The sequence below is a fragment of the Lonchura striata genome, chromosome 9 (genome assembly GCF_046129695.1).
Source record: "Lonchura striata isolate bLonStr1 chromosome 9, bLonStr1.mat, whole genome shotgun sequence".
Lineage (NCBI taxonomy): Eukaryota > Metazoa > Chordata > Aves > Passeriformes > Estrildidae > Lonchura > Lonchura striata.
Genome location: NC_134611.1, coordinates 8,816,769 through 8,875,452, shown reverse-complemented (window position 1 = coordinate 8,875,452; position 58,684 = coordinate 8,816,769). Strand labels below are relative to the sequence as shown.

At 54.0% G+C, this 58,684-nt stretch overlaps 5 protein-coding genes across 7 annotated transcripts; 2 read left to right on the top strand and 3 right to left on the bottom strand.

Annotated features, from left to right (window-relative positions):
• The first annotated feature begins 12,415 nt into the window (after window positions 1-12,415).
• ACOT11 (acyl-CoA thioesterase 11) lies at window positions 12,416-27,849 on the top strand. Of its 2 annotated transcripts, XM_021541999.3 has the most exons (18): window positions 12,416-12,488; window positions 16,561-16,636; window positions 18,076-18,274; window positions 19,116-19,185; window positions 21,024-21,074; window positions 22,100-22,160; window positions 22,327-22,428; window positions 22,670-22,805; window positions 23,087-23,243; window positions 23,543-23,662; window positions 23,737-23,881; window positions 24,759-24,814; window positions 24,925-24,991; window positions 25,068-25,151; window positions 25,239-25,372; window positions 25,650-25,781; window positions 25,865-25,991; window positions 26,080-27,849. In XM_021541999.3, exons 1-18 carry the CDS (start codon window positions 12,466-12,468, stop codon window positions 26,233-26,235), a joined length of 1,896 nt encoding a protein of 631 aa, XP_021397674.3. In that variant the 5' UTR covers window positions 12,416-12,465; the 3' UTR covers window positions 26,236-27,849. The 2 variants fall into 2 exon arrangements, with proteins under 2 accessions (XP_021397674.3, XP_077641467.1); XM_077785341.1 differs by lacking the exon at window positions 21,024-21,074 and having other exon boundaries at window positions 12,417-12,488.
• Window positions 27,850-29,181: 1,332 nt separating this feature from the next.
• TMEM205 (transmembrane protein 205) lies at window positions 29,182-30,655 on the top strand. The gene is made up of 3 exons (XM_021542055.3): window positions 29,182-29,533; window positions 29,624-29,787; window positions 29,990-30,655. The coding sequence occupies exons 1-3, from the start codon at window positions 29,404-29,406 to the stop codon at window positions 30,287-30,289; spliced, it is 594 nt and encodes a 197-aa protein (XP_021397730.2). The 5' UTR covers window positions 29,182-29,403; the 3' UTR covers window positions 30,290-30,655.
• Window positions 30,656-30,790: 135 nt separating this feature from the next.
• Window positions 30,791-38,994, bottom strand: TTC4 (tetratricopeptide repeat domain 4). 2 transcript variants are annotated; one of them, XM_021542038.3, is made up of 10 exons: window positions 38,781-38,994; window positions 38,584-38,701; window positions 37,988-38,149; window positions 37,098-37,175; window positions 36,205-36,329; window positions 35,866-35,952; window positions 34,759-34,973; window positions 33,530-33,611; window positions 32,388-32,470; window positions 30,791-31,466 (listed from the first exon to the last, which is right to left on the bottom strand). In XM_021542038.3, exons 1-10 carry the CDS (start codon window positions 38,988-38,990, stop codon window positions 31,187-31,189), a joined length of 1,440 nt encoding a protein of 479 aa, XP_021397713.3. In that variant the 5' UTR covers window positions 38,991-38,994; the 3' UTR covers window positions 30,791-31,186. The 2 variants fall into 2 exon arrangements, with proteins under 2 accessions (XP_021397713.3, XP_021397719.3); XM_021542044.3 differs by having other exon boundaries at window positions 31,260-31,479.
• Window positions 38,995-40,499: 1,505 nt separating this feature from the next.
• On the bottom strand, window positions 40,500-42,824 carry PARS2 (prolyl-tRNA synthetase 2, mitochondrial). The gene is made up of 2 exons (XM_021542946.3): window positions 42,796-42,824; window positions 40,500-42,015 (listed from the first exon to the last, which is right to left on the bottom strand). The coding sequence occupies exon 2, from the start codon at window positions 41,995-41,997 to the stop codon at window positions 40,585-40,587; it is 1,413 nt and encodes a 470-aa protein (XP_021398621.2). The 5' UTR covers window positions 41,998-42,015; window positions 42,796-42,824; the 3' UTR covers window positions 40,500-40,584.
• A 5,623-nt stretch (window positions 42,825-48,447) lies between these two features.
• DHCR24 (24-dehydrocholesterol reductase) lies at window positions 48,448-57,907 on the bottom strand. Its single transcript, XM_021542065.2, has 9 exons — window positions 57,577-57,907; window positions 56,313-56,468; window positions 55,766-55,871; window positions 55,391-55,509; window positions 55,033-55,296; window positions 54,198-54,341; window positions 53,082-53,279; window positions 52,159-52,337; window positions 48,448-50,652 (listed from the first exon to the last, which is right to left on the bottom strand). The coding sequence occupies exons 1-9, from the start codon at window positions 57,832-57,834 to the stop codon at window positions 50,499-50,501; spliced, it is 1,578 nt and encodes a 525-aa protein (XP_021397740.1). The 5' UTR covers window positions 57,835-57,907; the 3' UTR covers window positions 48,448-50,498.
• Between the last annotated feature and the right edge of the window lie 777 nt (window positions 57,908-58,684).

Sequence of the window (58,684 nt, the reverse complement as noted above, 5' to 3'; positions counted from 1 at the left end):
AAATTTACTGCACACTGCCAGCGGCTCCGCTGGGACTGCTGTGGGATCCCCGTGGGCAGGCTCCCAGTGGGCAGGGATGTGCAGCAGGAAGGACAGGTTTGGGAGGGAGTAGCTGTGGGAAGAGTGGCCTCTCCACGTTGCATATTAATGCTCCTTGTGCTTTAATTGCGGTGGGACCTCTCGAGCAGAGCCATTAGCATGCAATGCGGAGGAACATGTATTTTTGGGATGCCTGCCTGGCTCACAGACTCTCATCTGTGGGGAGGGGTAGGCTGTGGGATGCAGGGAGAGGTGTCTCGTTCCCCCCCCAGGGATGCCGCTGGAGTCGCAGCTCCTTCCTCGAGCCCCTGAATCATCCCCGCTGCCATCTGCTGCACCCTCGCTCTTCCCCACAGATGTCCTTCTTCCTTCCCCAGAAGGAGATGAGAACTGAGGACAAGGTGCCAAACACTACTTCAAACGGCATCTAATAAAACATGGGATTAATTTCTTCTGACTGGTGCTCAATGGCTCTGATTAAGCAGAGCAGGATTTAATTAGCTTGTTTGGACTGCCTCGAAGCCCGTGCCAAAGGTGGGGGAGTCTCAGTAGTTGGGTCTCCCCAGGCCCTGACCAAGAGCTGATGCAGGACCTTCCCCTGTGAAGAGCAGAGCCCACTGCCTGATCCTTCAGGATCCTCTGACCATGCTTTACCACCCAGGATGGGTGCCCTTGGCTCTGCTTAATCCCAGTGATGCACATGGGGCAGGCACAGGGGAATGACAGGAGCAAGGTGAGGTTTGTTGGGGGACACGGGTTGGTGGCCCCACCAAGAAGACACCATTGTCTTCCCCAACAACATCTCTTGGCACAAACCAAACTTGCCCTGCCACCAAGACCTTGAATTTAAAGTAACCCTGTTCTCTCCCTGATTTACTACCAGTTGCTGGCTCCTTTCCTCTCCCTCCGCCTGTCTCCTTTAACCCATTTCATTATCTATGCTAGCTTAGGCTTGTCTATGTGGGAACATCATGGTGAAGTTATTGCAAAATAGATGGGCTGTGAATGTAAAGCATGGCAGCTATTCCCCAGCAGCTCCCTGCGTGGCAGCTCCAATTCCTCACCCGCAGTTCTGCGCTAACCTCGGCTGCAGGCAGGCACTGCAAAGTGCCGAGCAGGAGCGCCCATGTGGGACACAGCTCCTGGGCTTTCCCCAGGGAAAGCTGGGAAACCATGCTGCATTCCCACAGCTGGTGCTCCTGGGATCTTAGCTCTGTGGTTCCTGTCATTGCACAGGAGACAAACAGAGCTAGAAGGCACAAATGGAGAAAGTGACAGGGATAAAGCTGAGGAGCAGGACTTCCCCATCTGAGGAGCACGGGCTTGCAAGCCCCAAACTCACACTTGTGGTTTGACTGCCGAGGAACAGGGCAAAGGCAAAACCCAAAATGTCAGACCCTCGTTACCCTGTCGCCCTGACAGTGTCACCTTTGCTCACCTCTTACCAGTGCCAGCTGCTTTGGGCTACTCCGGTTCTCCTTGTTCCCACCTCTTTTGCCACTAGCCTGCATCTCCCTGCAAGGGACATTTTGCAATGAAATACCTCTCCCCAAACAAACCAGCATGCAGGTCCTGCAAAATGACAACCCCAGCCTGGCTCTCAGCAGTGCTGCTGACATTCCCATGTGGTGCTGTGTCTGACCCTGCTCCTTTCCTGTGGCTGAGCTCTGGTGGCTGCTATGTGGGGCCAAGCAGGGCACTGGCATGAAGTGAGGATGCCTCAAGGGGTTACATATAAGTGCTGCCTGTCAGTCTCCTATGACGATGGCATAGCAGAGACCCTCCCAAGTGGTGCCAGCAGAGCTGTGTATGCCTGCAGACCCTACAGATCATGGGATGGTGCCTGTCTTAGAGTTTTCTCAGTTATCCCACAGGACAGCCTCCAAGCTGTGCCCGATGCCAACCATTCTCCAGTGAAGGGTTGCAGCCTCTCCAGAGTAGCAGCAGTTTTCAGCTGCCTTGGGAGCCAGCAGAAACCCCGCTGCACCACCTAAGTATCTGCAGTTCAACACCAGTGGTTTCCTCACGCCCCTGCCCTCGGCTAGGGGGGGTTTAGGCAGGGAACAGGCATCCAGCCAGCGTTGCGGGATCTAAATCCAGCTCTGCTGGGTCTGGTTTTGAGCCTCCTCTCTCTGCTGGGGCAGAGCCTTTGGGTCCTATCTCTCCTGTTTCTTCTCCAGGCTGAGTCCCTTATCTGTCACCTCTTCCATCTGTCTCCGCCTGATACGTGCCGCCAGCAGTGCCCTGAGCCAGCCACCCCCTCCAGCGCCCTGCAATGGAGCCAGAGCACCTCTGACAGAGGGTGACCTTGTGTTTTGCAGCAGACCTTCCCCCTGCTGCCACTGGCCCCGTGGGTGCTCCCACAGCAGGGTGGACCAGTGCCAGGTGTGTGCATGGAGCTGAAAATCTGCTGCGAGTGCTGTGACAGTTTGGGTACTTATTTTAGCAGCCTTATTTTAGGTAAAAAGCTGCTGCAGGGTGAACTGTGGCCCAACTGGCTCTGCTGCCCACGAGGGTTTCCTCCATCACTCCTGGGAGTTTTGTGGGGGAAGGGGATCTCAGGGCTATAGGAAAGGCTTTCCAGTTAGCAGCCTGCCATTGGAGCCAGTGTCCTCAGGGACACTTGCCTCTGCAACATCCTCCAAGGTTTCAAACCCAGCTCTTGCTGCTTGGAAGGCTTGCTCTGGCTCTGCTCATGCATGGCCACCTTGCTTCGCAGCAGACAGTGAGGAGACCTGGCTGGTGCTCATCCATCCCCTGGTCTGCAGAATGCTGTATGGAACAGACTTATCCCCAGGCCATAGATCACACTCCAAAAGGAGCCCTTTCTTGCTCCCACATGGCACTGAGCACCCATTTTTCTAACTAAAAAAACCCCAAACCAACCCATTTTATTAAGCTCACACTGTCCTGGCTTGCACCTTCACTTTGTCATATGGAAATGCTGTGACTGGCTCTCCCCCTGGGACCTTCAGGCAGGGAGCCACTTCCCCCCCACCCAGATTTTACCTTTACTGTTTTCAGCGCGGTGTCTTCCTTCTCCCTCTGAGCACTCACTGCTCATCCAGCCTGCACGACTTGCTGACCCAGCACTCCTGCCCGCTCCTCCATCCGTTTTGCCTCCACACGTAATGCACTTTCATAATCTTCCCCAGGAAGGTCGTGCAGAGCAGGTCACGGAGCCACATCAGGGGCTGTGACTGTGCAGGGGTCCATCCCCGTGCACTCCCTGGGCTTCCCTCACCATCCACCCCACTGCTTGGCCCAGACACCTCCAGGGATGTATTTTTGGAAATCCCAAAATACCTAGTTAGAGGGCTGCCTGCAGGATAGGTGCTCCTCTGTGCCGGCTGTGTCGTGTCACTAGTCAGTCCTGGGTGTTTTGCACTAAGCCAGGCTCAGTACTGCCCACAGCCTCCCCACATCCTGGCCCTGGTTACTGCCAGATGAGTGGGGAGGGGGCAGAGGCTGGTGACTGCCTGCAACAACAGCCCAGGGGAACAACAGCCCAGATGTGAACCCCAGTCCAGATGTGAACCCCAGCCCAGATGTGTACAACAGCCCAGATGGGAACTGCAGCCTGGCTCTGCCAATGCCACAAGCTGAGGGATGCTTTGTGCCAACACCACTGCTCCAGTGCCTCCCTCTGCTCCCAAATTTCTTCTGGGGGATTTGCCATGCCCACAGTATGGCCATGGCCACTGCCATCATCCCACTCACGGAGAAACACCAGAGCCATTGCACGAGACCCGGCCAAAGCCTTTCCTATTCTGATCAGCAGAGGTGTGGGCTGCTCACCACAGGGCCTCGTTAGCTTAATGAATGAATTTCAAAGCTGGGCTTTCAGATGACATTTGGGCTTACAGCTTTGGGCAAAAGACTTCTGGAGCACCAGGCTAGAACACCATCTCCATGTCTCCAAAAATCCTCATCTTCTGGTTTCTGAGTGAAATAAAAACCAAACCAGGAGACTCTCATAAAGGAAATCAGCAAAGACAACTACTTTTATATGTGTGCTTAAGTATTTAGGTCAGTATTTTTAGAATAAATAGCCGTGGGTTGGTTCCTATCTTTTCACTTTCATTTTTCACACTTCAGCTTCATTTTCCTGAATCTGGTTATACTGAAGCAGCAATTGGGTTTTGCAAAGCACTCACACCTACCAATGCACTGACCTCACTGCCTCCTGCTTCTCCCTGGCTCCTGTGGCCTTTCCTTCTCCTCTGAGCTATCACCATGGTTAGGAGCTGTATCTGTCCCTCTCTGCTAGAAAGATTTCCCCACAAGCTGGCGAGGGAAAAGAGGAAATGGGCTGCAGTGGGATCAGCTCTGCAAGGCAGTGAGGATCTTTGCTGGTCTCAACCAGGAAAGGGATGCACGAGTGCGCTGCCACGGCTCACAATGGATGTGTGTGGCTCCCTGCACATCCCCAGTCCTGCTCCCAGTGCCATGCAGTCCCTTCCTGCTCCAAAGAGAGCCCCGGCCACGAGCTGGGCGTTGCACCCTGCAGCCTGCTATTAAAAGCAAACCATCTAGAAGAGTCCTTCGGAGTGAAAGCAGCTTTTAAAGGAAACATTGGCAGCCTCGTTTGGCTGCAACAGTGCCTGCTTTGCTAACGGCCTCCAAAATTAGAAGAAGCTCAGAAACTTAGGATGGATGTTACTGCAGCAGAGTGGGGAGGGGGTATGAGGGGGAAGCTCCAGCCTGCTCAGCCTCAGCTGTGCTTCCCCAGGAATCAGGATGCTGCTCCATAGCTCATTGATACAACCTTTTTTCTAGGGGAAGAAGAAAAGATTGGCATGGAAAGAGAGCATGGGGCACAATGCCTGGCCAGCATGGAAAACCCGGGCATGCACGTGCTGCTGGAAGAAGCAGCGATCTCTGCTGTGCTAAACTGGCTCGGCGGGAGCGACGGAGATGTGCCAAAGCCTCTTCATGACTTAGCTCCTAATAAACACGCTGCAGATGGGAAACAAGCCTTCGGCTTCCCCCAGCGTGGGCGAGTGGCGAGCTCACCCTGGCGATGCCCCAGCCCTACAAGCTGGGGGGCACGGGGCACGTCCCCACTGGTCCCTTGAACTGGGTCTGGGCTCCTGCCTGCCCTGCATGGCCCCTGGGAGAGTTTTTCCCAAAGTAAAACCTTCCTCCTCTCTGGCTCAACGGCCGCTTCACCTCCAAGAGTTATTCACAGATAAACTCCATAAATTTGGGGGACAGCCATTTTATCACTCCTGGCAGCTCTGTGCATTGCCTGCCACAAGGTGAAGCCGCGGGAGCTGGGAAGGGATGGGAAAACCAGCTCCTGGGAGAGCTGGAGCTGGGATGCCTGGACAGGACCAGCTCCGCTCTGGGACAGCTGGGGGCATGGCTGGCTGGATCCCGCCCCAGCTCCTGCTGCCCACCTGGGGTTTCTGAGGCTTTGTTAGACATAGGGAGGCTTGAGAGCAGCAAACCTCCTCCTCCTCCTCCCTGCCTTGCCTCCTTGGATGATTTATTTCGACACGCGACTCCATCCTGTTTTGCTGCATCACTCCAGGCGCTTTATTGCTTCTGGCCTGGGCTGGCAACATCCCTGCACCCATCCCTGATTTCCTGAGAGCAGAAAGGAGCCCTCAAACCCCTGCTGCCAGGGCTTGTCAGGATATCAAAATGCTCCCAACTTTTGGTGGTTAGTTGGCCTTTCCTCACGTCCCAGAGCAGCTTCCCTTCTCCTGGCCCCTTTCTTGAACTGCTGGTCCATCACTGCCTGGAGCTTGTACACAGAGCTCTTTAGGGTGCACACTGCTGGGAAAAGCCTGTGCTTGTCAGTTCACTGTGAATATTCTGCTGGAACATCACCTGTGAAAATAGACACTTAAAAAAAATTTGCATCCTTAATTGTGCCCTGCACTTACCCTCTAAAGCCTCTGTGAGCCCCCATAGTGACATGGCCCTTATCCATGGTGGGTGTGTGGGCAGTGTGCTCTTGCAGATGGACACCACTGCCATCCTGGCTGTACACAGAGCTGTACAGGCTGCATTCCTGCCTGACACACTGCATCCCAGCCTGTTGCAGGACTGTCCTCCCACCAGGCACCGCTGCTGGCAGTTTGGATTTTGAACTTTAAATTTGACCAAGCTATATAGGTCGTTTTATTTTCATGTTGCTGCCAGCCTGGTATTCCTTTTTTCCCATGGGAAAACCAAAACTCCATGATGACTGCTGGAGATGCTAATGGGGAGGATGGGAGAGGGGCTTCCATCCAACACACTCCCTGCACCCCTCCAAAACTACCCCCTTCATTTCACAGCCTCCCTGGAGTGCCACGCACCCATTGAGACCATTCGGCGTCTAAAATCCCCCGTCTTCTAATACGGCTTTTTCCCCTCTAAACCTGTGAGCAGGAAGAACCCCCTCCTCGTCTGGGCGAGATTTCCACACCTCAGTGGCGGTGGCGAGCGCTCTGCATGGCTCGCATTCAAATGAAGCCGGCGCAGGCGGGCGGGCAGCGGTACCGGGGGGCTGCCGCCCATCCCCGCTGCCGGCCGGCCCCACGCCCGCGGGAGCCGCCGATGTTTTTGGGAAGGAGCATTTGCCTGCCGTGGGGCTGGGGTTTCTGGCTCTGGCGGGAGCTGCGGTGTTGGGGTTTCCTGTTTACCCGCGCAGCTGTGCCGGCGGTTGGAGGGAGGTCGGCGTCGGCCAGAACATCGCCGGTGCCAGAGCATCCCCGGTGCTAAAACATCCCCGGTGCTAAAACATCCCCGGAGCCAGAGCATCCCCGGTGCCAGAGCATCCCCGGTGCTAAAACATCCCCGGTGCCAGAGCATCCCCGGTGCTAAAACATCGCCGGTGCCAGAGCATCCCCGGTGCTAAAACATCCCCGGTGCTAAAACATCCCCGGAGCCAGAGCATCCCCGGTGCTAAAACATCCCCGGTGCTAAAACATCCCCGGAGCCAGAGCATCCCCGGTGCTAAAACATCCCCGGTGCCAAAGCACCGCCGGTGCCCTAAGTGGCTCCGGGGTCCAAGGGCTGCGTGCGGAACCCAACCAGCAAACGCCTTTTAATGTAGGCAGCAGCAGCAGCAGCGATGCGCTGGTAGAGGCTGCATGCGCATAATTAATTAAATTGCATAATTAATATCACTGCATTATTCATAAAGGCCTGGGGGGCGTCCCCGCCACAACCCGGGGGCGAGTGCCACCCTGGCCCGGCAGCCCAGGACGCGGAGGCGAATCCCCGCGCCGGCAGCACCCAGCGTGGGTGCGATGCCCTCCCGCTCGCCCGCTCCCGCAGGGCAGCAGGAAGGCCGGAGGAGGGCGGGCAGGAGGGCGGCGGGGCCGCGTCGCGGTCCCGGTTCCGGTCCCGGTTCCGGTCCCGGTTCCTGTCCCGGTTCCCGCCCCGGCCCGGTCCCTCCCCCCTCAGGCCGGGTCCCCCCCGGGGCCGCGCGGCGCCGCGCGGGCGGGGCGGGGCGCGGAAGGGGCTTCTTGAAACCGCCGCGCGCTGATTGGCGGAGCCCCGCTCCGCCCCGCCCCCTCCTCCTCACAGCCCCCCTTCCTTCCCTGCCGCCCTCCCCGCTCCCAGGGGCCCCGGGGGGCACCGGAGGGCGCCGGGGGGCACCGGAGGGCGCCGTCCCCCCGCGGTGCCCGCCCCCGGCCGCGGGGACGGGCGGGCCGGGTCGCGGCTCCGGGCCGGGCCGGGGCGGCCGCGGTGGGGGGGGGGGGGGGGGGCGGCGGGGGGGTGCGCGCCGCCGCTCGGAGCAACGGCGCCCCCTGGCGGCGCGCGGCGGCGCCGGTACCGCGCGGACCCGCGGGCGTCCCGTGTCCGTGTGTCCCCCCGTGTCCTGTGTCCCCACGTGTCCGTGTGTCCCCCCGTGTCCTGTGTCCCCCCGTGTCCCGTGGCCGTGTGTCCCCCCGTGTCCGTGTGTCCCTCCGTGTCCCGTGGCCATGTGTCCCCCCGTGTCCTGTGTCCCTCCGTGTCCCGTGGCCATGTGTCCCTCCGTGGCCGTGTGTCCCCCCGTGTCCCGTGTCCGTGTGTCCCCCCGTGTCCGTGTGTCCCTCCGTGTCCATGTGTCCCTCCGTGGCCGTGTGTCCCCCCGTGTCCCGTGGCCGTGTGTCCCCATGTGTCCGTGTGTCCCCCCGTTGCCGTGTGTGCCCCCTGTGTCTCGTATCTGTGTGTCCCCCTATGTCCGTGTGTACCCTCGTGGCCGTGTGTCCCTCCATGTCCGTGTGTCCCCCCGTGTCCGTGTGTCCCCCCGTGTCCTGTGTCCCCCCGTGTCCGTGTGTCTCTCCGTGTCCGTGTGTCCTCATGTGTCCTGTGTCCCCCCGTGTCCCGTGTCCGAGTGTCTCCCGGGGGTGACTGTGTCCCTCCTATGTCCGTGTGTCCCCCGGGGGGTCCCTGTCCCTGTGTATCCACGGGATCCTATGTCCCTGTGTCCAGGAGTATCCTGTGCCCCCCTCCCCATGAGTGTCTCTGTCCCTGTGTACCCCCAGTGTCCTGTCCTCATGTGCCCACGGGTGTTCTGTGTCCGTGTAACCCCTCCGGATGTCCAAGTGTTCATGGACTGTCCTGGGGTGGCCCTGTCCTCATGTACCCCCTGAGTGCTCCTGTCCCCACGGATTCCCTGGGACTCTGCCAGCTCTTGTGGACACCTGGAGCTATTCCTGTCCCTGTGGACCCTCCTTGCAGTCCCTGTCCACACGGGCCACCAGCACCTCCAGAAAGTCGTGCTTCTCCCTGGGCTCTTCCTGCTGCCCTGCAAGTAGCAGGGAAGTCCTGGTGCTCCCCATCCCCGTCAGGGCTGGACTCTGCCTGGCTGCCCGTGTCACATGCCGTCCTGTTCAAACAAACCCTCATTGCTCTGAGCTTTGGTGTCTCAATAAAACCCAAACTAAACCTCACAGCGAACTCAGCCCCGTGGCACACAGCTGCCCTCATCCTCTCCCTGGCAGGGTGGGCAAGCTGGCCTTGAAATTAAGTAAATACCAATGGAGGAGTTGAAAAATAGGTTACCTTGTAATTGATTTTTTTTTTTTTTTTGCCTGCAGCTAAAGAAAAATTAGCCTCCCTGCTATCTTGTGCAGTGTGTTTGAGAATGTACTGGCGTGTGTAGTAGCTGAAGGGGTGGCATGACAGCTCCTTGGCCCAGCCTTTCCCACTCTCTTCTGAGACTGACTTTTTTTTGTCCCTCTCCCCAGCAGTTAAACTCCAGGCGCTGCCAGAGAAATCTAAAGCTTTGATAGTTTGGAGGAGCCAAGAACAGGACTCCTGGCAGAGTGATGCAGCCCTGAGCCTGTGCCAGGAGCCGTGGGAGAGCCCTTCTCCGAGGGAGACCCAGGCTCGTGGGGTGCCAGTTTAGCACCCTGTCCTATCACCCTCTGCCACTGCCTCTGTGCCAGCCAGAGCTGCTGCAGCCGCCGTGGGTGGCAGAGCCTGTCAGGATGAGAGGGTGGCACAGGGCAGGGCACCCCAGTGCTGGTTCCTGAGTGGTTGGAGGGCTCATCCTCCCTGGTGTCCTTTGTAGCCCCAGCCCAGGCTCTCCTCCCTGGTGCTGCAGAGCTCCTGGTGCAGCAAGACGTGAGAGTTTGATTTATGAAGTGCATTAGTGTCACTTTTTCTCCTCTTTTCCATAACGAGCCATTTGTATGACGGTGCCTGTGTGCTGCCCTCCCTTCTTACCATCGGTGTCCAGGTTTTGGGGGGCCTTTTCCAGGGAGAAGAGACCTTCAGCTCACCCACCCTTGCTACATTTTGGGGGCGTGGGGTCCATGCACATCTCCTCTCAGGGGCTGTGACTCCAGAGGCTGTGGGTGCAGATTTGTCGGGGATTGTGGGTGATGACTGCTCCCCATGGCTGGGAGTGGGATCCCTGCAGTTTGGGACACCCTAAAAGCCTGTCCAAGCCCCTGTGGTCTCTCCCAGCAGTACGGGAGAGCTGCTCAGCCTCCACTCACCCTGTCACTACTGCAGGTCCCACTCCTGGCCTCACAGGGTGCTGGGATTAGCTGTGGGTGCATCAGCACCACCGCCAGCATCCCCTAAAAATCTGACAAAACCTACATTTCAGCAAAGATCGACCTCATGCCGCAGCCCCTTTCTCCTATTACCGAGCCCTTGAGCAGCACTTCATCCTCCCAACTACTCCAAGAAGCGATAAAACCAATAGGTCACTTTTCTCCCCCCCACTTCTCAGCAGTAATTAATGGTTTAATTAACACTCGCGACATCCAATTTCCATTGCTTTGCCTGAGCAGCCTCCGCTGCCGGGGTAAGTGGGGGTGGAAAGGGTTAGCCGGGAGCCGGTGGGAGCCGCCGGCTGGAGGCCGCCCATCTGGCCCGGATTTCTTCCGAGGCTGGGAAGTTCTCCTCCTCCCGAGCAGCGTATCCAACACGTTCCACAGCCTGCTCTGCTTTTGCACGGGCTTGTTTACCGCGATGCGGCTCTTCCAGCCCAGCAGAACCCGGGCGCCACCAGCACTCACGGCCCTCGTTATTTACCCCGAACGATTTTCCAGTGTTTTAACACCAGTCCCTGAGAAATTTTAGCTGTCCCAAGGAGAATAGCTGCTTGTAACCGGTTGCTAATTACAAGTATGAATGTCAATTAATTCATTTAGCTAATTATCCACTCTCTGAGCATCACGCACCAAAGAACTGTAAAAGACGGGCATATGGTGATGGAGCAGGAGGGAGCTGGAGCCGGCGTGCGCTCGCTGGGCGGCCGGGGCGAAGGGATGCAGGCAGCCCGAGAGCTCGGGAATTACAGCATTGTGCTAATTGGGCCTGGAAAACATCAACCTCTCCTTGCCACTTTTGTTTGGAGGCTCGAGCGTGGGTCAAGCATCTGAAGTGTTTCTAATTGTGCTGCTCCCTCTGACTCGTTTTCACCAACCTTTTGATCCTAATCTCCGGCTGCAGAAACAAACAGCCCTAAGGAGGAAGGGAGAGATCCCAGAAGATCTTCCTGGCCAGGGGCCTCCGTGCTAAAGGTGGGGAGATGTTCTGGAGGATGCTCGCTGCGATCTGGTTTGCAGGGCACCCGGGCTGCTGCAAGTGGGTAGGAAATCATCCTGGTGAGAAATGTCTTGTTTGCTGTTCCAAAGGAAATGTTGTTTTCTGTAATGATGGAATTTAATCGCATCTGGGCGTGCAAAGCCACCTGCAAGACGTGGAAGGGGCTATGCAGGGTGGAAGGGCCTCTCTGTTCCTGCTCTTGGAATGAAGAATGCAGATTTTATCCAAGTAGCTGAGCAGTGAATGCTCAGCGGGGTTAAAGTCCTCAGGCAACAATCTTCTTCCAGAGAGAATCCCCATCCCCATAATCAGATCAATCACCTGGTGCAATGCAGCCTTCCTCCATCCCCCAAAGACTCCAAACCCCTCAGGGGCCATCACCCCCAGCTGGGCCCCATCTCCACCCCTGCCCGGCCCAGCCTTTCCAGAGGTATCCCGGTGTCCCACCTCTCCTCTGCCTGCATCTAGGATTTTAATGAACGTTTTCCACAACCAGCCTAAAATTTAGGTGGCTGAGGCAGGGGCTTTTGCCCTATTTCAGTGCTTTGTTATTATTTACAAAAAAAAAAAAAAAAAAAAAAAAAAAAAAAAGAGTGGGGCTTTATTTCCTGTTGAAACTGCTTAATTATTTCTCTGTTGGCTTTCCAGTGGCAATACTTGTGCTGCCAGTGCCTGCCAAGAGCTTTGATCAAGCTCATGTAGGTTGATAACCAAGAGCGACTTGTAAAAGTGTGTAAATCAAATACAAATAGAACAACATCTCCACTAAACCAAACTGTCATTAATGCGGTGACATGGCAATTTGCATTTTATTTCCTTGTTAAAAAAAAAAAAAAGAAAAAGAAGACAAAGAAAAAGAGAGAGAGGGGAAAAAAGGGGGTTTGTGACAAACCCTCTCAGAGGTACTTCAGAGGCAGCAGGGCCAGGGAGTATCTGTGTGGATTGGATTGGCTTTGGAGAAGTTTGCCGAGCTTTTCCGGACAGTGAGCTTGGTGACGGTACCTGCGGCTCTGGGGAAAATAGTGATATTTTCAGGTAAGTTTAACTGAGGTGGTGGGGGCAGAAGAGGATGAAGAGGGGGCTGGGGAGGGGAGCTCGCCCCAGGAGCCGCTCCCTGGGGAGGGATGGAGGGAGCAGCATCTCCCCGCTCGCAGAGCTGCTGGCAGCGCTCGGCGCCCCCGCCGCTCTCCCCGGCTCCGCAGCCAGCCCGGCACATTCCCCGCGGCACCCAGAGCCAAGCTCCCGAGCGTTTCCCAGGCTGGCGCAGATCTGCCAGGCGCTACCTTAAGAAAAGTTGTGCATGAGCACGTTAGAGGAAGCGGGAGGGGGTGTGCGCTGCCCCGTCCCGCGGCTCCGCGCCAGCCCGGCCTCGACGCCCGCAGGTGTCCGTGCGCTTCTCCTCCGAGCCAGCCGTCGCCTCAACACCTCCCGCAAATGCTCAGCTTCTTCTGGCTGAGGTGAGGGCTGAGGGGAGCTGGGGATCGCGGGGGGAACCCCAGGGCTGGGTGAGCGGGAGCTGCTGCGAGATTTCCACTCCCGGCTCGTCCTGGCATGCATGGGCGCTGGGCGGCTCTTCCAGGCGGAAGATGTGGGGTGAAAGCCCCGTGTGACCCCCCTGCTCACCCGGGGGATGCTTTCTTGCCTTTGGGGTTTGCAGCGAGCTGTGCTGCCGCTCCATCGTGGTCGGACTTGTCCGTGGGGACGTGGCATCCTCCGGCTGCAGCGGGGACAGCGGGCGGGAGCTGGGAACACCAAACCCCCCCAGGTCTTTCTGAGTGTGACAGGAGGAGTGCTGGGGGCTTTGGCTTGAGCTTCTTTTCACTTAAAAGTAGGGGCGGATATTTGGGAAGCATGGGCACAGGGCTGCCTGGAATGGTGGCAGCATGGGGAGGGCAGAGGGATGATGATGTGCTGGAGCTGGTGGGGGCAGTGTGGGTGGCACGATTCTCTGGTGGTCTCCACCCCAGTAGCCCTAAATGAGGTGGTCTTGGCCATGGTGACTACCACGGTGGGGACCACCACATCACCATGGTGTTCACCTGGGTGTTTCCTACTCAGTGGTCTCAGCCGTGGTGACCCCCATTGTGGCCACCACACAGTTAAGACCACCAGGGTGTAGACCTTTGCACCAGCTTGGTTGCCACTATGGTGGTTTCCATAGCTTGGTGGGCTTGGCTGTGGTGGTCTGAAACGTGCTGGTGTTGATGTTATGGCAGTCTCCTCCCTGGGAACACCTTGGGTGGCAGAGCAAATGTGCCTGGGCTGGGCGGTGCTGTTGGGTGTCCCCACGAGTGTGAATTTTGGGCCTGGTGGTGTTTACAGCTATACTGGGGTGATACATGGCTCTGTTCTCCCCCTGCCCTGGACCCAGACCTTTGTCCCCTGGGACACTCCCTGGGGGACTTCGCTCCTGTACTGGCAGATCAGCACCAGCCTTCCTGGGAGCCTCATGGGAGCTGCAAAGAGCACTCGGGCAGGGGTATGGATGGGGCTGTGGGCATGGTGGGGCTGGGGATGCTTCACCCTGTGGTGGAGAGGGGTGTGAGGGTGCTGGAGGTGTTCCCACTGTGCTCAACTGAGTGATGCTTTCCCGAGGCTGATGGCTGGAAAACCATCAGCCCCTTGTAGGAGGAGTCCTCCTGTGTCCCACTCTTGCCTTTGACCCTTGGTTTGCACTTTCCTGGCCCCATGCCTTGCTTTGCTCCACGAACTCTAAGGGAACATGGTGTGTGGTCCCAAAAATACCCATCGCAGTGTGTCCTGGCCTTTCTTCTGGGCTGGCCACCCTCCTGAGGTCTCACTGAGACCCACTGCAGGGAGCTGTGTTTCCTCACCGTGCTGTGACCTGGCAATTCAGTCCCTCTTGTCCCAGCGGGGTCACATCCTGAGCAGCAGCTCTCATGCTGGGGACCCTGCTCCATCCCGATGGGCACGGGGTGATGGGGCTGAGCTGTGCTGGGCATCTCCAATGCTGCTTGCACCAGGGCTTTGTCACTGCTGGCAGTGGGACTGGCAGGCTGGGTCTCGGGGGATGGACAGCCCTCACTGCCCCGTCGAGATGGCAGAATTTCCCAAAGTAGGTCAGGGTAATTTTTTAACGCATACAGATTTGCTTGTTACCATGGATATTGCTCAATTATACACCAATAATCTGCCATGAGAACTTCATTGTTGCCGCTTTCTTCCCCACCATCTCCCCCCTTTTTTCTTGAAATATTTCCAGGGAGGGGTCAGGTTACACCGAGCGGCTGGGGTGGGTGTAGGAGACAGCCAGGTGAGGGAAAATGGGGATTAAGTATTTGAGAGGTGGCAGTGGGGTGGTGAGAGAGCTCTGAGGGGCTGGCTCAAGGTGTGAGGCTGCCCTGCTCTGCCCAGACCCTCCCCAAAGCCCAGCACTTGGGACCTCCACCCCAGTTTCACCCTTGTCTCTCCCTTTTATCCAGTGTCTTGAGGGTGGCAGAAGCAAACACCCTGCTGTCAGTGGGCTCAAGGATTTGGGGGAACAACTGTTCTCCTGCATCTCTGCCCAGCATCATCCTGGGGAGCTGTGGCACCCACGGGGCTTGCAATGGGGTCTTGTGCACAGCGGTGGTCCCCTGGTGATTTCTGAAGAGGTTGTGCTGAATTTCACAGCAGAAGCATTCCCTGGAGCATCATGTGGGTGTTTTGCTGCTGTTGGACACCCCTCTGCCAGGGTATTGGAGAACTGTGGGATCCCTCTCCCCAATATTTGCGGGGTTGTTGGTGGGTTTTCCTCTCTGTGTCTTCCCTGGATTGTCCTGTGGGCTCCTCATGCCTTCGGCAGCACAGGAAGTGAACGTGGCAGGAGGCAAGAAAAATATTCTGCTGGAAGGGATTTTTTTTTCTAATGCAAACTTTTTTTCTTTTTTTTTGGGTAGAAGTGGGTCACTCGAGGGGTGACAGAGTAAGAGCATCATCGCCTGGGTACTGCATCCCGTTGCCATGGTGACCCAAAGGCTGTCTCAGTCAACAGCTTTAAAAATGTGACAGCTGAGTGAGGCTGAAGATTTTAATGAGGACAGACACTTGCTGGCTTGGTTTCGATAACAAATACTCCATAAATGCCCACTGGCTGGATGGTTCTGGGTCTCGGGGCGCTCCCCTTCCCCAGGCTGGGAGCGTGGGCTGGGGCTGCCAGGGAAATAGCAGAGGGATGATGCAAAGCAGACACCTCTGGGTATTTTTCCCCCTCCTGCTAATGCAACCCAGGGTACAAGGTGACACGATTGCCGAGCCAGCAGCAGGTTTGGGTTTCCAAGGAATGTCCCTCTGGAGCTGTTGGCTGGGGCTGTGGGGTGTCACAGGACCACCCCCAGCTGCCACCACCGCCTTGTGCCTGCAATTGGGCATCAAACCCATCTTGCTGAACAGGACAGTAACTCTTGCACCGGCTCTTGCGAGGGCAGCTGAGCCATCAGGAAGCTCTCAAACCTCAATAACACACCTTGAGAGGTCATGGGGCTAGGGAAAAGGTCATGGGGCTAGGGAAAAGGTCGTGGGGCTGTGGAAAGCAAAACCTGGTGCTGCTGGGGCAGGGGTGGGAGGCTGTGAGAGGCTCCTGTTTGTGTCTTGTTTTGTACTGACCACATTGGGTGCACTCCGTGTGACAGCCCAGCTCCTGATGGTGCAGGAAGCAAATCTACAGCTTCCACTTTTTTAACCTCTTGCCAAAATCAGTCAATCCCATATACTGGGAAAAGAGCTGCTGCCTCCAGCAGCCTGGTTTTAGCTGCATGGGAGAGGGATGTGTGCTGGGAAGCTGGGGGTATGCCAAGGGCCTGGCAGTGTTGTGTTTAAAAGCAAATATGAAGCCTCTTCCACATTTTTTTTTTGCTGCAGCTCCCACACTGCCTTTCCTTGCAATGCCACCACAATGTCCAGCTTGGACACAGTCACCGTGCACATGGCCTGGGGGCCTGCAGGCACCCAAGGACACACAATGCCCTTGTGGAATGCCAGGGCTTCGCAGGCAGAGGGACTGGAGCAGGGCACAGCAGCACTGCTGGAGTCGGGTGCTTCCCATTTGCTGCCCCCAGTACCACCCACGGCAGCCTCAGCCCTGCCTGCTGCCAAAAATACGCTCCCGGCTGTCTTGTGACTGCAGCGGTGTCACAGCTCCGGCCAGGGGAGCTTCAAGGCACAGTCCTCTGTCACATGTAGCAACACTGGCACGGCATCACTGACTGAGGAGTTAGCCATGGCCCTGCAACGTGCCCTTGGTCCAGCTCCCCAGAATAGCTGGGACTCTTTCATCCGGGCTGGTGAGCGTGGGACCTGACCCCCACGGAATGGCACGCACCTGCCCCAGGTCTGCCCTTCTCCCTTTCAGCTCTGACAGCCCCCTGATAGGTGTTGGTGAGGGGTCAGTGGTGTGGGAGGGATGTCAGCATGGGATGTGGGGACAGGGTGTGACAACACGCCACATTCACTGCCTTGTTCCTGCTGGGAAGCAGCCACCCCCGTCTCTGCCGGTTCTGCCGTAACCAGAGCCACTCTGCTCCTTTCCAGGTGTCTCTTAAAAATGGTCAAGGGGAATATTATAGTCTCTGAAGACATCTTGAGCTTCTGTTGCAATGGCCTCCAGGTACCCTTCGTGCCGTGCAACTAACCCGTGGCTCCCGTTGTGCCGCCAGCTACTAACCCAGGCTGTGCTGATGCCACCCTGTGCCAGGAGCTGCACCAAACCTGGCTGCATCTTCTCCCAACACATTCCCTCCCCATCACCTCCCCGGCCTCATGCTGGCCACCGCAGGGTACCCAGGGTCAGCACGGCCAGCAGCTTCTCCCCCAAAGCTCAGAACTGTCGGACGTGGGGAAAATGACCGGCGGCATCCCGGGCCAGGCTGTCTGCTCGCGGCTTTGGAGCTCTTTGCATTGCTGGCTCATACCCCAGAGCCTGCTGGCTTCCCAAAATAGCTCTGTGCTACTTGTGGAGGCGCTTCTGCGTGCTGGGAAGCAGCCCGGGAGGTTCACACGGGGGTTTGGAGGCTTCTGGAGGGGCTCTGGTGGCCGGGGGTCGGTGCCACTGTGGGATGGGGGAGCTTTGCCATCGGTGCTCCCGCTGCCGTCTCTGCTGAGGCGACGTTTGTGCCGTTCCCGGGATGTCGTGTACCAGTAGCTATGGAAACAGAGGTTAGACCCGCTGGAGAAAAATGCTATTCTGAGAGGCAGTGAGCTCAGGGTAGTCGGGAAAGCTTCATTTTCAGCATAACCCCATCTTTAAAGAATGCAGGCAAAGCAAAGGGCAGGGAAGCTGCTGCAGTGGGACTCCTGCAACAAGTGCTGAGAGCAGGAGCTGCAGTGGGAGCAGAAAGCGGAAGGAAGGGCTCTGACAAAGCCCCGACAGATCCTCGTGTCTCCTCAGTTACTCACCAGGCTAACTGAGTTCACCCTTTGTGTAACACGACTCACTTGACATCTCTCATCAGCTATTTTTCCCTGCCAGCACCACCTCAGCCTCCTCTCTCTCCCACCCTGCTTCCCCCTGGGGTGCCAGGGGAGCTGCTCTGTGCCCAGCAAATGGACAAGCCAGCAAGGAAACATATTTTACTGCCCAAACAACCCCAAACTGAGGATGCTCCTCCTCTGCTGCTTGTACAACATATCTTCCAGTGCTTCCTTTGGTGAAGGCGGGGGTGTTGGTGGAAGGTGTGGAGCACTGTCCAGCCCCAGACAGCAAACCCACCCTGTGCTGCAGCACCCTAAAAATTAAGCTGTCAAGGAGAAAAATTACTTCTCAGAAGAATGATTAACTTTGGGAGGAATTTTTGTGGTTTTTGGGAGGGAGCAGTAGGATTAGGTGATAAATGGCCTGAAAACCTGGAGTAAACCCCTATGGAGCATTTTTTAGAGGGATCTTTTCCCTTTTGGCTGCGGGCACCTTATCTTTGGCAAGGGCTGGATGGGTTTGGTGGTGTCCAGGGGTGTGCAGGGCTGGAGTTCTCCCAGCTCTGTGTGGGGTCCCTGTTCTCTCAGGAGATTTGCTTCCCATTCGGGTGAAACGGTGCTTTTTGTGTCCCACAGGGCTCGACCTCTCCACCCCGTGCCCGGGAGCCAGGGGAGCAGGAGGAGGCTGGGGGGGCCATGGCGAGCCCCTTGGCTGCCCGCAACCCCACCGAGGTGCAGATGAGCCAGCTGGTGCTGCCCTGCCACACCAACCACCGCGGCGAGCTCAGCACCGGCCAGCTGCTCAAGTGGATGGACACGGCCGCCTGCCTCTCGGGTAAGCCATCCTCTCCCTCTGGAGCCCTGGTCCTGCCGGGCTGCCAGGGAAGGCACCAGGCAGGATCCACAGGAGCCAGCTCATCAGCAGCATCCCCAGCAGTCCAGCGCCGTGCGTACCTCGGAGTGACGCCAGCTGGGGACCCACGTCATGCCATTTTGCTGAGTAATTAGAGAGCAAACAGGAGCAGGACAAGAAGGGGAGGAGACGTGCACTGCAGCATTCATGCTGGCTTGGGGACAGATCAAAATCCGTGCCTGCTTCCTCTTTAATGCTGCCCTTTTCCTTGCCTGGTGTGCAGGGCACGGGAAGAGCAGGCTGGTGGCATCCCTGGCATACCAGCAGCATCCAGAGTGGGCTGAGCTCCTCCACTCAGCAGGAAGCAATGGAGCTCACCAGCTTAACCAAGCATGGGGAGGTTTTGACAGGGAAATGGGTGCAATTCTGCAGTTGGATGAGGTTCCCAGAGCAGTTTTGCAGTCTGAGGTTCCTGGAGTCCCAAGGGAAAGCCGCGCCGGCAGAGTGGCTTTGAAATAGTTGCTGTGTATGGGGAGATGGAATCAGCTGCTGGTGCATCTCCACAGCTACAAACTCATGGAAGGAAGGCAAATACCAGCACACCCTCCAAACCTTTAAACATCTGCAAACCTGTGCTGCCGTGGGTGGAGAAGCCCCAGATCTCACTCTGGTCCGCTGCAAGCGCAGCAATGGGCATCAGCAGGGAAAGGGACCCTGGCTGGGTGTCACTGGTGTCACCAGCCTGGGGCAGAGGAGCCCTCGTGGCCCTCGCACCCTCAGCACGTTGCTGAAGTTGCTGATGCAGTTTGTTTTTCCTTTCCAGCCGAGAGACATGCTGGCTGCCCGTGCGTCACAGCTTCCATGGATGACATCTATTTTGAGCACACCATTAGGTAAATACTCGGGGGTTTTTCCCATCTGCCGGCTGCAGTGTGGGCTGGGGCTGGAGCAGGGAGCAGCTCGCTCTGCCTGGGAGAGGAGGAGGTGTGGTGGCAGTGCCAGGCTCACAGGGCAGCCAGGGACTGAGGCTCGGTCTCCCCGCAGGGCTGCGGGCAGTCTGCTCTGATTTATCCGCTGTCTGGTCACCCGGGGAGCTCCTGCTGCCTTGGCTTCCCGGTATTTCCCCCAACGCCAGCTCCTCCCTGGCTTTGTTCAGGAGGCAGCTCTGATTTAGTGCTCTGGAAAGCTGGAATCTTGCAGATCGTGCCTCTGGAGCGGCCGTGTGGGTGGCAGAGGCGTGGTGGGGCTCACCCACCCAGCGGGCGCTCCCGGCTTTGTGAGATGCATCAGGCTGGGCATTGCCCTGCCAAAATTCAAAATTCCATCCCAGGCTGGTCCTGGCATCCCCTGGGTGCTGCCCCACAGAGCTGCCCCCTCTGATTCATGCAGCCATTGGGATGTCATGTTTCAGGGGACAATGTTTCTCCTGACCTGAGGGGACAAAAACCCTCCCAGGGTTCTGCCCTCATCCTCCACAGGCTCCCAGTACTGAGAGCATTCCCACCCAACATTCTTGAAGTAGTCTCCTCCTTTTGTACCCCCAGTAAGCCCAGGTACTGCCACCCACCTTTACTCATCTCTGAGAGCCCCCAGACCCCCTGTGCCTGTCTGTTCCCACCTGGATACCATGCCAGGGGGCTCCCTGGGGGTTTGCCATTCCGTATAGGATCTTTGCAATATAGGATCCATGCTGCCCAGCAGTTCCTGCCTTGCCATATAGGATCCACACAGTATAGGATCCATGCAGTATAGGATCCATACTGTCCAGCCACTCCCTGCTGTGCAAGGTCTGCCTGCTGGAGCAGGCACCACTGTGGGTACCCAGGGTTGGCACTGGGGTCCCTGGCTATCAGCTGATTTGTTTGGCACAGAAAAGTCTGACTCACTTTTGGGTTTTACTGTCATTCCCAGGAAATGCTGAACTCACACTTTTGCCCTCCCACATGAGGTGCCCATCTCCGTGAGAAATCCACAGTGTGGGGATGTGGTGCAGCCATGGTGCCACCTCCTGCTGGCAGAGATGGCATCACTGGGGTTCATGCTCTGCTCCTGGGCCAGCTTTTCCCCGTGGGTTTCAGGAGCAGGGAAGAACAGCCCCAAGCCCACTCTACAGCATTACAATCAAGCCCTGCAAAGCATTTGTGCCTCCTCAGGGTTGAGCTGGGCACTGCTCCAAGGGGGCAGGGCATTTGTGCTGCTCCTGGCTCAGATCCCACTTGCTGTGGTCCAGCTTAAGGCTCCGAGCAAGGGGCCTGGCAGGGATTTCCTGCAGAGCTGTTGGAAGGTGGAGGAGTTTTGTGTCAGATCTCCTTGCCTGGCTGTTTGTGCCTTCTGCCACCCTTGCTCTGCCGGGGAGAGGCAGGGAGGAGCTGTGGGTGCTTGAGGGCGTGGGGGAGACCCCAAATTTTCACTGGCTTAAAACTCACTGTCTGGGCAGCAGATTGTCCCCACCCCTCCGCCCTGCAGTGTGGAAGTGCAGCCTCAGGGAGGATCACACGTACCCTTGAGTGGGGCTTTGTGTGGCATTTATGGCACTGGCTTCTACAGTTTGATAACGACAGAGAAGATAAAATGTTTTTGGGGCTATATATAGACACGTGGGGCTGCCAGTCTGCCTGCCTGGCCCCTTGCCCTTGCATGCCCCTCGCCACCAGCCCATCCAGAGCATCCATCTGGCTGCTTCCATTGCCTCTAACCCTCTCCCCACATTTGCTTTCTCTTTTTGCCCCAGCCAGCCGCCTGTAAGCCCTGCTGGGCAGCGGGACGGGAGGAGCGGTGTCGGGTACGGACGTGTTTGGCCCTAGAGCAGCCAGCCTAGCCCAGTGCTGCCGTGAGTTGGGAGCCTTAACCCCACTGACGAGGCATGGCATGTGAACAGAGCTGCTCACGTAACCCTGCTAACGTTTTTGGCACGTCACCAGCCCGGGGTCCGTGCTGGGGGACGGCCAGAGGCACCAGGTCCTGCCACTCCTGCTGCAGCCAGAGCCAACGTGCAGAGTGCCATTTACAGAGCTCCTTTGGAGCCTGAAGTCACGTGTGAGGGCACGGGGGGAAAATCTGGTGTCAAAGCACACTCTCTCTCTTCTGGTTTTGAGAAGTGCTGGTTACAGGGTTTATTTTTCCACTGAGCTTTCTAGCACTGGCCTCTTTTGGGGAATGAGGAGCATTCATGATTTAAAAATGTATTTGGTAAAGACTGCTGCCGGTGGAACTAAAAATTTTAATTTGCACATTCCATGGGTACCAGTCTGCAGTGGCTCAGGCTGCAGAGTTGCCTGTGTGTGTAGTCTGAAGCCTGCTGAAGGCACAGAGGAGAGCAGCAGTTTGCTGCCAGCAGATCTTTAATTTAAGAGATGGTGCAAAATGCCCCTGGCTGGGCACTGCCTCCTGCCATCTCCCAGCACCCCAAGGTACCCATTGCTTGTGGGGAGGCCCCGTGGCTGGTCCAGTTGTGCAGGACAGTGGATGCAAGGCTGGAGGAGCCGTTTGCTCTGGCAGGAACGTGCATGCCTACATGGGCAGGGGTGCCAAGCAAGCCTGGGGCACCTCTGCCCCCCTCGGGTGTACTGGCAGCACCCCAGACCTGGGGACCCACTGGCACACAGCTGCTCAGGGGTGACATCTCACTGCTCTCACGTCTCGGGGGTGGCTGTCCCCGTGTCCTGCTGGCCATCTGGCATGTCCCACAGTCCCAGGAAGCCTCACCACAGCGGGCAGTGAGCTGGAATGCCGTGGCACCTCAGAGGGAGCAGCTCGGTTGCTGTTGTCCCCCAGTAACCTTTCCTTTCTCCTCTTCCTGTTTTTCAGTGTCGGGCAAGTTGTCAACATCAAAGCCAAAGTGAACCGAGCCTTTAACTCCAGCATGGAGGTTGGTGTGTGCCCCTGCCCCTGTCCTCACAGCCACATGGCCAAATCCCCAGATCCTCCCACAATTCCCAGCTTTAATCCCTTTTGGCTGGCTCTGGCCAGGGGTGTGTGGTGGGATGTGGGTTCCTGGGGAGCAGAGCTCTCAGGGGTGCTGTGCCCTCTCCCAGGTGGGCATCCAGGTGAGCTACGAGGACCTGTGCAGCGGGAAGCACTGCAGCATCTGCAAGGCGTACGCCACCTTCGTGGCACAGGGCCCCTTGGGCAGCAAGGTGAGCAGTGGCTGGTGGCCGCGGGGACTCTACACAGAGGCAGTAAGGAAATGGCCTCTGTGAGGCTGGGCTGGGCTCAGCTTTCCATCGCACAACTGCTGCTTTTCACGGGTGATCCCCTGTCCCGTGCTTGGGGGATGCACGGTGGGTGGCTCCTGGCCCCACGCTGGGCATGGGGGGCGGCTGCTCACTGCTGCTGCTCGTCCCCAGCGGGTCTGCACCCTGCCCCATCCCTCTGCAGGTGCGGCTGAAGCCGCTGAGCCCGCAGACAGAGGAGGAGAAGATCGAGTACAGCATCGCCGCCGAGCGCCGCCGCATGCGCCTGGTCCACAAGGACACCCTCAAGGACCTTCTCACCAGCAGCCCCCAGGAAACCGGTACCGTGCCCCCCTGCCCGGGCTTCCAAATAGCCCTGACATAGCTGGGGACATCCCATTTCCTCAGCAGGATGCTGGTGGTGATCACCACATGGAGGTTTGGGAATACCCTGGCCACGGCGGGGTAGGGATCAGCCCCACCATCCCAGACTCCCAGGCCTGGAGGTTTGGGCTGTTGGTGCCCAAAGGGCTGTGGGGAGAGGAACAGGAGCTGGTGGGGTATTGGGTGAGGGGTCCTACTGGCCGTCCAACTCACTGAACCCTGTTATCCCCTGTGGCAGAGCTGGAGACGCGGGACGGCAGCGGGGCGGTGCCGGCGGAACGGACGCGGGTGGAAAGCGTGGAGCTGGTGCTGCCTCCACACGCCAACCACCAGGGCAACACCTTTGGTGGGCAGATCATGGCGTGGATGGAGAACGTGGCCACCATCGCAGCCAGGTGACCCGACAAGGGAGTTGGGGTCAGGGAGTGACATGCCTGGAGGGGACACGTGTGGCTGGGTCTAGCCACAGCTGGACTGCAGGGACCCTCCAAAGGGATGGTGCCCAGCGTGTCACTCTTGGGTGACACTGCACAGGGGGTTCACACTCACTGCAATTGGCTCATTGCTCCTTCCCACGGCTGGCTTTGGCCATTGGGATTTAGGGGTGACGTTTTTCGGGGTCTCCTTGTCTCTGGCTGGGTCGGGGTGGGTACCCGGGGCTGCCACGATGTGGGGGTAACACGTGTCCCCACAGCCGGCTGTGCCACGCCCACCCCACGCTGAGGGCCATCGAGATGTTCCACTTTCGGGGACCGTCGCAAGTTGGGGACCGCCTGGTGCTCAAAGCCATCGTCAACAACGCCTTCAAAAACAGGTGGGTGCCAGGGTGGGGGTGCCCTTCCCGCCCTCCCCGCCGCCCTCTGCTCCCTCATCCCTTCTTTCTGGCAGCATGGAGGTGGGGGTCAGCGCCGAGGCCTACGGCCAGGAGATGTCCGTCAGCCGCAGGCACATCAACAGCGCCTTCATGACCTTCGTGGTGCTGGACCAGGAGGGGCATCCCCGCACGCTGCCCATGCTGGCACCCGAGCCAGGGGTAAGGACTGGTTTCTGCCCAGCCTGGTGGCACGGGACCCCCAGCAATCCCACTCGGCCCCCAGCTCTTGGATTCGCAGCAAAACAAAGGCAGTTTTGTGATGATGGAAATGCAATTGCTCAATAGCAAGTGAATGAAATGGGTTGCTTGGGATAACTGATAAAATAAACCACTCGCCTGCACAGATATGGAGACGTGTTAGCCATGCAAGGCTTAGCAGAGTATTGCCTGCAAATTCCAGCTCATCTTTTTTAGAATTTAGGGGAAGGAATGTTGAGGTTGTTTTGTACCTTTCAAAGCATCCTAATCCATAATTTGTTGGGATCCAAATATTTAGGAATGTCTGTCGCATGAGCACAGTAGCGAGGCAAACACTCATGTGTCAGCTTCTCCTGGGCTGATCCTTGTCCAGCTCCCTGATTTTTTTTGATGCCTTAAAACTAGGATCTCCCACTCTGATGGAGATCATCTCATGGCCAAAGTCAGGCCCCCTGAAACCTCCTCTCCCCCACTTAAAACACCACACTAGCACTTTCTTCAAAATAAGATGCTTTTTTTTCTTTTATTTTCCCAGGAGAGGACATTTGCAGGACGTTTTTGTTTCAGGGGCTTTGTTCAGGTTTGCAGCCACAACAAGGGTTTTCCCTAATGTGCCAGTGCCCATCACTTGATCAGAGCATGGTGGCAGTGCTGAAATAACTCACAATTAATCACTGACCATCACTGCAGTGTGGCCAGGGTGGCAGCTGACAAGCAAGGGGGCTTCACCTTCCAGCCCTTCCCTGCTGAATGTTGCTCCTGCTCCCAAAAACGAGTGGGTTTTTTTTTTTCCATTCTCATTTTCCTGTTAACTGAATTGCCTTTTCCCATTTATCAGGATGGAGAAAGGAGGTACAGAGAAGCCAGTGCTAGGAAAAAAATTCGTCTGGACCGGTGAGCAGCAAAACGAGTGGGATGTGGGGATGGAGGCAGGAGGAAAGGGCGGGGAACAGTCTGGGGGTGGTTTGTGTCCCCTCATAAGGGAAGCTGTTCCTTGGCTGCAGAAAATACGTCGTCTCCTGCAAACAGACTGAGGTGCCGCTCTCCGTGCCCTGGGACCAAAGCAACAAGGTAGGATCATCCCCCGTGGGAGCTGCTGCCTCCTGCTCCTCCTCCTGCTCCCCCTGACGTGCTGCCCCTGCCCCAGGTTTATCTGAGCTACAACAACGTCTCTGCACTGAAGATGCTCGTGGCCAAAGCGAACTGGGCACTCGCCAGAGAAAAGGAAAAGGTACTAAACCCTGTCCCTGCTCCCTCAGCCCCAAATGTGGGCAATCCCAGTGGGAACAGGTCCCAGCTGTGCCCTGTGCTGCCCCAGGTGAGGATGTACACGCTGGAGGAGGACAAGTTCCTGTCCTTCCGCATCGAGATGTCCGTCTGCATCCCGGCCAGCCGAGCCTTCTCCCTGCTCTCCAACCTGCGGCGCCGGCACGAGTGGGACAGCCACTACGTGTGAGTGCTGCAGGCCTCCCCAAAAATCACACCCCCATGTTTAAGCCTTGTGGTTCAGCATCCTTGGGAGCCAGTATGTCACCTTGCTTGCTCCCAGAGACCCCTCACTGTGTGGCCCTGTCCTGGCTCCATCTGGGCTGATGGCTGGGCTTTGCTGGGGCAAACATCTATTTAAGGTCCCCCCAAATATTTTGGGTCTGGTGGTGGGGTGTAAATGTCTAAGGCCCAGATTCAGGGGCACAGCAGGGTTCCTGTGACCGGTTCCCTTCCCTTACAGGAGTGCTGAGCTCGTGCAGAAGGTTGATGACGACGACATGATCTACCACGTGGTGAGCCAGAAGCTCCGGAATGAGAACAAACCGCAGGACTTCGTTATCCTGGCATCCCGGCGGAAGCCCTGCAGCAAGGGGTGAGTGTCCAGCCCGACCCCTGCTCCCTGCCATCGTTGATCCCTGCTCCCTGTGCCAGCTCACCGGGCTCTCCCGTCCCCAGGGACCCCTACGTGGTGGCCTTTCGGTCGGTGACGCTGCCCACCCACCCTGCCAGAGAGGAGTTCACGCGCGGGGAGACGCTCTGCTCTGGGTTCTGCATTTGGCCAGAGTCAGAGGAGATGAGCAAGGTGGGATGCTGTGGCTGTGATCCCACAGCCCGTGGGGGAGGCTCCTCCCTCCCCTGTGCCCCTGCTGACCTTGTCCTGTGCCTCGCAGGTGGCTTATTACAACCAGGCCATGCCGGGGTACCTCACCTACGTCACCACCAATGTGGCGGGGCTGTCCTCCGACATCTGCTCCACCTTCAAAGCCTGTGAGAAGTTCCTGCTGAAGAATAAGGAGGACCTGATCTCACGGCTGCAGGACTTCTAGAGCCACGGTCCCCTGCTGACAGATGGACAGACAGATGAGGGGACGCTTCTGTGGTGGAAGGGAATGTGGCATGGTGGCACCCAGACCCTGCCTCCCTGAGGGCTTTGGTCCCAGGGGTTGGGGTGGAGGGGCATTACCACCTCATCCCTTGCACTGATGTGTCATACCTTTTCTTCTTTCTTTTTTTAAATTTTATTTAGACATTTTATAAGCTGATGTACAGGACTTGGTTTTCTAGTTCACTTAATGCTACTTGAATCTTTGTATGATCCAAAATATTCCCAATCCAGATTATTTTTTTCACTAGTTCTCAGTTGGGCATCTCACTGGTTCCTTTTGAGGCAGCAAAGGGAGAAAGGGGGCAGTGATGTAGGGTGGGTGCTGTACCCCTCCCTGGTGTAGGGGTGGCTGGTAGAACATCCCCCTCTCCCCAGTGCTGCTCCTTTTCCTGGGCAGGGCTGGCAAACAGCCCCTGCTCCTCCTGGGCTGAAATCCCACCCCATGGGGCTGTGGAAGGAGCAGCAATAAAAGTGTTTTGAAAGGACAAACATCCATATCTGCTCTGGGTGCGTGTCTGCTCCAGGGGCTTGCTGTGTGGTGAGCTTGGAGAAGGATCCTGCACCCCCAGGTCACCTGGGGCTCAGGTGGAGGTGGGGTCCTTTGAGGCAGGAATGTGCTGCAGGAAAGGGGTGGTGTTCCATGCAAGTGGCTTCTGGGGACTGTCTGGAGGTGTTGCTCTCATGTCTGGGACTGCCCTCCTTGTCCTCCTCTGCTGGATGCACCAACACCTTGAGAGCCAAACCTTGCTCCCCTAAGTCTGCGATGCTCTGGGAAAGGCACCAGAATGAAGCAGGGGTCACAGTGGAAGTGGTACTCATCAGGCACAGCCCAGGGGACATCTGCCCTCAGCCACAGGCCTGTGGAGAGCCCCCTCCTTGGCTTTCCTGGGTCACACAGCCAGAGGTTTTCTGATGGCATTGAGGTTTCTGGAAGCCTTCAGGCACGCAGAGCTTTGGGCACAGCAGCTTTTACAAGTGCCAGCTGTGCCTTTGCCTCTGTCTGCAGAGCCCTGTGCTTAACCCCAAGGATGGGTTTTGTAGAGCTTAACCATGAGCAAGGGATGGTAATGCCATCCTTGGGGTGAGGTGAGGCCATGGGGTTCCAGAAATGACCACAGGATCTTTTCCAGGACCCCAGGTGTCCCTCTGCAGTACCCAGTCCCTTTGCCACCCAAATTCCCCACCCAATTTATAAGCAGAAGGAGCTCCTGCCCCTCCCCTGTGGCCACCAGCCAGTGGCTCCCACCCCTGGGCTGGCTGTGGCCATCAACCCCTAATCTCTGCTCTATCTCCCATCATAAACATCTCAAGACCTGGCATGGCTGGGCCCTGACCTCCAAAAGATAAAGCCATCTTATGCTGAACATAGTCCAAACACTCAATTTTTATAGAGCCCTTTTATCTCCCAAAACTCAGAGCAGTCCTGCCTTTTTATCACTGGGATGAGAGCCATCTTTTGGAGCCATCCTTTCTACTTACCTTAGGAATTGCTGCTGCTTGATTAAGTGGAGGGGATGATGTATTTGCCTGAACATTAAACTTTAACTGACCTCTCCTCCTCAAGTATTGTGCTTTTTCCTGCTGGGAGGCCCGGGCCAGCCCTGGCTCCAGCCTGGCTGGGTCCCCAGGGATGCAGGGTGATGGAGCAGGAGTGACCTGGGGGCACGGCAGAGCCCCGTGTGCTTTGTGCTTCTGGAAGAAAACTGCAGCCCTACAGCAGCTGCTGGCCCTCGGGGGCATGGACAGCAGGACTGGGCAGCTTGGAGCAAACCTGGAGCTCCACTGCCTCATCCCACAGAGAAGGAGGGACCTGCTGGTCCCTACCAGCCTTTCCCAGAGCCCTTTCTTTGCCCTCCCCATCAAATGCACCACTAAAGGACCAATTCAGCAATCAATTACCATTTTTCTTAATCTCCTTAAAAAAAGAAGGGAGTTACCCCCTGCTCTGAGCAACCTTCCAGCCTGCAGCTTTGCAAGAAAACACCTTGGAGCTCTTGGCTGCTGATTCCTGCATGGAGGCAAAGCATTTGGAGAGGCAGATCTGGGACCTTGGGAGCAGCAGGGCTCTGTGCTGGCTGCTGGCAGAGCCCCCACTGCCTTCCTGCCCAGGATGATGCAGGGAACAAGGCCCCACCTAAGAACCACGGCTGTCTTCCCTGGGCCTCTGCCATCCAGGGCTGCTGGAGGATGGAAAAATCCCAAAACCACCAAGAAGCTTTTGGGAAAGGCCATGAATACAGCTGGGGATTTACAGGCCAGCACTCCAGGCTGGATGTGGGCACCTTCTCTGGTGTGCTGCCATCATGAGAAGGTTTAAGGACCTGATTTTATGGATGCCTAAATAAATACATGGAGCTAATATATCACAATACAGGGCATATTTATCTGCTTTGCCGGAGCAGGATAGAATTAGACAGCAGTGTCTCTCAAGGCCAGCCCTGCTGTAATTCATGCCCCGAGGCAACCAGCCGAGGGGAGGAGGAGGAGGAGGAGGAATTCTGCAGGCAGCAGTATTGATGGGCTACTCCCAGAAGCTTTGTTTTAATTAATTTTCAGAGGGCTCCTTGCAGTGGATCAGGCAACTCCTTCCAAACCTCCTTCCACCCACTGCCCAAGCTCTTGTGCAGGGTCTGGGGCAGCAGAGCCCGGGAGCCCCCCTGCTCCTTTGAGGCTCCAGGCTTTTGGTTAAAGTGCAGAAGCTGATGCTGTTTTTAATCAAGAGGGCTTCCCCCTGGCCAAGAGGCCTCTTTGATGGCCACAGCGTGGGCAGGTGAATGTGTCACAGCTTTTCTCTTCCCCTTTTTATTGACTTTCTGCTTGTTCCTGCTGCCAGGGGTCAGTGGGGCGTTGGCTGGACTTTGCCAAAAGTCCACCCCAACCATCTGGTTCCCAGGTGCTGACGCAGAGCCCTGCCCTGAGATAGAGGGGATTGAACAGTGGGTTTGCAGCCCGGTCGGGTGTGTGGTGGTGAGGCTGAACGGGGCTGTGCCAGCTCCAGAGCTTTTCCTGAGTAAGCAGCTTTGTGAACCTGAACCGCATTTGCCCCGCGAGCAGCAAGGTGACAGCAGCAGCCACAGCTCAGCGCCGAATTCGGGGTGACCTGGCTGACATGAAGGGACCTGTCCCCATCCAGGACGCCGTGGCAAGTGACACGGGGCCCTCCAACACCATCAAACTGCTGCACCTGCTTTTCCTCTCCACCTCCTGGGGGATGCAGGTCTGGGTGACCTTCGTGGCCGGTAGGTTGGGCTGTGCTGTGCTCTCTGCCCAGGGGGGTGGCACAGGGGAGGGGGCTTTGCCCCAGGACTGACCTGCTCTCCCCCTGGCAGGGTTTGTGATGAGCAGGCACCTCCCTCGCCACACCTTCGGCTCCATCCAGCGGGAGCTCTTCCCCTACTACTTCCACATCAGCTCCACCTGCGCCTTCCTCAACCTGACCCTGTTTGCCATGTCCCACCCCAGCGAGCAGCTCTGCAAGGAGAACATGACCCAGGTAGCCTCCCCCTTCCTCACACGGGCTGGCCAAAGCCCAAACCCCTTCCTCTGCTCCTCTGGCTGCCTTGCAGACCATGGAGATCCACGCACGGTTAAAAGAAACCCACAAGCACCCAAACTGCAGTGAGCCAGGGGGCCTGGGGGAGAAACGTAACCCACCACAGCAGTGAGGCGCTCACGGCGGGCTTCACTCCCTGCAGACCATCATCTTCCTCGTCTGCATCGCCGCCTCCGTGCTGAACACGCAGTGGTTCGGGCAGGTCGCCTCCGACACGGTGGCCGAGCTGCAGCTGGTGGAGAGCAGCCACGGGCTGGGGCAGGAGGTGGGGCTGGCAGCCAGCGAGCCCCGCAGGCAGCTCCGTGCCTCCAGCCCCAGCTACAGGCAGCTGGCCCGGAGCTTCGCCCTCCACCACGCTCTGTCCTCCCTCTGCAACCTCCTGTGCATCGTGTGCAACGGGCTGAGCCTGCAGCACCTGGCTGCCCAGCTCTCTGCCCTCTGAGGGCACTGCCCAGCTCTCTGCCCTCTGAGGGCACTGCCAGGGATGGCTGGACAGTGCCCACCCCCTGCTGCCTCGCTGTAAAGCAAGCCCCAGCTTTGGACATTAAACTGAAGCATCCTCGGTTGGAGATAACTCTTGCTGTGTTTGTGCACGGTGCAGAAATTTAGGAACAGTGAAATGGAAATGTTTTCTCTAGAGCTGCCTGCAGCCAGGCTCTGTGATGGAAGCAGGAGTGTTTTATGGCTGAACAGCTTTCTAATGCCCCGTGCATTGGCTGTGTCTAAAGCTGCAGTGTATTCCTGCAGAAGAGAACGAAATGAGAGATTGGGAATTACTTCTAATTAAAAGCCAAACGCTAATACAGAAGACCCTGCGTGTTGGCTGTACCAGTTAATGTAATGGACAAGGGTGTTACGTTGGGGTTTACAATCAGTGTCTGTCATTCTCTGGTATTTCACAAGGTGAGACAAAATGTTGTCTCATTCATTAGGCAGAAGTCAGTCTACTTAAAATAGCCATGTTTATTCCAGGTTCTGTAGGACATTCAGTGAGATATCAAAAGGGTCAGTCAAACACTGCTCCAAACAAAGAGCTCTGCTGTAGCCTGGCCAGCAGCACAGCCAAGCAGTGACAAAACAGCACTTGCTGAGTGCCAGGCAGGAACCTGACTGCATCCACCCTGCAGCAACAGGCAGGTACTCCCCAGGCCACTGCTGCTGAACCCCAGCAGCCACAGCCCACCTCCGAGCAAATCTGTGATTTTCTCAGGTAAGGCAGAACATTCCCAGCTGCTGTTACTGCAACCACAGCCAGCGTTTGGCACTGCTTCAGGTTTATTTCAAAACCACATGCAGCCTATCATAGAGGAGACCTTCTGCAAGCCAGCTGGGTTCCCTTTTAAACAAATAATCCCCTCATGTTAGCCCTTCCTTCTCCTGTGCTGCTCCCCTGGAAGTTTCCCTGTGTGCCAAGATTATTTTCCTCCCCTGAAGAGTGCAAAGTATTTTTGTTCAAGCAGAAGTCTGCATCCTGGAGCTGGGCTAACAAACAGCAGCCTCTTGCACAGGGTTCCTTGTTTCTTTCTTGCTCATTACAGTCGATGCACTTTCTTGCCAGAGAAGTATTTCTTAGAGAAAGGAGAACGCTTGGCAAATACCAAAACTGTTGGGGTCCCGGCCTTTACAAAATACCTGCAAAGATTAAAAGGACTCCTTGGCTTCCTTGTAGCTGGCCCAGTGTCCTACAAAGCAAGTGACTCCTGCCCAGCTCCATAAAGACTGACCTCCCAAAGGCTGGTGATGAGATTTTGTGCTGATTAGCAGAGCCTCTTGGAGCCAGGGTTAAGCACATCCGAGGAGGAGTGTTTTATGAATCAACTCCTCTCCCAACAGCTTCTTTTAATTAAGGCAGCTGTTATTCTCCCTCTGGAAGGAGGGTTCTTTTGCAGCTGCCCTTACAGCCTGAAATCTGAGGGCCTATGGGCACTGCTGAGTTTTATGGAGTGACGGAGATCCCGCTCCCACTGCACAGACCGAGCCCCCCGCGCCGTGCAGCAGCTCCAGCCGGCTACGAGAACGCTGCAACTCCACAGCACAGGCTGCACAGGAACTTTCTGGCTTCACAAACAGCAAATTCCTCTCTCTCAATAACAGCACAACTCTTTAAAGGCGGTTTCAGAGCAGAACAGAGCTGCACACTGCGCCAAGGGCCGCTCACGCAGCAGCATGAACAGCGAGAGCATTGTTAACCTTCAACATCTCTTTAGAGGCTGCTGCATGGTTTTCTTCTTCTTTTTTTTTTTTTTTTTTTTTTTTTTTTTTTTTTTTTTAAACTAGTATTGTGTAGATGGGATCTGGAATAACTCTTCTGTGCTGCTCAGCTGTGCCCAACTCCCTTACCCATCTCCATCCAGTCCTGGAAAGAGTTGTTAATTTTTTGGAGGAAAACACATGTAAGTCACTAAAACTGGGCACAAAATCCATGCAGCTTTATACCTTCAAGAGGCAGGACTATTAAGTTAGAGAAGAGTTATTTAAGAACAAACTGGACTTAAAGCCCATACTTTTTTTCCCCTGGACATGGACAGGTACAGCCTCACCTTTTGTGCTGCAGCACTTGTAGCAATGTGTGTTCTGGGTTCACCTCATACATTTCTTCTCTTTCTTCATCTTCAAAATAGAGCTGGAAAAAAAAATGAGGGGGTTATTAAATGCCTAAGATACATGAAGGAAAGCACGAAGCTGCTGAAAGCCCAGTAACAGCACACCATTATCAGCTGGGGGTTTATCAAACCTCTGTAGCTTGGCCCGACTGTTGGATGCAAAATTCAGCAAGGCAGAAATTGGTTTGTGTGAATTCCAAGTTTTCCCTGTATAAACCAGCTTAGGCTCTCCCAGTAGGAAGGCAAAATGCACAGGTTGCTCTCATGTTTTACAGGCAATCAATCCAAATCTAAGGGCTGCATTTCAACAGGTGAAATGCAGCAATGTTATGAGATAAACTGAGTGGGTTTAGAGGTATTTGAACAAAACAGAGTTGATTTATGAGATTAAAGTCCTTAGACCAATGGTGCCTTAGACTGTAAATACACATAGGATTTAACCTAGAAAAGTACACAGCCACTGTCCTTCTGCACCTGTCTGCTCACTGTACACAGGGTTGTGCTGCTGCTGCTGCCTGGCACAGATGACACTGAAGTGGAAAATTAAAAATAAACATTCCTATCCTTCTGCGTACAACTTCAGAAAAATTCTCAAAACCTGCTGCACCACCTCACAGCCCTCCTTTGCTAAAGTGTTAATAGAGATACACCATCTCTATATCATACTCATCTGATTATGTGCTCAAGTAACTCCACTTAGTTCTGAAAATAAAGTATTTTTAAAATAACACTTATTTGTATTGAGCAACTCCACGATCCAATTAAAAAACCAGGCCACCTATCAGTTTGATGATTTAAATCTTAATTATTGTTACAAAGATGGAATCTAAGCAGTATCTATAAATACCTTCTGTCAAATACAATATAAGTGAAAGACAACTCCCATTTTTGTCAGTGATTTCTGTCAGCACATGTGGACAGTGTTTGAGTTCATAAGCGAGGTTTCTTGTTTCACATTTCTGCACACTAAACAGATGCCAACACTTTCATACCCTCAGAGCTGTGCATGTTCTCAGTCCAGAAATAAAAAAAAACACAACACAACAACCCTGAAATTAAAGGAAAGTCAAACTTCTCACCTCAAGATTGTTGGGAAGGTATTTTTTTTCTAAATCCCAAGGAGGTAACTCAGCAAACATCACCATTAAATGATCAATAAACCTAAAAGACAAAATACACTTGGTCAGCTTAAACAAAGAGCTCAGCTTCAGTAACTTGTATACTTGCATTTGAATGATGGCAAAAAGATACTAGCAAATTAAACAACAGATTTGAAAGGAAGTTTAGATCACCAACAGTTCCTCCCCTTCAAAAAAATAATTTTCCCAATGAATCCAAGGTCCTGTAACTCAGGTTATTAGCCACAAATATGAGCAATGCAACAAATTATTTTTAATTTCCTATTTTCACACTGAAAAATATATTAAATAAACACCCTGCATTTTGTCTAAAATGGATTTTCCTTTGACACAGTCCCATGCTTCACCAGATCAGAGTGGTGAGAATATGTCTGTGTGTCAAAGCCTTCTTAATTTTGGTACTTGGAGAGTGTTGGGAGGCTAGTTTGCTCTAAAAATCCATTTCCACTTCCTTTATTCACAAAAAGGCACACTGAACACTACCATGAAGGTACTTCAAATTTACCAACCTGTCTGCACTGTAATTTTAAGTCCTAAACTTATTGACGGATCTGAGGAATATGTCTTCCAACAAAACAAAAAGTTACGAATTACAAAAAACAAAAGTTACAAGTCTGTTTAACACTACAAGATAAGGAATTGAAGTTAACATCAAGGAGAGTGAAATTCTGAGCTTGCCAGTCACTGCCAGTCTGAAAGGTCTGCAGCACTTCAGTCAGACCTGCTGAAGGCCCTGAGAACTTTGGGGTCACTGCTGGTTATGAGAGGTCCCCTTTAGAAGCTTTTCACAATTTTTACGTGTAACTTTTTTTTTCCTGGGCTCTGAACTTTTTTTGGAGGGCTCTAGAACGGCACCTTAAATGAATCTCTAAAATCCACATGTGTGGATGGGTCACACTAATTAATTACTGGTCTGAGTAATTGCACTGCAAGCCCCATCAGTCACCCTGGCTAAATGTGTTTTGTCTGCAGCATAAATTTAGGTAAATCACAGAATATTTCAGGTTGGAGAGGACCTCAGGAGGTCATCTAGTGCAGCCTCCTGCTCAAAAGAAGGGTCAGCTGTGTGATTAGAGATCTGGGACTGCTCCACCAGCACAGCAGTGTTTCACTGTTCTATTTGCTCAAACACCTCCTCAATGCAAGAATGCTGCTGGCAGTGCATTTACCTGGAGTTCTCATGGAAAGCCACAGTGAAATCTGTCTGCTCGTGCTCAGGGTACAGGAAGAGGACAGGCCAGCTCAGGTTGCCATCAGCATCTAAGTGCACCTTTGCCCCCGTGGCACTGCCAGAGTGGAACCCATCCAAGGATAGCTCAGCCAGGCCATCTGACACTTCCTCCTCTTCATCTGAAGGCTCAAGAACCAGCTTGATATTTCTTTCCTGGAGGGGATGGAGGGAAAAGACCAAAAAGCCAACTAAAAATCCCCAACAGTTATGGTGGGGAGAATAAGAACAAAAAATTAGCAGCCAGTAAAAGGCAAAGTGATGTTGTTCTTGTTAATGAGTCAGCTCCTAAACATGACATCCAAAGCTTTCCCACAGTATCAGACTCAGGTCATTGGGCTTCCCAGTAGAATTCAGAAGCTCAGCCAGATATCCAGACTCCTCATAAACAAATGAGGAGAGGTGGGAATCCAGAGGAACCCACAGGTGGAGAGAAGGGCCTGAAAAAACAGGTGGAAAGGGATGCACCTAAAATCCTTTTCTCTGTGGCCTGCCAGGCATCACTACAGGGTGCAACTACACACACCAGCTCCTGAGAACATCTGCTCTTTCAGGAAGCTGAAGAAAGTTCACTCTTTTCCTTGGAAAAAGGAAAACAGCAGAAGAGATCTGACTGTATGTAAGAGCCCCAAATACTTTAATGTAGTATAAACCTTCACTGAGGAATGAGAAGATCCAGGACTGATTCCCTCCTCTACCCTATTGAACAGTTATCTTCTATTCTTCCACAGAATTAATGCCTGTGGGCAGCACACAAAGCCAGGTTCACTGGGCTGATGTGATGCTGCAGCCCAGCAGCCAGAGCACTCACAAAGCTCAGCTCATCTCCTAACATTGGGTCTGTATTTTGCATTAGTTGGTACCTGAAATACAGATAGCTGGGAGGTGGGGCTAGAGCCATGCAGACCTGGAGAATCATGGTTTTAACTAAAATATTTTTTGCTCCAGCCCTCAAAAGCTGATGTATTAGAACCAACTTCTAGAGAGAAATGAAAGAGCCCTTAAAAAACCCCAAACCACATACAACCAGCCCCTCTCAGTGACTCACCTTTATTGCTGCAAGCAAAATTTCCTTCTGACACTGCTCCTTGCTCTCCATCACCTTTGCTTTCCTGGCATCCCTCTCCTGAACTCGCTACAGGTAAGAAAAGGATGCACCGAGGTCACACAGAGCAGGTCAGTGTCCATCACTGCTCTTCCCTGATTGAGAAATTTCCCTGGTGGAGAAATCAGTTTGTGTCCCCAGGAAGGTCCCCTCCAGCTCCTTCCCCTGCACATCCCAACACACAGCACATGCCTGGGGACACCAGACTGCACAGAGACCTTGGAGACCCTCCCTCCAAGGACCCCAAAAAAACAATCACTGCAGGTCTGCCTTCATCCTCACCTTTAATTTGTCAGCTTTAGCCCTCATTTCCACAAGCTTTTTCTCTTCTGAGTCTATCTGCAAGCCTTCCTCACACCATGCTATTGCTTCCACGAAATTCTTTAGCTCCATGTGACAGAGAGCTCCTGGAAGGATCAATATTGTCAGTTTAATATTGTAACTTTCCAGTGTTGGGGTCAGTGTACAACAACTATAAAAGTGATGATTATAAAGACAGCATTAGGTGCTTCTGCACTAAACTTTTTTTTATTTTGTGATCATATTCAACCAGAAACTTCCAGCAGGTCAGTTGAGAAGAAAATTTAAAGTATTTCATCAGTTCTTACATCACTTAGACACAGAAATCAGCAGAATTATGCTAAAAGTGTCTGTTACAAACAAAATTTTATCATTGTAATTAACATGCCAGTATTTGTCTTGGTAGGAAAAATAAAAGGGGGATTTCTATGCAGTGGGGAAAAAAAGAACAGATCTCAAAACTAGTATTGGGGAAAACAGGAGAAGTTATCCTGTACTCAATAGAAATGGGTCCAGTGCCTCTGATAGATATAGGAGATGAAGAACGAGTATTTTGATTGAAAATACAAAGCAAAAGGCAGAGCTCTCTTTTGGGGAGAAACAGCAACAACAAGTGAAGAAATCTCTTTCAGTAACTGCTTTCCCATTCTGAAATTAATTCTCTCCAGAAACAGAGTATGATGCCCACTCACAGTAAATTAAGCTTTAAAAACACAATTATTACACACCAGAAACTTGCAAGGAAACAAGACAACAAGTAACAACAGCCTGTTTTAGTGCGGGTAACAATAACAGCACAATCAGTAAAGTTAACATCAGCCAAGTGTTTGAAAAGGACTCCTGCTCCATGCAGCAACACCAGCTTTAACTCTCACCTCTTATGATGGCTTTGAGATGGGTGGGCTTCAGCTTTTTGGCTTGGATGGCATCATTTAGAGCAGAGCGGTAGTTACCTGCAAAGCAAGTAAAAGTGCTCAGAACCCTTAATTTGTATTTAAAATCCAACCAGACACCAAGGTGACAAAAGGGTTTATGCAGAGACCCTGTAACTCACTGTTCCTACAATCACAGCGAGGTGAGAGGAGGATAAAAAAAGAGCAAACTAAAAACAGGAAGAGAAAGGGCAGGGGTCAATCACACAGGTGAGAGGTAAATAACACGGTGTGAGCAGGTCACCTCCCTGCTGCAACACACAGCAGCGTTAAAAGGCCCAGAACACCTTTCCTGTTGGTAGGATGGTGGTAGCTGTAAGAGAGTCACAGAATAATTAAGGCTGGTAAATACATCCAAGATCATCAAGTAATGGTTTTAAACTAAATGAGGGTAGACTTGCAGTAGACAGAAGGAAGAAATTTTTTACAATGAGAGTGGTGAGGCAGAAGTGGCAGAGTGGCAGAAGTGGCCCAGAGAGATGGCAGGAGCCCCATCCCTGCAAACATTCAAGGCCAGGCCGAACAAACTTGTTTAGTTGAAGATGTCACTGGTCCTTGCAGAGGGGTTGGACCAGATGGCCTTTAAAGGTCCCCTCCAACCCAAACTAGTCTATGATTCTAAAACCCCCTGGTTTTGCCAAGGCTCGAGCAGCAGGTAACAGCTGGAAGGAGCAGAGAACAAACCCTGCACGCAGCCACGTCCTGAAGCGAGCCAGGTCTTCAGGGTTCAAGGCACCTCCTGCTCACAGCTAAGCCATCACAAAACCCAGAACAAACAAAAAGGAAACCCCAAACGGGGAGGCAAAGCAGCTGTGGGTCGCGGAGCCCCTTACCCAAGTGGAAATGTGCGGCCGCCCGGTTGGTGAGCAGCACCGCGTCCAGCTCGGCGTCCCCGCAGCGCCTCCGCAGCCCCTCCGAGTAGGCGGCCGCCGCTCTGCCGTAGTCCTTCTCCTTGAAGTACTCGTTCCCTTCGTTCTTGTACATCCTGGCCAGCTCTGCGGGGATGCAGCAGGGTCAGGCAGGGCAGGGTCAGGCCGGGCAGGGCAGGGACAGGCAGGGCAGGGCAGGGATGGGCAGGGCAGGGCAGGGACAGGCAGGGCAGGGCAGGGATGGGCAGGGCAGGGCAGGGACAGGCAGGGCAGGGACAGGCTGGGCAGGGCAGGGCAGGGACAGGCAGGGCAGGGCAGGGATGGGCAGGGCAGGGCAGGGACAGGCAGGGCAGGGACAGGCTGGGAAGGGCAGGGCAGGGCAGGGACAGGCTGGGAAGGGCAGGGCAGGGACAGGCAGGGCAGGGCAGGGCCAGGCAGGGCAGGGCAGGGATGGGCAGGGCAGGGCCGGGACAGGCAGGGCAGGGATAGGCTGGGCAGGGACGGGCAGGGACAGGCTGGGCACGGATAGGCAGGGACAGGCAGGGCAGGACCGGGCGCACCTGCGGGGCTCCGCTCCTCGTCGAACAGCAGCGACTGCAGGCAGGCGAGCTCGGGCTGCCGCGCCGCATCGATCTCGGCCGGGCAGCGCTTCATGAACATGGGGATGGCCTCCAGCTCCTGGGGACGGACAGACGGACACGCACACAGCGCCCCGGGCTCGGCCCGCCCGGCCCCGCGCCCGGCCCCGCCGCCTCACCTGCTCCCACGTGTCGGGGCTCAGCGCGCCCCGGTACCGCGGCGCCGCCGGGGCTCCGGACACGCCGTCCCGCTCCGCCTCCGCCATGCTCCCGCTGCTCCTCCTGCCGCCGCCCGGCCCCGCCTGAGACCGCCCCCGCCGCCTCAGGCCCGGCCCCGCTGCTTCCGACGAGCCCCGGCACCGGTACCGGCATCCGCCCAGTCCCGACATCCACTCCAGCATCCCACCGGTACCGGCACGGCACCCGCCCAGTCCCAACATCCACCCCGGCATCCCACCGGCACCGGTACCGGCACCGGCATCCCACCAGTCCCGACACCGTCCCGGCATCCCACCGGTACGGGCACCGGCCCCGGCATCCGCCCAGTCCCGACATCCACTCCAGCATCCCACCGGTACCGGCACGGCACCCGCCCAGTCCAAACATCCACCCCGACATCCCACCAGTCCCGACATCCGACCCGCCCCGGCATCCCACCGGCACCGGCCCCGGCATCCACCCAGTCCCGACATCCACTCCAGCATCCCACCGGTACCGGCATCCCACCAGTCCCGACACCGTCCCGGCATCCCACCGGTATCGGCACCGGCCCCGGCATCCGCCCAGTCCCGACATCCACCCCGGCATCCCACCGGCACCGGTACCGGCATCCGCCCAGTCCCAACATCCACCCCGACATCCCACTGGCACCGGTACTGGCACCGGCGTCCCACCAGTCCCGACATCCGACCCGCCCCGGCATCCCACCGGTATTGGCACCGGCATCCACCCAGTCCCAACATCCACCCCGGCATCCCACCGGTACCGGCACCGGCATCTGCCCAGTCCTGACATCCACCCTGACATCCCACTGGCACCGGCATCTGCTCAGTCCCGACATCCACCCCGGCATCCCACTGGCACCAGCACCCCACCCTCTGCCGCCTCAATCCCGGCCCCGGCATCCCACCGGCATCCGCATCCCACCGGCACCCTCATCAGCCCCCACCCCCCGCCCCAGCAGGGATATTAGGAAAAAAGTTCTTTCTCAGAAGGGTTGTCAGGCATTGGAACAGCCTGCTCAGGGAAGTGATGGAGTCACCATCCCTGGAGAGATTTAACGGGCACCTGGGGACACGGGTTACAGGTGGCCTTGGCAGCTCAGGTTAATGGCTGGACTCAATGATTTTAAAGGCCTTTTCCAACCTAACGATTCTGTGATTTTATTACAGTGTAGCTCATGATTTCTAGATCCCAGACCGAGGAGCTGCGGCACAGGGTGAGGTGACCCCTCCATGCAGCTCCCTGTCCCGTCTGTGCTGCTGGGATGGCACCAAGCAGCTCCTCACAGGAGCCCTGGGCCTGCCATGGCAAGCTTCCACCTTCATGGGACGTGGGTGTTCCTGAAGGAAAATGCAAACACAGGGAAGTCACCTTTCTTTGTCTCTCTTAGAATCCTTTGAGGCAGTGAGGGGAGCCCTCCTGTCGCCCTGGGCAGTTTTGCTGTTCCGTGACAGAGACCTTGGCCAGTCCATCCCTGCCAGGCAGTGAGGGGTTGGCCCTGCCAGTGCTCCCACAGCCACACGAGGCTACAAGTGCTGGAAAAAGCAACTTCCAGGCAGCTGTACCCAGAGGGAGGAATGTCCCCAACCATGTGGGGGAATGTAGGCTGATTCCAGCTCAACCTCAGCACCTGGCACACCTGCAGGATGCTGCAAATGGCTCTGATGTGAGCTGGATTTGCCTCTGCTCACCCAGAGCCATCGCCAGGGCTGCCCAGATGAACTCACTGCAGCAGAGATGATGGATTCAGAGAGGAGGCACTTAAGGGACTTGCACTTTACTCAGCAGCTCTATGACGCCTTCTTTGGTGAGGAACAAAACCTCGCTGGCATTCTGATTCCAAACCTCAAAGACCGGGGGGTCCTCGCAGACCCTCTTCCCAGCCACCACCACGTAGGGATAGCCCAGCCTTTTGGCATCCTTCAGCCTCTTGCCGATGGTCAGCTGGCTCCGGTCGTCCAGCACCGAGTCGGCAGCGAGCTGGGGCAGCGCTTCGGCCAGCTCATCGTACACCCGCTCCAGCAGCGCCGCTCCCTCCTCCTCCTCCTTGCTGCCCCTCTTGGGGGGGATGAAGCAGAGCTGGTAGGGCGCGATGAGGCTGGGCCAGCGGATGCTGTCCTCGGTGGAGAGCACCTCGATGGAGGCCGCCAGGATGCGAGTGACGCCCAGGCCGTAGCAGCCCATTTCTGCCAGCTGGGGTTTGTTCTCGGCGGAGGAGAAGACGGCGTTGGCGACGGAGGAGTACTTGGTGCCCAGGTAAAACGTGTGCCCCACCTCGATGCCTTTGGTCTCGGTGAGTTTCTCCCCGCACGTGGGGCACGAGGTTTGCTCCCCGTTTAGCGTCTCCACGTTGGCTGCGAAATGCCCCTGAGGGCACAGCAGCAGCCTGTCCTCGCCGATGTCTGCCGGCAGCTGGAACTCGTGGGACGTGCTGCCACCGATGCTGCCCGTGGCCGCCTGCACCTTGACGAAGGGCAGGCCCAGGCGGGTGAAGAGGCTGCAGTAGGCAGCACACACCTGCTCGTAGGTGCGCCGAGCCGCCTCCTCGGAGCTGTCGAAGGTGTACATGTCCTTCATGTAGAACTCCCGGCTGCGCAGCAAGCCGAAGCGGGGCTTGGGCTCGTCCCGGAACTTCCTGGTGACCTGGTAGAGGCGCAGCGGGAGCTGCTTGTAGGACAGGCCGGTCTGCGAGGCCACCAGCGCCGTCACCACCTCCTCGTGCGTGGGGCCCAGGCAGTAGTCGTGGTCGTGCCGATCCACCAGCCGGAAGAGCTCCGGCCCCATCTGGTCCCAGCGGCCGCTGGCGCGCCACAGCTCCGCCGAGCACAGGCTGGGCAGGTTCAGCTTCTGCCCACCCACGGCCTGCATCTCCTCGTCCATCACCTGGATCAGCTTCTCCATGGCGCGGACGGCGGGCGGCAGGTAGCAGTAGCAGCCGGGGCTGGTGGGATGGATGAGCCCCGCCTGCAGCATCAGCCGCTGGCTGCGGCAGGTGGGCTCCCCGGGCCGGCCCTCGGAGCCCACCTGGCTGCCCACGGGCAGGGCCAGCGGCTGGAAGAGCTGCGAGAGCCGCAGGCGCCTGGCCCTGCCCGGGGCGCCGCCGTGCCGGGCCCTGATCCCGCACTGCCGAGCGCCCAGCGCCGGGAGACGGCAGCTCCTCAGCAAGGCCTCCATGGCGGGCACGGAGAGGGGCTGCGGAGAGAGAGGGGACAGAGCGGGGGTCAGCGCTGACACAGCGCAGGGACTGCGCCACCCTGACACGCACACGGGTGTCAGAGCTCACACGGACCCACACGCACCGGGTGTGCACATACAGGTACCCCGTCACACGGGAATGCTGCACGGGCACACCCAGGTGTGCACATACAGGTACCCCATCACACGGGAATGCTGCACGGGCACACCCGGGTGTTCACATACAGGTACCCGGACACGGGAATGATGCACGGGCACACCCAGGTGTGCACATACAGGTACCCCATCACACGGGAATGCTGCACGGGCACACCCGGTGTGCACATACAGGTACCCCATCACACGGGAATGCTGCACGGGCACACCCGGTGTGCACATACAGGTACCCCGTCACACGGGAATGCTGCACGGGCACACCCGGTGTGCACATACAGGTATCCCGTCACACGGGAATGCTGCACGGGCACACGCGGTGTGCACATACAGGTACCCCATCACACGGGAATGCTGCACGGCGTTCACACAGCCCTGCGCGCTTCCCGGGACACCCCGGTACCCGCACACGGACACGCACGAACGCGGCACGGGCAGAGCGGCACACAAGCGGGATGATGCTGCCCACGCGGGAACACCTTCCGGGATGTGCAGGTACGGGCATGGATACGCGGGGATGCCACGGGGGAACACCTGAGCGCACACTCACGCCTGAGCGCACACTCACACCGGAGCGCACACACACACGTGCACGCGCACACGCACACCCGCGCGCGCACTTACGGCCGCGGGGGCGCGCGCCCGGCCCCGCCGGCGCGGCCAATGGGGAGCCCCTCCCTGTCACGCGGGCGGACCCACGCGGCAGAGGGGCGGCGCGCGCCGCTCTCGCTGGTTCCGCCGGGCGCGGCGGGCGCCCCCTGCCGGGCGGGAGGACCGTGCGCAGCGCCCGGGGCGGCGGGCGGCGGCGGGACGGGAACAGCGATCCCACGGGGACAGCGATCCCACGGGGACAGGGCAGGACAGGGACAGCGATCCCACGGGAACAGCGATCCCACGGGGACAGCGCAGGACAGGGACAGCGATCCCACGGGGACAGCGATCACACGGGAACAGCGATCCCACGGGGACAGGGCAGGGACAGCGATCACACGGGGACAGCGATCCCAGCAATGGCACCCCCACGGTTTGGGCATCCCTTCCTAACTGGGACGCCTTTCCAAGGCTTGGAAAACCCAGAAGCTCCTGGTTCTTGGGAGAGGCTGCTGCTGTGGAGCTTGCTGCCGTCCCACCGGCTCAGAGGGACAGTGACCACTTGTACATCCTGGCCTTGGAAGAACTGATGTTCTTCACCTCAAAGAGCACTTTGGCAGCTCCATCCTCCCCCCGGTCATGGCTTTGCACAGCTGGGTCGTGTCCAGAGCGTGGTTATGGCACACAGCCCTCAGCTCCGCAGGCACCGCCTGGGAACTCCTCGTCTTTCTGAACCCCCTGCTCTGTCCATGCCTTGGTGCTTCTCCAGCCTCACCTGCCCAAAGCGGCGTCTGCAGGAGGCACCACAAGGTCTCGGTGGAGCCACACTGCCCCAGGGCAATGACCTGCTCGAAGCACTCGATGCCAAATGTTTTCTGTTTGTCCCTGAGGAGCTGCAGTTTGGGAATGGCATCATCCAGGTCAAACTCCGCCGCTTGGCCCAGGAGTTCTGTCCACCAGGAACAGTTCTTGCACAGATTTCACCCTCGTGTAACAGTGAAAAATAGTAAAAAGAGCCAAGACAGGAAAAAAAGGGTCCTTGAAAGTAATGAGTCCATCTGCTTCCCCTTCCAGGCTCAGTCTTGGGGCAGCATGTACTGAGTGTTCAGGGACAGAAGCACTTGGAGGGTACCTGAAGGAAGGCTGAGAGATCAAAAGCCACCTTCTTAGCTCATTCCAGCTCTCTCCAACCCAGTCTGGCAGACACACATCGCCTGACACCCAGTGACCACCTCCACACTGCACTTTCCAGCCTCCTCCCTCAGCTCAGAGGGAGTTCAGCATCTCCGGAGCACACACTAAAGCACTCCACTGGAGGAGGAGACAGCACTTCAAAGAAGAGTTAAATAATCCTCTTTAAATAGAGGGAAAGAAGAAGAAACCCTTATTTTAAAAATGGGATTTGAAGAAATCTTCACAATTCTTTTATAATGTAATGTGCACTCCTGTTTACAGAGGACTGGATATGGGCAAAAGCAAGGAATTAAGGAGCACATGTGATGCTCTGGGCTATCTAGAAACATTAAAGTCATTAAACAGTTGAGCCAGTTCTGCCAGGTGACTCAACCACCTGTGTGCCCAGAGGCACCTGTGGGAGTCCCTCAGCAGCTCCCAGACCAGCCTTACCTGGTTTTGTCAGGCAATCTGTGCTTGTCACCACAATTAGACAGGCACTGTAAACGCTGTGGCTGTCTCTGAGGCTGGAGATTGGGATGGATCCCTGTGGGAAGGGAATTTGCTCACACCTTGGACAGCCAGGTGCTGCTGTGTGTCCCTGGGGACCTCCACAGCCACCCTACAAAGCCTTTTGTCCATCTCCTCCTACTTGCCCAGGAACTGTGAGGTTTTCACCAGGCAGTTCAGGACAGAGGGTTGTCTCCATTTCTATTGTTGGAGCCAGAGAAGTGAAACACATTTCCGTCAGTGACTTATTACCTGCTGTGCTGATCAAAGGGACAAAACCATCTTGGATTGATTCTCTGGGGCAGTGTTTTAACCAGGAGGGTTTAAGGCTACACAGGAGATGTGGTCTGTGGGGAAAGCTGATCTGTTATTAAATCAGCAGACAGGACCGAATGCAGGGCTCAGCTCAGGGGTTATGTGCCTGAAAGCCTGTCTGGGCTCCTTATTTTTTCCAGCTGTGCTGGGGGAACCTAATAAAGGTACTGCTGCCCCTGCAGCCTTTCACCAAACTGCTCCCCTGCTGCTTTGCTGGGGCTGATTTATGGCACTGGGGCCAAAAGAGTGGCCTGAGAGGGGCATGCCCTGCACAGGAGGGGCTCAGCTCCTGTCTGGGGCCTCTCTCTTTGCCCCGAGGGATTTCCGGGAGGAAAAATGCTGAGGATGGGGAAAGATAAATGAAAGACCAAGCAGGCAATAGCAGCTGTCTTGAATCAGTGCCTGGTGCAGCACCAAAGAGATCAAGGGGTCAGTGTGGGAGTAACCACTGAGCTGGTGGAAAATGGTTCTTCCCTTTCCAGCAGCATCCCCAGGTAGCACCAGGATAGGGCTAGGGAAAAGAAGTCAGGGCAGGGGAGAGGCCAAGTCATTCAGTGGTCAAACCTCTCTCCATCCTGCAGAGGATTTGCAGTTTGGGCTTGGGGTGGGCACAGAGTGGTGGCACATCCCATCCACCTGTGGACAGCTTGTAGGGCCTGTGACCCCAGGGTGCTGGCCCACAGCCTTGGCTCACTGATTTGATCCCCTCCACTGATATTACTGTAACTGCTGGACAACGTTTTTATGCCCACTGGAGTAGCGATTCCAGGTCCTGCCTTTGATTTGCCCCTTGGGGAGTAGCTGGGAAATATAAAATTACTGCACACCCCCTGTGCCCTGGCAGCTACCCAAGGTGCAGTGTTCCCTCTGGGGTAACCCTGGGGTGCTTCCAGACAGCTCCTCTTGAGCAGACAACACTTTGTTTTTTTCCCTGCTGCTTTCCAGCCCTGCCTGCACAGGGGAGGGGACATTCCCGGGGGCATGGAGATGCTGGGTGCCACGGTGATGGTTGCCATGGCAAGGGCTGCCACCATCCCTGTGGTCCCTGGGGACCAGAGCTGTCAGCAGGTGGCTGCAGGCAGTCCTGGAGACATGGGCAGCTAGGTGAGAGCTGCACGTGTGGAGGCAGCTGGACTTACTCTTCTCACCTCCCAGGCTGCCTGTGCTCCTTGCACAGGGGCTGTTTGCACAGGATGGTCCAGCACACGCAGCTCAAGCTGGGAGCAGCCTGGGGTGGAAGCACGGGATGTGCTGAGCACCCAGCAGGGAGAACACGCTGCCCACAGGCAGGTGAGCCTGGCAGGAGCTCAGCAGTGCCCACATTACCTCTGCCTGCATCCTCAGGCCTTTGCCCTTTTCAAGGGATGCTTGGACAACCCTTCCCATTAGTTTTGCTCTGTTTCACCTGCAAGCAAGCGGAGACACTTCATGGATGAGGGCAGCTGGGTCCTTTTAGGTGCCAGGAGCTCCTTGTATCCTCCAAAAAGTCATTCTCTGCTGCTTAAAAGCCAGTTTTTCCTCTAGCAGCATCAGCAGCACATTGCAGAGCCAGTGCAGGTAGGAGCCCTTCCCCCAGTACCCATTCCTGGAGCTGTATTCATCTTGGCAGCTTCCCCATGGAGAACCAGAACAAAGCCTAAAGGGCTCAAAGCAGACAGGGAAAGCTTTTGTCTGAAACAGTCCACCTTGGCTAGGGATGATCAGCAGGAATCCACATGGCTTCTCTCCTTTATCCAGCTGAGTGAGGAACAGGCAGCTTGAAAGAGGTCAAGACATCTTCATAATTGGTGGGGAACTTTCAGATTACACTTGAGTGGGGAGGTTGTGACACTGCTGCCCTTCACTGCAGCTGGCAGGAGGGGACTGGTGAGAGAGCTCAAGCCTGCAGGGATAATCAACTCTTTATGGCCTGCTGTGACCAGAGCTGCTCCTGGAGGAGTGGTGGGGCTCACTGGGTGCTGTGTCCTCCTCCCTCCCCTGCAGCGTGGGCTCCCTTTGGTTAAGATGTGCCACTGTGGTTGTATCACTTGCTGAGGTGAGTGGCTCTGCTGCTGGCACAACCAGCCTGCTCCTCAGAGGGTTCCTCAAACTGGGGGAACCTCAGGAGCAGCCAGGAGCCTGCAATTCACAGGGCAGTGGCTGATGGGAGCTGGGGAGGCCCAGGAGCAAAGGACAAGAGAGACAAAGTGTTGGAATTGTACCATGCCTTCCCTGGGATAGATAGGGACCACAGAAAGCATGACAGAGGGGATATCCTGTCCTCCCTTTGCCTGGCTGAACATGGAGACCTAAAGGAGGGGGGCAATGACACTGCAATTGAGCAGAAATTAACTGTTTTCAGGTGGGACTTTAGAGAAATTACATACCTAAGAGGATGCCAGACCCCGCACATCCTCCCAAGGAAGGTGTGATGGCACACACAGCTCACTCAGGGTTAAACACATCCTTTCAAACTCTGCTGCTACTTAGAGGAATTGCACATACCTGTTCTGGGTGGTGTTACCACACCTGAGTAGCCCTAGGTCCACCACAACTCCACAGAGAAGTGGGTCTAAAAAAGAGCTCCCATAGCAAAGACAAGCAGGGAATGAAAACCTGGAGGCACTGCAGAAAGTAAGATGAGCAGAAAATCTCAGCAGCAACAAAAGCTGGCCATAAAAAGGTACTGGGAGCACGTTGGTTCTCCTAGAATTAAGTTTATCAGGTCTTGTACAAGTGTTTAGACCAGACAGGATTAATTAAATCTAGGTGTAATTACATGTTAGTTGTGGCTGATTAAGTATACTAATTAATCTGCAATTATCATTTGGTGGGGGAAGATAATGGGACACAGGTAAAACTGCAGCAATTTAAGGAAATCCTGGCTATTGTTCCAGAGGAGGAGGGCTCTGAAGGGAAATGCCTGAGCAGTGATGTGGGTGAGGGAGGGTACAGAAATGCAGCTGGGGCAACAAAGGAGGGTTGTGAAATGCAGCCTAAGCCAAGGCCAGCGTGGAAGGGCTTTGGCACCTGAACTGCTGCTTCAGCAGGACTGGGGCACTTGGCAGTCTGGCTTCTCCCTGGGAAAAGAGCAGCGCACACCCTGGGAGAAGGTGTACCAGCTGTGAGCAGGGAGGGGCAGAACACCTCCTACTGAGCCCACAGAGCTGCACGAAGACATTTATCTAGGAGACAGGTGGGTGTGAAACTCCTCAGGCTGAAGAGTGCACCGAGTCTTCCCTCTCATTTTTGGCTGCTCTTTCAAGGCAGGGATTAGATTTATTAGCATGAAATGAGAAGAATGAAGTAACTACCCACTGTCAATGGGTAGCACCTAAATGCAAAACGGGAGTTTGTCCTCCTTGAAGAAAATGTCACAGGGAAAGAAGGAAGTGGTGTGTGTAAAAAATCGGGATAATTGGCACCATGAAGCTGTGTGGAGCTAGTGGGGCATGAGTGAAGGGCTAAAGGCTCAGCTATGAGATGTTTCTTTTATTGCAGGTGTGTCTGGGGAAAAGATAAGTGAAGGTTCACAGGCTTCAAAGACATTCCTGCAGACATCACCTCTCACCACCTCCCTCACAATGCCTTGGGTCTCTTACCCAGACTTTTCTCAGTCATCACTGGCCATGTGGAATGACACAAGAAGCACAAGAAAATGATAAACAGCTGTTGAAAAGCAAGCAAGCACTCATTAAAAGCCACTCCTTGGAACAGTACGCCGGCCAGAGCTTTATTTTCAACAGCCCATACAACCAAAAACCAAGAGCGACAGCAATGATGTGTGTGCATGTGTGTGACTGATACAATGCAGTACCCAATCACAGCATATAAAGCTTGCCAATAAATTAAGGAGTGAAAAAAACAAACACAGTGCATACCTAAAGATCATCAGTACATAAGTGAAACACAGCCTAAGTAGAAGTATTTGCATATCCTCTAGCTGTTTTAACATTGCCCTTTCAAAGCTAACCAAACCATTCTTGCTCTGTGCAGACTATACTAGCACTGGGCTAATCGTGGCTTCACCCCAGGGATAATTCCCTCGTGGGGGCAGGAAGGCAGGTCACACCCTGAGAATCAACACTTGCCTTCCTGTGTACCCCTGGTGCAGCCAGGAGGCGTGGCAGGCCCTCCTGGATCACTGACACAGCTCCAGGGCTCGGGCAGCACTGAGGACACTCTGCACTGGCTGTGTCTCCCCATGGATTGCTGCCTCTGTGCAGGATTTGAAGGGGTACCTTATTTGCACACAGTGTGCATCACTGAGTTACAGCCCAAGTTTATTCCTGCTACTGCTTTATCATTGGTTTCATCTGGACCTTGAACATCCATCTATCAATAAATAAAATCATTGGTTTAGCATGCATAATAAAATTACACCTCCTACTGGTAACTGTTTGAGAAGTTCTCCATGTTACCCCCTACACAAGCCTCAAGAAAATTACTTTCTTTTCCATCAGACTCAGTAAGTTTCAAGTAACAATTTTCAGTACTGCTTGGACAATTCACAGGCTTGGTTTGGAACCCCGATTCCAGCTATAGGGTCAAAACATCTCCACACTTCTACACTCAAGTGTATCAAGTCCACGACTGTGCCATTTTCACCTGTGAGCAGCAGAAGAGGGAACTAACAGTACTTGCTATTATTTCCTCTCTAGGTGACTGAAACAGTCCTTTTACAAAGCCTATCAACCTAACCCAGCTAAAATGAAAAGCAAAAATGTCACTCAAGTCAGAACCAAAGCCTGTATCAAGATTCACATCAACAGTTCTTATCCACAGCCACTTGCTCTAACAAACCTCAGATGAATGCAGCCTTGACTTCCTTCTCCCATATAGGCCAGGACAGAACAATCTGAGATGAGCCATATCTTCCTCCAACTGAGTACTTATAAGGCACTAAAATTAAGCCACAACCAAATAACCCCAAAAAACAAACCCAAAATAAACCCAAACAAACTGACCCACAAAGAAAGTAAAATTTGGCTATATGAAATAGCAGCAATTTTTTTTCAGTGGTCTACAAAGCCAGAACATTGATACTTTGGGGCAAAAAAACCAATGCACTGTTGGCCAACTACAAAACACCTAAAAACCTACATCCATTCGCACTTCATAATCAAAATCAGTACAAATCTGATAGGCACAAGTAAAAAGCATCTTCTTCACACCTCAGTGCTCAGTTTTCCAGCAGAAGCCATGCCTGGGGAGCTCAGCTGCCCTGCAGGACAACGTGAGCAGCCCAGCACCACCATCACACAGCTGGAGGAGGATGGAGTGTGGATGAGCCACTGCAGAGCTGCTCCAGGACACTGACTGGAGGCAAATGTTTTTAAAAACATGATTAATTAGACAATGTGTTCAGCTTTGGCACCTATTTCTGAGCCCTCCTTCCTGTTTTCAGAAGTCATGTTAAATAAAGCTGTGCTACACGGCTGGTGTAACTCCAGTGTCTTCATCCATTCCTGTTATTTTTTTCTGCTTGGAAATAGGTGAACTCACCTATGTCACTACATTAGATACAAAGGCTAGCACTTCAGATTTCTTAAAAACAATCACTCTGAGTTTGGAAAATTGGTTTTAAAACATACAAAGAAATACTAAACATAAATGTGTAAAGCAGGAATTCATACCTTTAAACATCAATAAGAATGAGCTTATTTGGAGAGCAATAAAGCTTTTTTTCTTTAAAGGACATACTGACTAGCTATAGGTAAATTCCTCTTTCCCTGATTGCTTGGTGAGCTCAGCCAAGCTCAGTGCCTTGCAGCTTTGCAGATTTTGTCATACACTTCTGGAAAGGCATCCTTGCAATTCATCTCCTCCCTCAGCTTGTGGTACAACGAGCCATCAAACATATCCCAGAACTCCTCACGGGTCATGTAACAATCTGCATACAGCATCTGGAAACTGGAGAGAAGGGAAAAAGAAGAGATTCAGTGCAAGCTATGAATAGCAAATACTTAAAACTATCAACAGTGCTTTTTAAAAACAAGCAAATACATAGCTCACACGGATTATGCTGGGACATTCAGCCAATTATGTTTTGTGGATTTCCTATTTTTTTCTGTCTATTTTCTTAGGATCCATGTAGGTCCAGTCACAGAATCTCATATTTGCCTGCATTACAATATCCATTCAAGACAGCTGTAACAATATATGCTCTTTCATTTCTCTGGACATTAATAATAGAACTAGGAAGGCAAAATGAGACCAGGCCAAGAAGATAAATTCATAGGGTAAACAAAGCATGGTGTAACAAAGGTCCATTTACAAATTAATCCTCCTTCAGCTGTGGACTCTTCCTCACTTCCACAGTGTGCTCTCTAAGCTGCAGCTAACACTAGAGTACAGCAGCAAAATACAACCTAACATAGAAGCTCTATTGTTTTGTCTGATTATGAAACTGGAAGATTAAGCATTTATCCATTGCTCATTTCCCAGTGACAGATAGAAAACAGACCAAACTTTGTCAGTAAGGAGCTTTAAATTAAAATCTTAATTTCATGTTAATGAAAAAAAAAATGCTTAAAATTAACTTTGGGTTGCTTTGTTCTCTGGCAAATCACTTCTTGCAGCTCAAAGTCATTTGCAGTCCCCAAATCATCTCGAAGCAGCCTTGCCATTATTGCTCAGCCACATGGGACATGATCACTGTTAGACTGAGAAGTAGGTCAAAATAGAAATGGGATAAATTAGACTGATGGTGTAAAAATACCATGTAGTTGCTTTTTGTTCCTGAGAAACCAGCCTGTGGCTGCTCCTCCACTGACACCGCTCCAGCAAATTAGGCTGGCTCGAGTCCGTGACAGATGGTGGGCACATGCCTCACGCCCACTGTGGTCCTGTGTAATCAGAGCCCAGGCAGGGAAAAGGAAGCTCTGGAGCACAAGTTTTGAGGGAGGAAAGAATGCCACCAGCACACAGGGACTGACTGCAGGGACAGCCAAGGCTGGCCCCCTGGGCAAGGACATCCTGCTGCAAGGACGGGGCAGAGCCGCTCCACGATGCTGCAAGGACTACAGGAAGAACAGTCCCAAGGGCAGCCAGGGAAGCTCTCCAAACTTTGGATTCCAAGGATCACCACTCAGGAACCCCAAAAGATGCATTTTATAGCAGCAGACTCTACTCCCAGTGTAGCCTGGAGGTAAAAGGTAACCTGATGTCACCCAGCTCCCAGCTACACTGCAAGAACTTCAGCTAGTGTGTCCTTTTGTTGGTAGGCTTTGCAATCAAATAATAAAGTGAAATCATATTTAATACTCACCAAAATTAGAAATTTAAATTGGTTTTAAATTATTGTGGTTGTTAATGCAATATTAAATACTAAAGTTCTGTAGGATAAATAACTGTGATTAAACCACATGGGTGTGAATTATATGAGATTATCACTATTCTGAGGAGTGGGGTCCTTACCCGTGCACACTTCTTACAAACTTTTCCATTTGCCTCATTGAGGCCCTGGCTTCAAATTGTTTGCTTTTGGGCTCTCCATAAGCTCCTATATCCACGTAGAGTTCAGTTTCATTTCCTTTGGGATGGACCATACCAGGATTGTTGGGCAATATGAAAGGACATAACCAAATAGGGTACACCTGCAGGGCAGGAAAACACTTCATCACTTATTTTTTAACACAATCATCCTTTAAGCTCTTTCATAAATGCAGCAAAATAAAGAGTCAAGAGAATTTCTGCCAATCTTGGACTGAAACTTTTGCTTTCGGCTCTTCCTCCTCAGCTGTCCTGGTGTTGTTTTTAGCTGCACTTTCTAATGGCCATAACACAAATAGATTGAAAATGTCCTCCTAGAATTACATCTCCTCCCTTTAAACATTTGAAATTAACAGGGAAAAAGGCCCCAAAAACACCCACAAATAAACCACCCCTGATCTCGAAGCAACAACTAAATAAATATTCTAAGCAAAATGAGAAGGAAGCGTTTTCTTTTCCAGGTCAGTTCAAAACTGAAATGATCAAAATTGAAATTCTACACTAACTAAAATAAATTCAGAAATAAAAGCAAGAAAGGGAAATGAAGCTCCACAGTTGGTCTTTGGTGAGACCACCAATCATTTTAGATGAAGTTCAAATTTTAGTAAGTGATAAAATCTTTTAGAAGTGTCAGCTTCTACCAAAGCTCCAATCTTTTATTTAATGCTTCCCTTTTTCAGAAATCTGTGTTTATTTCTGCTGCAGCCTTGCACCATGGACTCACAAAGCACAACACTCCCCAGGACACAATAATGACCTTTTTCACAAGCAGGGTATTATGTCTTAACATCAACGGTCACAATCCTTATCACAAACAACCCAAGGTTTGTTGGGAGATGAGTTCTTACATTCAGGTCAACGTGGAATGTCTGGATTGATTTTTCAAGGCTCTTTATTGGCACCAGCATGTCCTGCACAACGTGGTGCTGCTCGTACAGCTTCCGGATGGCTTCCCCTTGGGTGAGCTTCAACAGAGAGATTTTTGGGGGGACCATCCAGCCAAACAGGTAACGGAACACGGGGTTATTGCCAAAAGGAATGATATCCTTCAAAGAGGAAAGGAAAAGAGTTTTGCTCAAGAATGTGCAAGTAGACCAAAAGAACACTTCATAGCCCTCAGGGCAATATTAAGCCAGATTTTCAATTAATTTAATTGGTGATACTTTGCTGAAGTACTAAAACACAAATTAGCAAACTAGAGTGGCCTGGACTGCACTTGGCTACAGAGCCTTACCCCAAGCCTCCTCTGGGTACCACTGATTTTCAGCTGTATGAATCACAACATAGCCCCAAATAATTTCAGAAAATAAAGTTCAGAGAGCATCAGGTTATATCATCTTGCAACATCCAAGGGAGGAGTGCACAAGGAATAACTTTACAGAAGTTTTGCAAGAATAACCAAATTTCTCAATAGCATTTTAAAGCTGTACCATTTTAATTACCACCCACACAGCCAATTGCTGTTTTTACCTTCTGCAGGAGCTGAAAGGATCTGGCACCTCACTCCAGAGATTGAAAATGTAGTAACAGGAATATTTCAGAATGTCTAATCAAGTTTTGTGTAAGTACACACAACAATAAACACATTTATGTAATCACCTGACTACATAATTAATTTAGGTGGGGCAGTTTTTCAGCCAGAATTTCACATTCATGTTTTTTCCATTATCTGAATTTGGAAATCCCTCAGTAGGTACAAAAAATTAATGCTGAAACACATACTTAAAGGTCTAAATTCAGAAAAGCACTAAACCAAAAATTAGGAGCTTCTGATACAACACCTTATATGCCAAGAAGTGTCTTTGGATTTGCTGCACCCAAATACAGGACTTGTAAATTTGCCATAAACTTTGCCATTTTTTTCTGCCATTAAAGACAGAAGTTTCTGCCAAGGGGAAGATGATACACTGTGAAATGGCAGAGTACCTTCCTGCAGATACATCTGAATTTTGGAACTGTCTTACTTGGAGCTCCCAGAAGATACTGCGAGTATGTCTGTGGTAATAATGTCGGGCAGGAATGTATTCCACTCCAGTCCTGTCAGCTTTCAAATACGTCTCCACATGCTTAAAGAACCATGGCTTGTAGTAGTTGCCAATTCTGTTTATCTACAAGAAAACATGAATTCATTAGGCAAGTTACACCTTGCTAGACAACAGAGTATGTCCCCAAATTCCTTTTCTGGGGGAATCTGTGTTATACCCTCTGGGTAAGACTGCCACAAGACATCTAGGGAGCCTTCACTCCATTTGCAAGGCTCCTTCTTAGCTTTCTTGCCATTAAGGTTTAAGTAAGGCCTGCCACTGACAAGCTATTTAAGAACCCACAAATGTGACAGAACTCAATTCCTAAAATGCCAGTCTCTAAACCCACCATTAATCCAAAACCTCACATGGCAGAGGGAAACATCCAGGTGGAGGGTTGCATGAACACTTAGCATGACTTTACTGTGCATGCCCCTAATGTGTTTTTATTAATACTAACAGAATTAAAAACTTGCTGGGAAGAGAGTTACTCTGAATAACTGCTGTTCAAAGCAGCATTGTTCAGTCCAGCAGAAAAGATCATTGTTCTGAGGAGGTGGAAGAGAATGAAGTCAGTGGGTCATCTCTCACCAATAAAAGAGACTTAGAGAACAGATTCTGTCATAGTAGGAATTAAAATATTCTAATGGACTGATCCAAATTTTAATCCTATGTTAAGAGATTGTTCCAATTCTATAATGGTTTTATTCTAGTACAGCTTCAGTTAGACTTTGGGAGTATTTTTTTTTATTGTGAATAACTTCCCTTTAGTTACCTTGCTTTGCTCAGCTTCATCAGTCAAGACTCCTGTCATGATGACTGCTTCATCCAAGGAATACATAAGTCCTTCCACAAAACTATTCTCCTTTTTCTTAGACTCTTCAGTGAACTTCTCACAAATCTTCTGCAGTCCTCTTACTGGCTTGTAATGTATTTTGACATATTTCTTGGCAGGAATCATTTTTATTTCTGCTGCAACCAGGAAACCCAGAGTACCACAAGACCAAGGCACTGCATAAAATAGGTCTGAGTTTTCAGTCTGCAAAAAGTATGTATGTCATACTAAATCATATATCCACACCAATAACTGTCAATGACATAGTAAATGATAGCAAAGTAACATTTTGTCTTACTGGTGTACATCTCACAAGGCTTCCATCAGCAAGAACAAGTTCATAGGCCACACAGATGTGCTGAAAAAGTCCATAGATATGGGATGAAGACTCAATGCCAGTTCCCATGATCAGGCCACCTTATCAAGAGAACACACAACAAATCAAATGAAACACACTCCAAATGTGGGTGATTTGTGAGAGCAAACCTCCACTTTATAAGCTCTTTTACAACTATTACAAAAAAAGAGTGCTTATAACATAAATACTTCAAAGAACATAAGGCTCAAAAAAGTATTTCTATAATCTTTAAAACAATGCAGTGTTTTACTGCATTAAAAACCCTAATGAAAGTGCAGCAAAATCAGTGAAACTCCTCTCATCAGCCATCCTTACCTACTGTGAGATCATCAAGCTCTGGTACCACAGGAATAGTCCAGCCCATGGGATTCAGGTATGCAGTCAGCTGGCCCATGGTCACCAAAGGCTCCACACGAACAACCTAAAAAGCAAAAAAAACCCCAACAAACCCACCCGCAAATTCTCAATAAACACAAAAGTTCAGCATTAATGATGACAAAACATGGCTAACCGGATAAACTTCCATCTGTTATCAGAACTCAGAGACTCACTTTCCCAAGAGAACTACTAAAAATAGTGGGAACTGTTTAGTGATTCCTCCTCTGCCTCAACATCTTGTTGCTCAGTGCCCAAACCCATAAATCAATCTGGTCTTTTAGACTTCAGCACATAAAAGCCAAGCAATTCCATATGCTGGGTTTTTTCAGCTAGAACGATCCAAGCCCACACTGCAAACCCTTGAAATGTGATAGGTCTGCTCCAAAATTTTGCTCTTTGTGGAATCTGATCCCTTCAGCTCTGAGTATTATGAAGAAAACCATAAAATCCATTCTAGTGAATGCTTTGTGGTGAGATTTGTTACCTGTCTTTCAGGGTCTACTTCCAGAACATCCATTAAATTGATCATGATGTTCTTGTGAGTCTTCTTGTACTTCCCAACACGGAGTGACACTGTCAGCCAGCCAGGCCGGCCCGTGCACATGTACCTCTTGCTGCCTTCCTCCTTCCATTCCCGGACCTGCAAGAGCCAACAACTGTCAGCCAATTTCCATGCTCTGGAAGCCTCTTTGCAGACCTCTGAACTTCTAAATAAAGTATGACCAGTATAGTTATGAAGAGGATATATTTCTAATATCAGGGTTTTTTTCTAATATCAGCTCTAGGGTTTTCTTTTTCAGGAAGGATTCAGGAAGATAACAAGACACTAACAGAGTTTTAAAAAATCTCTTCTAAGGGAGGTATTGTTGCTGTTATAATCTTAGTTCTAATCCAAAACACACTAAAAGTGGCCTGAGCCTCTGAATGACCAGGCAAAGAGAGAAAACCTGGTCTAGTGGAAGCAATCTTGAGCAACCTGATCTAATGGAAGATGCTCCTGCCCATGGCAGGGTGGGATTGGAATGAGATGATTTTTAAGGCCCTTTCCAACCCAAAGCCTCCTAGGATTCTACAAAAAGTTGGGAAGGAAAATGTGCAAGCCATACATATGAGCCACGAATTCTGCCAAGCCACAGTGGTTAACACCCAGAGAACAAACAACTGCATTTTCTTCGAAGCTGCGTTGCTGCTACAGCTGGTAAAAATCAACAATCCCAACCCCTCCGAGAATAACGCCATGCACATGACTATCCATCTGTATCTGCGATGTGAGAGACAAGGCAGGAAACAGCAGCGGATGTGACAGAATTACCACAGAAACACCAGAGAGCACAGAACCACTACAGACATCTGCATTTCTGGGCGGAGGAAAACTTTAATCTGCCCGTGAAGCAGCGCCTGGAAGTGGCGGTGCCGAGCAGCAGGATGTGAGCGGAATCCCAACACGCTTCGGATTCAGACTGATGTTTCCACGCTGCACACACGCGTGTCCCCGAGCCTGGCTCACAGCACATCCCTGAGGACACCGCCGCGCCAGCGGCCGCAGGAGGGAGTTCCACAGGAGTTCCAGCGGGACAAGAACCCTGAGGGCGGCCGGCGTTTCTTCCCTCGCTTTTCCCCGCTCCGGCTGGACTTTGCCCCGGGTGCGGAATGGCGGGGCGGGGTGGGGAGGATGACAGAGAGCGGGACAAGGACACGCTGTCCCCTCGCAAAGCCGCGGTCCCCCCCGGGCTGCCGCCAAGCCTCACCTGCTCCTGGATGTGCCGGACGCGCTGGGCGTGCTGCCGCGGGGCGCTGTGAAAGCGCCAGACGGCCCATGCGCGCAGATGGTAGTAGATGTCGAAGAGGATGGAGAGCGGCATGAGGAAGAAGCAGACGAAGACCCAGCGGTGGTTCACCAGCACGGCCTCCAGCCCGCGGTGCCGCACCCAGAGCAGCAGGAGCAGCAGCCCCGCGCCCACCGACCACAGCGCCGACATGACGCCCACCGCCCGCTCGCGCTCCATCACCGCCGCGCTCCCTTATGGGACCCCGCCATGCCGCGCCCGCCGCTCGCGCGCTCGCCGCCAGGGCCACGCCCCCCCACCCCCATTGGCCGAGGCGTGAGGAGAGGGGAGGGCGACGGCCAATCGGAGAGCTCCGCGGAGATCGGACCAGGCGCTGAGGACGCCGATTGGCTGCGCGCGGCCGGCCCCGCGCTCCCCCTCACCGCCGCGGCCACCGGGGCCCCCCCAGCGGCGGGGGTGTCACCGCCTGGGGACTGAGGGGACTGAGGGAGACTGGGGGGACTTGGGGGACTTGGGGACTGAGGGGGACTGGGGAGACTCGGGGGACTCGGGGACTGAGGGGACTGGGGGGCACTGAGGGGACAGAGGGGGACTGAGGGGACTGGGGGGAACTGAGGGGACAGAGGGGACTGGGGGCACTGAGGGGACTGAGGGGACTCGGGGACTGAGGGGACAGAGGGGACTGAGGGACACTGAGGGGACTGAGGGGCACTGAGGGGACTGGGGGGCACTGAGGGGACAGAGGGGGACTGGGGGGCTCTGAGGGGACTGGGGGCACTGAGGGGATTGGGGGGGGACAGAGGGGGACAGAAGGGACTGAGGGGTCTGGGGGTACTGAGGGGCACTGAGGGGCACTGAGGGGACTAAGGAGACTTAGGGGACTGAGTGGGACAGGGGGACTGAGGGGCACTGAGGGGGACTGAGGGGCACTGAGGGGACTGGGGGGCACTGAGGGGACTGGGGGGGACTCAGGGGGACTGGGACAGGCACAGAGCCCCGGGCAGGGCTGAGAATGGGGACTGGACAGGGTCAAACCCCAGGCAGGGCTGTGACTGGTCCTGAGATCAGG

Bases quoted from the DNA above. Each gene is read 5' to 3' on its own strand.
- ACOT11 (XM_021541999.3), top strand. From the start codon at position 12,466: ATGCTCAGCTTCTTCTGGCTGAG. The intron at 16,637-18,075 runs GTACCCTTCGTG...TGTGTCCCACAG, and splicing joins TCTGTTGCAATGGCCTCCAG to GGCTCGACCTCTCCACCCCG. The intron at 25,373-25,649 runs GTGAGTGCTGCA...CTTCCCTTACAG, and splicing joins GAGTGGGACAGCCACTACGT to GAGTGCTGAGCTCGTGCAGA.
- TMEM205 (XM_021542055.3), top strand. From the start codon at position 29,404: ATGAAGGGACCTGTCCCCATCCAGGACGCCGTGGCAAGTGACACGGGG. The intron at 29,534-29,623 runs GTAGGTTGGGCT...TCCCCCTGGCAG, and splicing joins CTGGGTGACCTTCGTGGCCG to GGTTTGTGATGAGCAGGCAC. The intron at 29,788-29,989 runs GTAGCCTCCCCC...CACTCCCTGCAG, and splicing joins GCAAGGAGAACATGACCCAG to ACCATCATCTTCCTCGTCTG.
- DHCR24 (XM_021542065.2), bottom strand. From the start codon at position 57,834: ATGGAGCGCGAGCGGGCGGTGGGCGTCATGTCGGCGCTGTGGTCGGTG. The intron at 55,872-56,312 runs GTAACAAATCTC...TTTGCTTTTTAG, and splicing joins AAGTAGACCCTGAAAGACAG to GTTGTTCGTGTGGAGCCTTT. The intron at 53,280-54,197 runs GTAAGACAGTTC...TCCTCTTTGAAG, and splicing joins GTATCTTCTGGGAGCTCCAA to GATATCATTCCTTTTGGCAA.
- TTC4 (XM_021542038.3), bottom strand. From the start codon at position 38,990: ATGTCGGGACTGGGCGGATGCCGGTACCGGTGCCGGGGCTCGTCGGAA. The intron at 37,176-37,987 runs GTAAGGGGCTCC...CTTGCTTTGCAG, and splicing joins GGCCGCACATTTCCACTTGG to GTAACTACCGCTCTGCTCTA. The intron at 31,467-32,387 runs GTGAGGCTGTAC...TATTTTGTAAAG, and splicing joins CAAGTGCTGCAGCACAAAAG to GCCGGGACCCCAACAGTTTT.
- PARS2 (XM_021542946.3), bottom strand. From the start codon at position 41,997: ATGGAGGCCTTGCTGAGGAGCTGCCGTCTCCCGGCGCTGGGCGCTCGG.